Source organism: Macrotis lagotis, chromosome X (genome assembly GCF_037893015.1).
Source record: "Macrotis lagotis isolate mMagLag1 chromosome X, bilby.v1.9.chrom.fasta, whole genome shotgun sequence".
NCBI classification, from domain to species: Eukaryota; Metazoa; Chordata; class Mammalia; order Peramelemorphia; family Peramelidae; genus Macrotis; species Macrotis lagotis.
Window position 1 is genome coordinate 645,821,559 of NC_133666.1, and position 72,089 is coordinate 645,893,647.

The 72,089-nt window shown below is 38.8% G+C and overlaps 2 protein-coding genes across 7 annotated transcripts in view; both read left to right on the forward strand.

Moving 5' to 3' along the window:
* The first annotated feature begins 311 nt into the window (after positions 1-311).
* On the forward strand, positions 312-43,902 carry SGTA (small glutamine rich tetratricopeptide repeat co-chaperone alpha). 4 transcript variants are annotated; one of them, XM_074204598.1, is made up of 12 exons: positions 312-543; positions 14,228-14,366; positions 25,290-25,393; positions 25,602-25,689; positions 28,515-28,614; positions 31,079-31,183; positions 33,954-34,092; positions 34,861-34,923; positions 35,265-35,302; positions 35,623-35,712; positions 40,966-41,089; positions 43,784-43,902. In XM_074204598.1, exons 2-11 carry the CDS (start codon positions 14,267-14,269, stop codon positions 41,078-41,080), a joined length of 942 nt encoding a protein of 313 aa, XP_074060699.1. In that variant the 5' UTR covers positions 312-543; positions 14,228-14,266; the 3' UTR covers positions 41,081-41,089; positions 43,784-43,902. The 4 variants fall into 4 exon arrangements, with proteins under 4 accessions (XP_074060699.1, XP_074060698.1, XP_074060697.1 ...); XM_074204596.1 differs by lacking the exon at positions 312-543 and adding an exon at positions 605-1,070; XM_074204594.1 differs by lacking the exon at positions 312-543 and adding an exon at positions 1,062-1,145.
* A 26,193-nt stretch (positions 43,903-70,095) lies between these two features.
* Positions 70,096-72,089, forward strand: part of SLC39A3 (solute carrier family 39 member 3) — a 19,311-nt gene continuing 17,317 nt past the window's right edge. For 2 of the 3 annotated variants that reach the window (XR_012472098.1, XM_074204599.1), the window contains exon 1: positions 70,096-70,167. The gene's annotated coding sequence lies outside the window, so the exon portion shown is untranslated. Of the gene's footprint in view, positions 70,168-70,363; positions 70,446-72,089 lie in introns of those variants that run through there. The other variant, XM_074204600.1, reaches the window with a different exon arrangement.

Consider the following 72,089-nt stretch of genomic DNA (forward strand, 5'->3'; position numbering starts at 1 on the left):
GACAATGAAGTCCGCAACCCCGGGGAGGCGGGGCAGGCGGTCTTTCCTGAGTGTTACTTTGTATCTCTTGGAGTCTAACTGAACTTGGACCGGAGGGTGAGCTGCCCAGTTAGTGGCAGGCTTGGCCCAGGGCCTACGCGGGCGGATACACGTGACCGAATTCGTCACCGAATAATCGCATGAGATCATCTTTGATCCCCTTCCGTCCCACAATGCAACACTCCGGGTCTCCTCTCTATGGTCGATACAATGCAGAGCGTCAAACCGAGGCTCCAAGGGCGGACGCCCACTTCCGGTCATGACGACTAGCCGCGTCTAAAGCACTACCGGCCGCTCCGAGTCTCTCCGCCTCAGCCAGGGCCCGGCGTCCTCCGCGCCTGCGCCGTGGGTCCTTCGGCGAAGGCTCGCGAGAACAGCGAGGGGGCGGAGCCTGGCGCTCCTCCGCGCCATCGCCATGGCAGAGGGGAAGAGGCGGGCCGGCGGGCGAGGTGCGCAGGCGCGGCGGGCGGCGGCGTAGAGGCCGGGGCCCGGGAGCTCGCTAAGGTGAGTGGCGGCTGCGGCGCCGGCGGCCGCCGGGGCGCCGAGGGGGGGAGGCCGCGGCGCCCGTCTTCCTCAGCCCGGGCTTCCCGGAGCTCCGCGCATCCGCTCGGGCGGGCCGGCCGGGCTCCGGCTGCGCTGCTGGAAGGCGCCGGGGGAGCCGCAGCCTCTGCTCGGGGGTCCCCGGGCCGACTCCCTCCTTTCACGGAGGCCCGCGGAGGCGGAGGGGCGGCCCCGGGGGAGGGAGCCGCCAGGCCCGCCCGACCCCGGGCCTCGGACCCTCCCGGCCTTGGGCGGGCGGCGAGCGCCAGAACTGCCCTTCCTAGTCCGGGCGGCCGAGGCAGGGACTCGGGAAGGGACTTGCCCAAGGTCATACGGGCCGCTGAGCCTCCTCCTCCGCGATCAGGAGAAGAGAAGAGAGAAGAAGCAGCCTTTCCGCAAGGGCCGTGCTGCCGCGAGCCTGGGCCGGGCCTGCCCCGACCCTTGCGCCGGGCTTTGATCGGCCCGGTAGCCGCGCACAGCACCCCTGTGAGGTAGGAGGGGGCCGTTCCCCGCCGCAGACTCAGAGACTCAGACATGAAGGGTGTTAGCAGGGGTCCCTTCTCCCGGTAAGTGGCAGAGCCGGGCCTCAAAAGCTGCTTTAGCCCTCTTTCCTCCCAACGGCTACTGCACCCCTAAACGACGAACCCTGAACCCCGCTGGACGTTAACTCTGGTGGGAGTTAAGGTCTGATGACTTGGGGATTGGTTGTATGTGGTAGGTGAGACAGAAACCAAGCCAGGTCTAAGTGGGACGCAGCTTATGTTGTCCTCTGAATCTTTTTGACTGGTTAAGGGACAGGTAATAGAAGCGATATTGGTTTGGATTTACTTAAGTCAGGGGCAGCTAGGTGGCACAGTGGATAGAGCACCGGCCCTGGAGTCAGGAGCACCTGAGTTCAAATACAACCTCAGGCACTTAATAATGACCTAGCTGTGTGGCCTTGGGCAAAACACTTAACCCCATTGCCTTGGAAAGAAAGAAGATAAGTCAGACTGATTTGAACTTGTGCCCTTCTGACTCCTAGACCAATGCTCTTTCCACGGGTCACCCCAGAAATACGCATTCCTTCAATTAACAAACCATCGATGGCCTCCTACTATGACTAAATCATAGGATTGTAGATTTTTACACTGAAAGGAACCATAGAAATCATCAGATTTCATCTTGCAGATGGACATTGAAGCCTGGAGAGCGTTGGCTCTTGGAGGCCACATTGCTAGGAAGTTTCAGAGCCATATAATACGCATCTTGTGATTAAGAGTCCACTATTCTTTCTACACTACATCATGTTGTGGCAATAAAAAGAAAATGAATAAGTTTCTATCCCAAGATACTGACAGTCTCAGGAAGGACTAAAGTTAAATTGTAACAATAACAATGCATGATTTCATGGGGTGCCTTTTTCTATTCAGAGGTATGTGGGACAATGAGGACCACCAAGACATGGCTGGATAACATGTTCATGCTCAGTGTCCTGAACCTATTGAAAGAAGAAGGACCAGGAATTCAGCTGAAAGTGCTGTCATCCACTGTAACCCAGAGCCCTTCAGACCTAGTTCTCATGGAGTTAATAAGAATTTAAAGTTGCAGAGACTCTTAGAGATCTTGGGGAATCATAGATTTAGAGTCTTTTGCAAACCTCTCATTATTCAGATGATGAACTCTTGAGCATCAGAATTTGAATTCACATCTTCTGACTCCAAATATCGCTCTTCACCCCTTTTCAAAAGCCAGGTGAATCCTGGTATCTCTCCAACCTACTTTGCTATCTCCTGCCTCTTGCTTTTTTAGTAACCTGTGCAATAGCATTGTGTAATGCATAGAAGTAGGTGCCAGAATGAGGGGGGTTGAGAGTTGAATCTGAATGTGGGAAAGGAAGCTTCAGTTTCCCCATTTGGAAAATGGAGAGTAATCATTCTTGAGTGAATTTCCTTCCAAAGTTGTTGAAGCCTTTTCCAGGACATCAAGACCAGATCTATCCTAACTGTCTGATTTTGAGCAAGACTTCAGTTTTTCATTTGTAAATTAAAACAACTGAATCTTTAAGAGCCATTCCTTTTCTAGAATTCCAAGAACAACAGTTTGTGTGATAAATTTTATCCTAACCTTAAATTTCATATGCTTGGGTTGAAGACTTTCGTATGTTAAGAGAAACAAAAAAGGTTCACAGTTTCTAAAGAACTTTTTGATTTTTAGGGCATGTTTCTGGTAGAATTGTCTGCACTAAATGCTTTATTGGGAACTGTTGAAGCATTTAAAAATTGTCAGCAGATATTTTCAAAAGTATTTGCTATGTTGTGGAGCATTGACTTCATGCTCAGGAAGAATCAAAGTTTAGATAACCATAAAGAGTAAGTGGAAATAATAGCATGTATACAAACATACAGTGGGCATATAACATACAAGTATGTATCTTAAGGACTTTCCTTAAAAATACACACACCCTCCCCCCCACTTTTTTTTTTTAACTAGGAATGGCCAAAATTTTGACTCAGAGGTTGCACTTCAAACATTTTGCAGGGAGAGGCAAGCAGAAAGGAATAAAAAAATGGCCTTGGAATTTTACATGAGGAGAACATGGTTCAGAAGACATCTCTGTCACTAATTTATGGCATATCCTTAGGCATCAATTCCTCTCTTTCTGCCTCGTTTCCTTATCTATAAAATGAAAATTGAACTGAATGACTTTTCTAAGATCCTTTCCAGCTCTATAAATTGACTTTCTAGGAACTATTTTTTTTTAAAAAAAAATGAGTTCTAAGAATGAACATATTAATGTTAGTGAAGGTGCATGTTTAGTGATTTAAGGGGAGCAAGAGAGTTTATTTTTCTGTAGTCACATGACTTGTACCTTAGCTATTTAAAGTGCTAAAGTTCTCTCTATAGGAAGACTGATTTTATACAGCTTCTTTGTAATCTCTTGTTCCTCTTTATAAATGGTATTTGTGGATTTGTGATTTAAGCAATGTAAGCACTCCTGTCTTTTTGCAGATTGCAAATCATTCATGCTTTTTTGATCCTTAAGATATTCTTTTTCTGTGTCTTTTCATCCATCTAGTGAGCTAGAGGCCTATATGGATACCAGTCTTAACATTTGAACTGTTTTATCTCCTATTTCTTGCTCTAGTTTAGGCATTCTTACATATTTTGTGTCTTAGCTGCTTTGGCAGTCAATGAAGGCATGGACCCTTTCTCAAAATAACATTCTATAAAAGAACCACCAATTTTATTGAAAAGTGGTCATCAAAATTAAAAAAAAAGGTTCACATAACTGTCTGCTGCCCCTTCCTTTCCAATATAAGACCTTTTGCTCTCTGACTGTCTCCATTTCCTGTCTTTGATATCTTTCCATTAAAGGTTTGTAATTTTGAAAAATCCTCAATCAGAATGATAGATATAATCTGTTGGGCCATGTGTAGTACTTGGAGGATCTTGTGATGAATAGCAGATAGAATTATATAGTCTTGGGCTTTGTTTTTCCCCCCACAAGTATCTTCAATTTGCATTTCTAGAGGCAATGGGTTCATTTAGTAAACTCACCAAAAGGTCTTCCTTCTTTTCTAACAATTGCTTGTATTTCACATTGTTTATCATTTTCCCAAATAAACATAATGGAAGCACTCTCAAAATTTTTTTTAGCTGTTTCCAATCTTTCATCATTATATTCAGTGAAGCCTTTTTCATACACACATCCCTTACAACCACCTTCTAAGCTCAGTAGTACAGGTATCATCATTTCACCATGCAGGGAACTGGTGTACAGCCTCTTATTGTGTGGCTTATGGTAGAGGCAGAGCTAAAACAGGAACCAACTTTGAAGTTCAGTATCCTTATTGTACCTCCTTTTTTTAAAAAATAAATTTTTATTTGTTTAAGGCAATGGGGTTAAGTGACTTGGCCCATGGTCAAGGCAATTAAGTGTCTGAGATCAGATTTGAACTCAAGTCCTGATTCCAGAGCTGTTGCTCTATCTACTGTGCCACCTAGCTGCCCCTACCCCTTGTCTTACTATAGCTTCACTATGTTTGTGAACAGGATATATCTGCACCAAAGCTTGTTTTTTGATTCAAGGATCATTTATTAAGTCCTGATGATATTTGTCAGATGATGTAGCTTCTGTTGTAAATTTAATAATTATATTAAATAATTTTAATTATATCACAAGCTAAATCAAGAAAACAATCTAAACAATGCATAGGAGAATTTCAGTAGAAAAACCTAAGGAGTTTGAGAGAAAAGAATAGCACCTCACCCAGGAATTCACAGGGAAGATTTCATCAAAGTGGGGACCTCTAAATTGTGACTTCAATAAAGCAAAAGATCTTGGCAGGTGGCAATGTATAGGGAATTCATTTCAGACTTAGGGGATGTCATGAAAAATGCATAATGACTGGAAACAAGCTGATGAAAGGACGGCTTTTAGTTTTAATTTTGGTACAATAGAGAGTACACAAAAGGGAGTAATTTGAAATAGAACTGGAAAAGTAGGATGGAATGGACAGAGCCTTGATTTCCAAAGTAGACAGTGGGAATGACTGCAGGGTTTTGGTCAGAGGAGCGATTTTATTGGGTTTAGGAAATTAGAAGTACTACTTTGGCAGCTGTTGAAGAATGGGTGGGAGAGGAGAGCTTGGGAGTCAGGAAATGGTAGGGGGCTATCATAGTCTAGGGGAGAAGAGATCAGAACATCAGTGAGGTTGGTGAGTAGTGGAGAGGATGGGCTGCTGTTAGTATTTGGCAACTGATTGAATGGTGGTAATGTGGAACAGGAGACTGCAAAATTTTTAGCCTGAAACGTTAATGTTGGCCATTTTGATTGAAACTGTTTAACATTCCCTTAGTTGGTTTTTCTGGAAAAAGGCTTCTTTCTTAAGGATCTTTAAATTTCTCTTCCTTGACAAAAAGTTTAGAGTGATATTTCTTCTTTTTTATTTACGCTAGACCCTATTGGAATACTTTCTCTTCCCCCACTATTAGCAAGTCACTTTTTCCTGCTTTTTAGCTAACCCTTGAGTAAAGCAGAATTTAAAAAGTTGTAAATGGGTCATGACTTCCCTTTTCGTAGTACACACCTGATTCAGTAGTGGTATTGTATCATGTCACTTGTCTTCTATACCCAGCAGCAGTTTATTCAAGTCAGAACAGTATCTTACATTTCTGTAGAGTTTTGCACTCGAGGATCATCATATTTAAAACTTGAAGAAGCCTCAGGGATTATCTAGCCCCTTCATTTTACAGGTGAAAAAAATTGAGATCCAGAGAAGTAGAGTGACTGTAGACAGTAGAGCTGAGTTTCAAATTTAGACCCTAGATATTTTACAAATTCATGTTGTAAGTTGAATGAATTTGTGTATAGATTATATTCACTTAATGCTCATTTATCCATCATTATGAAAAAAGTAATATAAAGGGATCTAATAAGTAAAATTTCTACATAACTGACATTTCCTCCTTTAAATTCCATTTACTAGGGCAGCTAGGTGGCGTAGTGGATAAAGCACCGGCCTTGGAGTCAGGAGTACCTGGGTTCAAATCCAGTCTCAGACACTTAATAATTACCTAGCTGTGTGGCCTTGGTCAAGCCACTTAACCCCAGTTGCCTTGCAAAAAAAAAAAAATTCCATTTACTTCAAAAGATTCTGATTTCATTGATATGAGTTTTCCCTTTTCCTACATAGATTGTAAGCTTTCCACTCATTTTTAAGTCAACGTTTGTTTATTCAACACTAACTGTAAATCAGGCAGGTACTCACATTCAGGGAGCTCACATTCTAAAGGTGGAGACAACATTCAGACAACTATGAAAATGCAGAGTAAATGTAAGATTTTAGATGATTTCATGAGTTTCATTGATTCAGAAAAAAAATTCATTTTGGTATTAAAGCCTTTCCAAATTTAGCTAATCTGACACTGGATCTTAGTGGAATCTGCCAAGGCTTGTATTCCATTTCTATGCTCCACAAATACTCAAGGTTAGTTTTTACCAGTACCCTTATAAAGTGTTAAAATGATTTGTTTCCTTCATTTTGGTAAAAATATTATTCATTTTTTTGCCTTAGAATTTCTTTTATTACTATCTCTTTTAAATATCTCCTATATGTCCCACTATATCCCCTCCCAGATAGCCTTGCCTTGTAAAAAAGGATTAAAAATAAGAAATATTGAGCCAAACTAACCAGTTATCAGCCAAGTCTGACAGTTGTGGTGTTCCTTACCTTATGGATGTCATGTTTCCTTTGAACTGCTTCAATTCTACCTTTCATATAGAGTGCAGCACCCTCACTGATGAGGGCACGCCATGCTGGGTGGTCCTGTGCCAGTGTCTCCCATGCTGTACAATCAATTCTCAAGTTCTTATGAGAGACCTTCAGGATGTTCGGTATCACTTCTTCTGATCCCCCTTATGAGCATTTGCCCTGTGTGAGTTCTCCATAAAATAATTTTTTTTGTCAAGTGTATGTCTGGCATTCTAACAGTATATCGTAGTTGCACTCTCAGTAGTAATGTTGGAAAGCTAAGCAGTTTAGCTTGAGAAAGAACCTCAGTGTCTAGTATCTTCTCCTGCTAGGTGATCTTCAGAATCTTCCTAAGACAATTTAAATGCAAGGAATTCCGTTTCCTGGTAGACTGTCCAGGTTTCACAGGCATAAACAATGAGGTCAGCACAATGGTTCTGTAGACCTTCAGTTTGATAGTCAGTCTGATACCTCTTCTCTCCACACTTTGTTTTGGAGCCTCCATTGTCAACGTGTACCACATAGGAAAGGACACTGCTAAGGTCAGGTTCACATGGACTACTTACTTGTGCCTAACCTGTGGTAGAGCATTCTGAGCTTGTATTGGTCTGAATAGCCATAGTAGGACAAATTGTGATTTTTGTCTCAAACACACTGATATCATTTTGGTCTTCTTTGATAACAAAGGACAAGAATCAACCAACCAATCCTTACCTACAAGAAATTGTCTCATATCTGTTCTTGATTCCTCAACAGAAGAGATTAAGACTATATAAAAGAAGGGGCAGTTAGGTGGTGTAATGAATAAAGCACCATCCTTGGAGTCAGGAGGACCTTGTGTTCAAATCTGTCCTCAGACACTTAATAATTGCCTAGCTGTGTGACCTTGGACTAGTCACTTAACCCCATTGCCTTAAATAAATGCAATTTTAAAAAAAGTAATATACAAAAGGGCTGTCAGGAAAGGACTTAACATCACCACTAACCATAATATTGTGATTACTGGTCTAGAGCTCTAAATTCTGGATAATGATGTCAAGTCGGCCTTAAGAAGCATTGCCATCAGTAAGGCTGGTGCAGGTGATAGAATTCCAGCTGAGCTATTTAAAATACTGTAAGATAATGCTATTAAAGTACAGCACTCAATATGCCAACATGTTTGCCAAATTCAACAGTAGTCACAGAATGATAAAAGATTGGCTTAATGTCCCAATTCTAAAGAAGGGTGGTGCCAAAGAATGTTCAGTTACCAAATGACTACATACATTTTTCAGGCCAGCAAGGTCACGCTTAAGATTCTGCATGCTAGACTTCAGCAATTTGGGAACCAAGAATTGTCAGCCATGCAGGTTGGTTTGCAGAGAGGCAGAGGAACCAGAGACCAAATTGCCGACCTTCACTGAATTATGGAGAAAGCCAGAGAGAGTTCAAGAAAAACATTTACTTTTGTTTTGTTACCTACACCAAAGCTTTTGACTGTGTAGATCACAGCAAAATACGGCAAATCCTCAGAGAGATGGGAGTACCAGATCATCTCACTTGTCTCCTGAGGAACCTGTATACAGATCAAGAAGCTACATTTATAACCAATGTAGATCAACTTGGGAAAGGAGTGTGACAAGGCTCTATATTGTCACCTTATATGCAGAGTATATCCTTGTGAAATACCAAGCTGAATGAATCAAAATCTAATTCCTCGGAGAAATATAATAATCTCTAATATGCAGACCAATACCACTCTGATAATAGAAAGTGAAGAATTAAGAGGCCTCTTGATGAAGTTGAAAGAGGAGTGTTAAAGCTGACCTGAAGTTTAACATTTTTTTAAAAAATTGAAATCATGGTAAAAAAGTGCTATCACTTCTTGGCAGATGGAGAGAGAAAAAATAGAATCATGGTCAGATTTTATATTCTTGTATTTGGATATCATTGGAAAACTATGGTAAATCTGGACAGCATACTGAAAAGCAGAGTTATCACCTTACCAACAAAGTTTTGTCCATATAGTGAGTGCCATGGTTTTTCTAGTAGTTGTAGGACTGACTGTAAAAGTTGGATTAAAGCTTTCCTTGCTCAGCAATATAGAATTGTTTTTGAGTGGTGGTGCTGGTGACTTTAGAGAGCATCTTGGATAGCAAGGAGATCAAGTCAGTCAATCCTTTAAAGAAATTAGTTCAGGCAACCATTAAAAGGATAGAGGCTGAAACTTAACTATTTGGACCACATGATGAGAACATAGGACTCATTGATTGGAGTCCACTGCCCGAGAACTGATTTTCCATTCTCTGTCCTGGTCATACTCATGTTCCACCTGAGACAGACCTTGCTTCACACTGTTCTAATGTGGGTTCTGTTGCTTCAAATTCCATTTAGAGGCTTGATTAATGTTGTTTCTGAGGGAAACCCCCATGAGAGCTTAAGAAAATTCCTGGATTCTTTCCACCATCTTGGCTCTGCCCCCTTCAATAGGACTCATTGGAAAAGACCCTAGTGTTGGGAAAGATTGAAGACAAAAGCAGAAGCAAATGGTAGAAGATGAGATGAAGTGTCAGAAACAGTGAACGTGAGCTTGGACAGAAATAGGAAGACAGAAGGTCTTGGCATCCTTAGGATCATGAAGACACTCTACTGAATTACTCAGCAACAGCAATAGTAACAAAGACTTTTCTGCTCCAGCAAGGACCCAGTGAAGTTTGGAAAAGATGCCTGTCCACATTTTGTGGAGAGGACCTTAAATGACTACCAAGAGTTTGAACTTTTATTTAGAGGTGGTAAGGTCCATCTTCTTAATACTAAGTATTACCATACTTTCCTGCTTTTTCTCCTGCTTTTTCCTTTGGATATTTCTGGAACATTTGTGTCTTAATTTTTCCTTTGTTCCTTTCATTCCCTACTTTCTATTTTACACACACACACACACACACACACACACACATATCAATATATGGTAATATCCTTACCTGGTAAGCTATAAATTCCTTGAGGTAATTTTTGTCTTTTATAGACCATAGTACTTTGTATCTAGCAAGCATTTAACACATTTTTACCTTGAATTGAATTAAACTTTCCAGTTATTATTAATGGCTCACAAAAGATTTAATATTGTTATTATATATTTATATATTTATTATTGTATTTAATACAGTGAGTCTTGTTGAACTTAATTCTACTTAATGCTGGGATAATGTTGGAGAGGATATAAACTTTCTCATGTGGCCTTCCCAGTTTGAAGTGCCAAATACTCTGCTGCTGCTCTGGCAGCTTGGCTGGTGTCAAACTCTGACACAATATAGCTGGGATTCTGTCTTGTCAATTTGGAAAGTTCTCCTCTTTTGAGGGGAAATGAAGTTTTGACTGATGTGAAGGCTTTTTAAAAGACTTCCCTGGGTAAGATCTTTTTCTGCATATAAAAAGTTCCTTCTATTTGGTATAGACAAGTATTTTATAAAATAAATAAGCATTTATACAGTGCTTCAAGGGTTGAAAAATATTTTCCATCCCTCATCTCTCCAAACACCTTGTGATTTAGGTCACATAACTATTATTCTCATTTTTCAGATCAGGAAACTGAGTTTCATCAAGGTTAAGTGTCTTGCCCATGGTTACACAGCTAAGTTACTCATGTCAAAAGCAAGATTTGATCCTAGATCTTCTATGGATCTCAAGTTCTGTGCTTTCAGTTTGTCTTATTTATAAAAATTAAGTCCCCATCTATTTTAAAAAAATAAGTTATTGGGGGTGGCTAGGTGGTGCAGTGGATAGAGCACTGGCCCTGGAGTCAGGAGGACCTGAGTTCAAATTCGGCCTTAGACACTTAATTACCTAGCTGTGTGACCTTGGGCAAGTCATTTAATCCCATTGCCTTGCAAAAACAAAAAAAGAGAAAAATAAGTTATTGAATGTTTTATATGTCCCCAGCATCTTCTTTGATTAGCTATCTCCCCTCCCATATAACAATTAAAAATAAAATCAATTTAATTGATCACTATATTGAAAAAGTCTGAAAATGTTTGTAGTGCATCATACTGGGGAACATCCAACCTTTGTAAAGACTGGAGTAGATATGTTTTCCCTTTTCTCTTCTTTTAAATTATTGTTCTTGTAATTTTGCAACTTTCGTATTTGATTTTTTGTTGTCTTCTGTTTGCATTATTGTATCAGTCGTGTTAATTATTTCCTTGTCTCTGCTTACTTCATTCTTAATCAACTCATATAGATATTTCTGTAATTCTTTATATATTTCTCAATATGTTCATTATATTAGACATTTTCTTACAAAACAGAAATGTTCCATTCCATTCCTGTACTAGCAGAATTTTTTTTAGCCATTCCCTAATCCCAGTCTCAGATTATTATAAAACTTATCCATTTTGGGTTTTGTTTTGTTTTTTGCAAGGCAAACGGGGTTAAGTGGCTTGCCCGAACCCACACAGCTAGGTAATTATTAAGTGTCTGAGACCGGATTTGAACCCAGGTACTCCTGACTCCAAGGCCGGTGCTTTATCCACTATGCCACCTAGCCGCCCCAAACTTAACCATTTTGTACAAGCAATTTGTAGAATTCCTCGGGAATTATGCCTTGTTGAACACAGCAGTTTCTGCAGTAAACTGTCCTTCAGAAAGCATCAAGTAAAACAACAATCCTAAGGTAGATAGTAGGGTAGTGTATACTACCAGTGGAGAGAGCACTCGACCCGAAATCAGGAAGAGCTGAATTTAAATCTGGCTTTAGCGGGGGCAGCTAGGTGGCGTAGTGGATAAAGCACCGGCCTTGGAGTCAGGAGTACCTGGGTTCAAATCCGGTCTCAGACACTTAATAATTACCTAGCTGTGTGGCCTTGGGCAAGCCACTTAACCCCGTTTGCCTTGCAAAAAAAACCTAAAAAAAAAATAAATAAATCTGGCTTTAGTTACTGACTAGCTGGGTGACTCTAGGCAAGTCAACCTTTGCCTCAGAATTCTCAGCTCTTAAAGGGGAGATAATAACAGCACCTACCTCCTAAGTGTTGTTGTATCAGGTGAGATGCTATTTGTAAAGAAACTAACACAGTTACTGGCACATAGTAGACAGCAGTTTCTCCTCCTTCCTTCAGTTTGAAGGAGTTACATATCCAGTAGTGCAAGAGTGAGGGTGTGCTTCTGAGTCTATTGAGTCTCAATTCCGTGAGTGTGCATGCATCTGGTTTTTTATTTTTCAAATATCATAGTGGCCCTTGAAGAAATAGTACCGAGTAGCCTATTCTATTATAGACTGTAGTAAGCTTACATAGAGCCTAGACAAAGAGTTAGAAGAGATTTTAAGAAATCAACTAGTTTTACTCTTAATATTCCTTTCTCCCCCTCACTTTCCAGTTGAGGAAATTGAGGTCAAGGGACTACTGGTAATGAATGACAAAGCATGACTAATACTTAGGTCTCCTGCTCAGCTCTCCATGAGCTGACTAGAATGTTCTGGCAGTTGCTCATTTCACCTCTTGGGCTGGCCATTTTCCTTTCTGTTAAGAGAGGAGTTAACAATTCCTGCCTTTTCTACACATACCACTTAGAATGATTGAATGTGTATCAAAGCAGTTTTTCACCCTCAGAGTATTGTATAAATGTAAGCATTCACTCAGTTCAGTTTGATAAATATTTGTTAAGATCCTAATATGTTCAAGTCACCCTTTTAGATCTTTCAGATACAAAGACAAAAAAACAAGACATTGCTTGCCTATAAGGCATTTATATTTTTTCTGGTGGAAACAGTATACAAATTGAGTTAAATACAAGATAATTTATGGAATGAGAGGAGACTTAACTGGGAGAATTAGGAAAGACATGGAAGAAGTGGTATCTTAAGTCAGATTTTGAGGATAATAATTTTGGGATGTGGGGATGAGGAAAGTTTACTTGTAAGCTCCAAGGATGACTTGTGTGAATGCACATAGAGAAGAGATAGCATATTTAGTTCCTAGAATTCAGTCAGTTGCTAGATTGGCATACGTCCTCAAAGATAGTAACATTAAATAAGTCCAGAAAAGTAGGGTGGGCTTAGACTGTAGAGGGTCTTATATATCACAGTGAGGAGTTTATTCTTTCCTAAATGCAGTATAAAGTTGCTGATGGTTATTGAGCAGGGCAGTGATATGGTGAGATCTGTCTTCAAACGACTATTGGGACAACTCCCTAGAGGATGAATTGGATAACAGCAGGAGACCAGTAAGGAGGTTGTTAAAATAGCCCAAGCTAGAAGTGAGATGGTTTTCATGTAGGTGGAAAGATGAAGGAAGCCAGCACTGTTGTATATTGGAGGTGGAAGCCATAAGACTTGCACTTGATTGCTTTCGGGGAAGAGAGAAAGGAAGGAGTCATCTTTGACTCATATTAAGAGCTTGAGTCTTAGCATGATGTTGCTCAATATAACTAACATCAGTCTGAATATTAGTTGAGAAGTTTGGCCATTGGTTCTATTTTGAATATGCCGAGTTTGGGATGCTGACAGGATATCTAGGAAGGGTATTTAGGAGGCAGTTGGCAGTGTAGACCTGGAGTCAGGAGTAGACTTTTTGGAGATTTGGAAATCACCTACACAGAAATAGTATTTGAACCTATGAGAGCAAATGAGATGATGACTGTAGAAGAGGGGCCTAGATTCCCTATCCTGAGATGACTGAATGTTCCCCAAGGAACATGGAGGGAGCAGTCACTTAAATAAGAGGGAAGAGAACAAATGGTTATCAGGTTCCTGCTGGATGCCAAGGAGCATGCTACAGTCCTGGGGTGTAGGTGCTATTTTTTTTTTGTTTGTTTTTATTTTTATTGTTGAAGCCTAAGTAGATATTAGTGAATGGCCCAGGATCATGCAGCTCATGTGTCTGAGGCTGGCTTCAGGTGCAGTGCTGTGTTCATTGTATGACCTAGATGTCCAGTGCTCACTGAAGGGAGGGGAAAGTGTCAGAGAAGCTAATTGACAAGCTTGCTATGTACTAGGCATTGGAGTTAATCAAGGTAAAGTAAAAATAGCCTCTGCCCTAAAAGTTACGTCTCATCTCATCTGCTCTTCTTGTGAGTACCCATTTCTGTCCATGGTGTCTCCAGTCAAAATGAAAGGCATTTGTAGTAGGCCCATTTGGCAGGAGTGTTTCTATTTCCTCATCAACAGTCATCAGTAGAGAAGCTGGATGATGACAGTGACCATTGTTAGTGATAGAACAATAGCTGACGTTTTCTGTAACACTTTGAAGAATGGTATTTGGGAGGTTTTAATCTTGAAGTAAGATCTCAAATTTTTTTCAGAAGTCTTAGTTTAAATTAAACTGCATCTCCCTGCCCTTGGTCCCCTAGATCTGGAAAATAGCAGAGAACATACAAGAATTAGAGCAATCATAGCATGTCTTTTCATTAATAGTTTTATGACTTGTTCTAATCCATAGATCTTGAAAATCATAAGATCCCTCTTCACAGCCATAAAGATGGAGAACAAGAAGCGCCTTGCTTATTCCATCATCCAATTTCTGCATGACCAGCTACATCATGGAGGCCTTTCTCCTGATGCCCAGGAGAGTTTGGAAGGTGAGTGCTAGTGTCTTTCCAACTTTTTTATCTTATGGCTTCAGGGGTGCTTTAAAAAAAGAGGTAAGAGGATCTAATGTTTTTACAGGGGTTGACTGGAGACCACTTTTGTTCCATTACCTCACAAAACAATTTAGCTTCAAAACTATTATTTTAACATTTTTTCTTGATTTCTTGAGTACTTGATTTCTGATTTAGCACTTTCTATTTAAGTAATTTATCTCCTTTTTTCCCAAATTGTTGCTTTAAAGGATTTTTTTACCTTTTGAAATTTATTTTTTTCAATTATGTGCAAAAGTAATTTTCATCATTTGTTCATTTGCATTTTTCTTTTTTGGGGGGATTTCTTTTTTTTTAATTTATTTTTTATTCTCATTTTGTACAAATGTTTTTTTACATTAATAAAATATTCTTGTTTACAAGTAAACAAAATACCCCTCCCCCCATGAATATAGATAGACTTGCTTGGGCGAAAAAAGTAAAGGGGAGAGAAAAAAATTAAAATTAAAAAAAATAATAGTAATAATTGTAGGTATGGCCAGGTGGCGCAATGGACAAAGCACTAGCCCTGGAGCCACGAGCACCCGAGTCCATATCCAGCCTCGTAAACCCAACAATCACCCAGCCATGTGACATGCAAGCCATCCGATCCCCACTGCCCTGCAAAAACCAAAAAGAAGAAAAAAAAAGACCCAAAATAAAATAAAATAGTAATAATAGTAGGGGTGGCTGGGTGGCAGACAGAGCATTGGCCCTTGATCCAGGAGCACCTGGGTCCAAATCCAGCCCCAGACACCCAAAGATCACCCTGCTATGTGGCCCCAGGCAGGCCATCCAGCCCTACTTGCCCTGCACCCTCCCCCAAATAATAATAACAAAAAATGTGCTTGAGTCTTTGTTCCAACACCAACAACTCTGTCATGGGTGGATCACATTCTTTATGATAAATCCATCACAAAAGTTACTTCCATATTTTTCCAACATTGCCATTGCTGATGGCAACTCCCTCCTTTCTTATTTCTCCACTACCATGTACTATATTTTCTCTCTCCTTTCACTCTGACTCTGCTGTAGGGTCACTGAGTGGTGCAGCAGACAGATCCCTGGTCCTGGGGCCATGAAGCCCTGAGCCCCCATACCACCCCTTAGGCCCAGAATCCACCTGGCCCTATGGTCTTGGGCAGGCCTTCCAATCCCAGCCCCTTGCAAGAAGTAAAAAAGAAAATGTGTTATATCTGACCACTCTCCCCCCATCATTTGCATTTTCTACCACCTTCCCTTCCCTCCCCATGACTTCGAACAAACTGGTAAAAGTTGTATATATATGACCACGTTTAACTTAATTCCATATTAATCATGTTGTGAAAGAGGAATTAGAATGGGGGGGTGAAAATCCATGAGGAGGAAAGGAAAAATATAGAAGTTTTTAAAAAAATGAGTATGTTATGCTGGATGTAGATGGCCTTTTCCTTAATAGGTCTCTCAGGATTGTCCTTAATCATTGAACTGCTGAAAGGAGCTGTATCTATCATGGTTGATCATCTCACAATGTTGTAGATAATAGGTACAATGTTTTCTTAGTTCTACTCACTTCATTCAGTGTCAGCTCATGCAAGTCTTTCCATGCTTCTCTAAAGTTTGGTCACTCAGGATTTCTAACATAACAATAATGCTCCATAACATTCATATTCTATAACTTGTTTAGCCATTTAGCATCCTTCAATTTTCAATTCTTTCCCCACTACCAAAAAAACTGCTAAAATATTTTTGAACGTGTGACTTTTTTTCTCTCTTTTTCTTTTTAGGTTTTTGCAAGGCAATGGGGTTAAGTGGCTTGCCCAAGGCCACACAGCTAGGTAGTTATTAAGTGTCTAAGGCCGGATTTGAACTCAGGTACTCCTGATTCCAGGGCCAGTGCTCTATCCACTGCGCCACCTAGCCACCCAGAACATGTGACATTTTTACTGTTTTTTATGATCTTTTTGGAATATAGACCTAGTAATGGTATTGCTGGGTCAAAAGGTATGATCAGTTTTATTAGCCCTTTGGGCATAGTATCAATTGCTCTCCACATTGACTTGATCAGTTCACAATTTCACCAACAGTGCATTAGTGTCTCAATTTTCCCACATCGTCTCCAACATTATTTTCCTTTTTTGTCATCTTAACCAATCTAAGAGATGTGAATAGTACATCATAGTTGTTTTAGTTTGCATTTCTCTTAATGATTTGGAGTATTTTTTCTAGTGACTATAGTTTTAATTTCTTCATCTGAAAATTGACTGTTCGTATCCTTTGACTGTATATCAATTAAGGAATGACTTGTAATCTTAATAAATTTGATTCAGTTCTCTATATATTTTGGAAATGAATTCTTCATCAGAAACACTAGCTGTGAAAATTGTTTCCCAACTCTATGCATTCCTTCTAATCTTGATTGCAATGGTTTATTTGTGCAAAAACTCTGAAATTTAATGTAGTCAAAATCATCCATTTCTTGTTTGTTCATAAACTTTTCCGTAGATCCAGCAGATAAGAGTATTTCTTGTTCTCTTAATTGTTCTATGGTATCACCCTTTGTGTTTAAATCCTGTATTCATTTCAACCTTATTTTGGTATAGAGAGTGAGATATGTGAATCTATGCCCAGTTTTTCCAGTTTTCCCAACAGTTTTTGTTGACAGGAACTAGTGTCTTTAGGTTTATCAAATAGTAGATTATCATTTACTTGTGTTTCTTTTGTATCTAATCCACTGATTTATTACTTTATTTCTTAGCCAGTACCAAACAATTTTGATGACTGTCACTTTTAAAATATAGTTTTAGATCTGGTACAGATAGAGCCCCCCTTCCTTTGCATTTTTTTCATTAACTCCCTTGATATTCTTGACCTTTTGTTGCACCAGACTAATTTTGTTACTACTTTTTCTAGCTCTGTAAAATAGTTTTTTTGGTAGTTTATTTGGTAAGGCACTGAATAAGCAATTTAATTTGGGTAGAATTGTTATTTTTTTACTATGAGTTTGCAGCCTAGCTATGAGCAATTGACATTTCTCCAATTGTTTAGATCTGGTTTTATTTGTATGAAAGTATTTTTTACCCTTTTTATTTTTGATATTGATAATTTGGTCTTATTTTTTTTTTTCACCAGAGCTTTAATTTCATTTTTTTTAATGTCTTGCTTAATTCTACAGATGGAATTGTGGGAAGTCCATTTCTTTTGAAAAGTCGGTTTTTTTCCTTTAAAATCTCTGTATGCACTTATTGAGTTATTCTCTTCCTTTGGGGGGAGCTCTAGATTTTCTAAATATTTTTACACTATTTGATGTTTTCTTTGATTGTACTCATCTCTCCAGCTTTTGTTCCTGGCTCTGTCCCATGCTGCACTTTCGTATATGGGTGACCAGCCCTTTTTGGTCTTGATTTGAGTCCCCTGAGTTCCATGTATTCTCTCTGTCTAGGCTCAGGTCCCTCTGGGTTTTTGAGGTTTGGAGAATGAAATTGTTCTGGGGACTCAGGAGATTTCATCTGAATGCCAAAGTCACCATCTGGGAGCTTCCTTTGAGGAAATGCCTGCTCTAGGCTACCTCCTGACACAGAAACTGTCTGGTACATCAATAATTTTGTTAGAGCTCCTCCTTTTTTTAACTTTTGGGAATCTAAATGACTGATTCTGGAATAGAAGAAGTTACTTAGTATGGTTTCTTATGGGATTTCTTGATCATTAGTCTGGTGTGAACTTCAGGATTCTAAAGGTGTCCACACAATGGCTTGCCTCTCCTGTTCAGGCCAATATTTTGGCCAAAAGTCCAGGAGTTAAGTTTCATTATCTGCTCTTCTCAACTTTGATTGTTTTTTCAGTTACTTAGAAGTTTGATTTCCTTTTAAAGTATATGTTAAATTTAACATGATATGAGCAGGTGGATTTCAGAAACCCCTGGAAACTTGTGAACTGATGCTGAGTGAAGCGAACAGAACCAGGAGAATATTATACATAGTAACAGTGGCATTGTGTGATGATCAACCATGATAAACTTAACTCTTCTCAACATACAGTGATCAAAGACAATTTTAAATGACTTGTGATGGAAAATACCATTCATATCCTGAGAAAGAACTATGGACTCTGAGTGCATAAGAAAGCATACTACTTTCACTTTTTAAAATTTGCTTTATGTTTTTTTCTTCATGTTTTTTCCCCCTTTTGTTGTGATTCTTCTTTCATAATATGACTAATTAAGGGCAGCTAGATCATCAGCTCTGGAGTCAGTAGGACCCGAGTTCAAATTTGGTCTCAGACACTTGACACTTAACTAACTGTGTGACTTTGGATTAGACACACTCTCTCATCCAGGGCTATCTCTAGGCATCCTAATCTCTATCAGGCCACTAGACCCAGATGGCTGCAGAGGATAAAATGAGGCTGGTGACTTAGCACAGTTCCCCCAACTCAAATCCAGTTCACATTCATGTCAAGACATCACCTCCCTGATGTCATGATCTTTTTCCGGAATGAAGGACCATCATCGTGAATATGGAAATATGTTTAACATAGTTGTACTTGTAAAACCAGATCGCTCACTGTCAGGGGGAAGGGGAAGGAGAAAGAGAAATGTGGAATGTGGAATTCAAAATCATACCAAAAATGAATGTTGAAAACTATCTTCACATATAATTGAAAAAAATTTTTTTAAATATAAAACTTTTAAAAAATTATCTTATGTAATTTTGCTATCTTTATATTTTTTCTTAAGGATGTGATTTCTCTCTCAACACATTCAGTTTGGATCAGTGTATAGCATGGAAACAATGTAAAGACTATCAGACTACCTTCTGTGGAGGATGGGGCGGAGGGAAGCAATTGGGGAAAATTGTATCATTCAAAAATAAATAAATTAAAAAAGAAAAAATATAAAAAGTTAGAATGATAATTCTGATACACTGCCCAACTTGTCTTTGTCCTCCTAAACTTCCCTCTGTTTTCTTATTTTTCTAATATTTCTTTGATATTCTTTTCTACTTTTCGCATTACTATCATAGCTCTAGTCCTACCTCCACACCCCTGCTCACCACCACACACACAAGAGTAAGAGTGGGAGAAGAGGGCTGTATGTGTTTACATGTATTTATGTCCATACACACAGCCTCTCTGTCCCAAAATAAAAGCCTTACCTTGTACAAAAGAATATTTAGTGAAACAGAACAAATGTACATGTTGACAAAGTCCAAAAATGTTTTATTCTACAGAATAGAAGAGAGCTGCTATTGCCTCTCTTATATCCTTGTGTCCTTGCCCTATAACTCTTTTTTTAGGTTTTTTTTTTTTTTTTTTTTTTTTTTTGCAAGGCAGTGGGGTTAAGTGTCTTGTATTAAGTATTTGAGGCCTATTTGAACTCAGGTACTCCTGACTCCAGGGCTGGTGCTCTCTCCACTGCGCCACCTAGCCGCCCACCCTATAACTCTAGTAGCTAAATTCCTTAAAAAGGCTGTCTACAACAGATGCCTCCACTTTCCCTTCTTTCACTTTCTTATTCTGACCTTATTTCACCAAAGTTATTCTCTCCCCAGTTACTAATGATCTTCTGGTTGCCAGATCCAATGACCTTTTTCTCAGTCTTTATTCTCCTGGACTTCTCTGCAGCCTTTAATAGTGTTAATCACTCGCTCCTCATTGATACTCTCTTCTCTCTAGGTTTTTGGGATACCAGTCTCTCCTGGTTCTCCTCCTCCCTCTCTGACCTCTCCTCCTTGGTTTTTGCTGGATCCTCCTCCGGATCACATCTTCTAACTGTAGGTGTCACTCAGGACCTGGGTCCTCTTCTCCTTCTCCCTCTCCCTTAACATCAGTTCATTTGGTGATCTCATCAGCTCCCATGGATTTAAGTACCATTTCTATGCTAATAATTCTCAAATCTACCTTTCCTATTTCAATCTCTATGCAATTTCCATTCTTGAATCTCTAGCTATCTTTCAGACATCTCAAACTGAATGTGCAGTAGGCATCTTAAAATCAATTATGTCCAAAGTGGAAGTCAGTCTCTTTCCCCCTAAAATACCCTCACTTTAATGCTGTATTCTTTGTGATTTTCCCTATCATTATTGAGCTCACTGTCAACTTCTCTAGGAGTCATCCTAGATTCCTGATTCTCTCACCCCCATATCCAATGTAAGACCTATCGATCTCAGTTCTGTGGAACCTCTCAAATATTCTGCCCCTCCTCTCTTCTGTCCCTCTTAAGTCTCTCTGCTCCAGGTCATCTCCATTCAACCCCTGAAGTCACTAAAGGAACAAGCTGCAATTCAGTCATTCCTTTACTCAAACCCCTGGCTGCCTGTAGTCTCCAGAATCAAGCACAAAACTTTCTGTTTGACTTTCAGAGCCTTTTCTAGCCTAGTCCCCAGTTGTCTTTCCAGATTCCTTACACCTTAGACCTCAACATGTATTCTTGGCCCCAGTGGTGTTGGTCTCTTAGCTATTCCATGAAGAAGATGCTCCTTCTTTCTCTGGGCATTCTCTCTGACTGTCCCTCATGCCTGGGCCACTCTCCCTTTGCTCCCTGACATCCTTTATAGGAAGCCTTCCCTAATTCTCCTTAATTCTACCTAATTAGTTATAATCCTGCTGTTAATTATCTTCTGTTTATCCTTAATGGTTTCCTTTGTGTCCTCTTATTTTTTTTAAGGGTCTTTTTTTTGCAAGGCAATGGGGTTAAGTGGCTTGCCCAAGGCCACACAACTAGGTAATTATTAAGTGTCTGGGCTGGTGCTCTATCTACTGCGCCACCTAGCCACCCCCATGATCTATAAGCTACTTGAGGGCAGTGACTCTCCCCCCCCCCCAATTTGTATCATTAAATTTAGCAAAGTGCCTGACTCATAATGGGAGCTTAATGAATGCTTCTTGATTGACTGTTCTTAGAATCAGGAAGACTGGAGTTCAAATCCTGCCTCATACACTTAGCTTTGTGGTCCTGGGTAAATCATTTTGTCTTTCTCAGCCTTGGTTTCTATTGTGAACATGGGCTCTGTAATGACTATACTGTGTATTAGTCTAAACTATACTATATACTATAATTAGAATTTCCCTTCCTCTCAGGAGAGCAGGACAGTGGAGTTAGACAACAATTAGCCAATTAGAAGAATTTCTGAGGCTCAGAGCTGCTTGACATACCAGTGATCTTTTGTGAGCAAACTCTAGTTGAATTTGGAGATGCCTATAACTGCCAGAAAACATAGACCAGCTCAAAGGGCAATCTTTTTTTTTGTTGTTTATTCATTTTATATTATTACAATGGTTTTGTTATAAAAGTAAACATAAACCCCCCTCCCCCCCCAAGAAGAGGAAAACCTCAAGAATAGTGAGAGAAAAAAAATGTACTTCAGTCTATGTTCAGATTCCAATGGCTCTGTCTCTGGGATGAGTTACCTTCTTTATCATAAGTCCACCAGAGCAGTTGCTTCAATATTTTTCCCACAGTTGCTATTACTAGCTGTACCTCCACTCTATTTCTCCCCACTCTCATTTATTCTATTCTCTCCTCTCCTTTCATCCTGGCTTTGTCCAAAAGTGTGTCATATCTGAGTACCCTCTCCCACAATCTTCCTTCTCTTCTACCTCTTATTCTCCCTTTACCTCCTCCCATTCCCCCTCTCTTCTCATTTTTCTCTATGGTAAGATAGATTTCCTCACCCTATTAAGTATGTATGTTATTTCCTCTCTGAGCTATTTCTGATGAGAATGAAGGCTCACTCATTCCCCCTTGCCTTCCCCAGTTCCACTCCATTGATGAAGCTTTTTCTGGACTCTTATGTGAAATTTCTTAGCTTCTTCATCTCTTTTCCCTTCCTCCCAGTACTTTCCTTTATCACCCATTGCCTGACTCCATCTTTTTACTATATTATGCCATTATATTCTGCTCCTTCCTATGCCCTGTCTATATATGCTCATTCTAACAGCTCTTATAAATGAGAATGTTCATATGAGTTATCAATACCTTCTTATCATGCAGGAATACAAACAGTTTGATGTTATTAAGTTCCTCATAACTAGTCCTTCTCATCCACCCCCTCTATGGTTCACCAGAGTCCTGTACTTGAAGATCAAACTTTGTGTTCGGCTCTGGTTGTTTCAATAGGAAAGTTTGAAAGTCCCCTGTTTCATTGAAAGTTCATCTTTTCCCCTGAAAGAGGATGTTCAGTTTTCCTGGGTAGTTGATTCTCGGTTGTAAACCAAGATCTTTTGCCTTCTGGAATATCATATTCCAATTTCTCCAAGCCCTTAATGTAGGTTTGTTTCTGGCATCTCAAAGGATAATTTATTTTTTTTAAGATTTTATTTATTTTGAGTTATATACTTTTCCCCCTAATCTTATTTCCTTCCCCCCCCACCCACGCAGAAGGCAATTTGCTAGTCTTTACATTATTTCCATGGTATACAATGTAATGAGAGAGAAATCATATCCTCAAAGGGTAATCTTGAGCAACTGCTGCAGACTTAAGAGACCTTGCTCTGGACTTTCTAAAACATCTTGACATTCCCCTATAGACATCCCATCCCCTGTTTGAAAGGTTCTAGAAACTATTATCTGTTATCTCACCCCCTTTATAGCTGAAAACTCTTTCTCCCTCTCTGATCCCTTATAGTATCTTCTTTCCCTTGCAAGTTTTTTCTCAGACAATAAACATTGTAATCTATAATTGAACTGTTTCTTTTAGGTTCCCTCTTTTTGGACCTAGAGTCTTTTACACTATAAAATGAGGATAATAATAATAGTATCTGTCTTAGAGTTGTGACAATCAAATGAGATATTTATGAACTCTTTGCAAACCTTAAAGTATGTAAATGCTTTGTTGTTATTATTAGCATAATTATCATCTCAGTGGTACAATTACTGGTTCTTTGGATAAGGAGAATTTAGACTCTGTAATTCCAAATTGATACAATAGTTGAACAGTTTCTCGGCTCTATTGTTTATCAGTGTACTTATCTTCTCATGGCTCCTCCCACATTGTTCCCATTTTTTTTTATTTTTTTTTTCCAGCTTTGCATGATATGGGGTATTGCCTCAGAATTATTTTAGAATTACATTTTTTCCTTTTGAAAACTATTCATATACTTGGTGTTAAATATTTGTTTTAGTTCCCTGTATATTTTGAAATTGGAGTTTTTCAGTGATATTTGTTTATATTTTCCCCACTTTTTTCTTTAGTACTTATATCTTAATTCATTTTATTCATGCAAAAAGTTTAAAATTTTCCGTTCTCAGAACTGTAAATTTTATCTAATTTCTTATTAAGTATTCTCCCCTAGTCAGTTTTTATTGTGCCTTTCTGGTCTTTTATATTCAGTTTACATTTACATAGCATATGATGTTGATCTAAAGTTTATTTCTTTTGAGTTTTCTTAGTAGTTTGGCAAAAAAGGTGACCTCTTTTCCAGTGTGCTTAGGTTTATCAAACATGGAGCTGTTTCTGATTGCTTCTGTATCTTGCCTATGTAGTCTGATCCATTCATATAATCTTTTTTTTTCTAAACTTGTAAAGAAATTTGGTGATTTCTACCATGTATGAGGTTTGTTATTAGCATGTTTGCCTCCTTCATTAATGTTTTCCTCCATTATTTCCCTTAAGATTTTAGACCTCTAGGGGCGACTAGGTGGCGCAGTAGATTGAGCACTGTTCCTGGAGTCAGGAGGACCTGAGTTCAAATCCAGCCTCAGACACTTAATTACCTAGCTGTGTGACCTTGGGCAAACCACTTAACCCCATTGTCTTGCAAAAAAAAAAATTTAGACCTCTTTTGATCTTCCAAATGAATTTTGCTGTTTTCCAAAGCTAGTGTTCTATAAGCCATTAGCCTCCTTTTTTTTATTTTTAAGATACTATTTATTATCCATTGCTGCAGAGAAGAAACTGTAGAAATTGTACTTTTATACCACCATGTGCAATTAGGATTTTTCTTTGTTTTAGGGCCACATGAGTTAAAAGAGCACAGGCCTGAAGAAAATTGTCAGTTTTTTAAAGTCCTCTTGAATCATCATTGAACTTTCTCTTCAAACTGTCAGAGTTGTTGGTTGATAGTACTGGCTCAGGAACAATTGTTTATACTAGAAAATCTCACAAGCATATTAAATTGTTCTGATCATGCATGAATCCCTCTGATGTCCTTTGAGCATAAAGGGTGATTCTAAATCTCAATCTTTTCTGGTGCTGTAAAATAATGCTGTTATCTTAACTAGAAAATTGGTTTTAGAGGAGCTTGTATAATGGGGAGAACCATGCATTTATCATTAGATGATCTTGATTGAAATTCTTGCTTCTGCCATTTAATCTCTATCCCTTCCCTTCCTCATATCTTATTTTTCTCCTTTAAAATGGAGGTGGTGCTAGATGATGTCTAAAGGCTGTTCAATTTTAAATATCATACTTCTAAATAAAAATCAAGTGACAGTTACTTTATACAGTTGAAATTTGCAATTGATAATGTTAAATGTATCGCATCAATATTTGTTTGGAAACCTGATAGAGTAGAGCACATTTCCTCATGTCAGATCAGAAGTTGTTCTATGCCAAAGGAACCTTGTCACAACATTCTCCTGAATGTTTTATGATTATGTAGTGTCTGATGATGTCACCAAAATGGATTCTTTACTAGTTGTCTGGGAGAATTTGAGTGACTCAAAAAGATAATCATCTTTGATTATTAGGGATACATCTAACTCTTTCTTTGGGTTTTGGTAGAAGTGAATTGCTGAGATAAATTGGAGGAAAGGATAGAAATATTTTTAATCAAGCAGAATTGTAAGTATTTGTCCATAACAGTTTAAAAATAGAATTGATCTTTTTCTTATACTCTCTTTTCAAAGTTTCAGAGTGACTCTTAAGTAGTTTGAGGCTTAAAAAGAAGTAACCTTATTTCTTCCAGTTGCGATCCAGTGCCTGGAGACAGCTTTTGGGGTGTCTGTTGAGGACCGAGATCTAGCTGTATCACTAACTCTACCAGAAATATTTGAAGCTGCTACAGGAAAAGTGAGCATACTGGACCTTTTTGAAATGGAAATCCTGTTTCATCATTTCATGATGTTTTCAATTTGGGATTTGTTTTCTTCTTAGATCTATTTAAGGGGAAAAAAATCTGACTGATTTAATAGGGAAAAATAAATTGGGTGGGGAAAACAAGGGTACTTGTCTATTAATAATCCCTCTCTAAAATGATGTTTTTTTCTTCTTGCAATAGAAAGACATGCCCTACATTCATAGGAATTCTGAACCCATCTCCCCCTCTGATGAAGATACAGCTGAAGCTGAGAGACTGAAGACTGAAGGTAAAGAAAACGGACTAATGTCAACTTTAGCAGTTCCCATTTTAGCTACATATTCTGTATTTTTTCCACTAGAAATAAAGATGACTAAAAAGAATGACAGATTCACCTGTTAGCTGAGGATTGTGGAACTGTTTGTGTAGTGGGCACAAGAAGACAGGGAAAGTTTTTCACCCCATGCTAGATTATTCTTATTTATGTCAAGATCTGATCATTCATTTGATTTGTGGTTTGTTATGTAAGAGAAGACTGTTCTGGGGGCAGCTAGGTGGTGCAGTGGATAGAGTGCTGGCCCTGGAGTCAGGAGGACCTGAGTTCAAATTTGGCCTCAAACACTTAATAATTACCTAGTTGTGTGGCCTTGGGCAAGCCATTTAACCCCATTGCCTTGCAAAAAAAAGCTAATAAAAAAATTGAATTAAAAAAAGAGAATACTGTTCTGAGAACTAGGGGAGATAGAAATTTTAGATAAGGTCTAGTTCATTGTCCTCACTGAGGTTATAATCTGATTTGAGGGATGGAGGGATAAGAGATAAACATTGATATTGTTATTTTGTACCGTAGTTAAAGTATCTTAGGGTTTAGCAGCAGAATACTGTGTGAAGTCCTGAGGGAGTCATGGAGGGTTTTTATAGAGGAAATATTGGAATTTATATAATGAAGATTTGGAGAGAGAACATTTCAGAGTATAGACAAGAAAAGGCCTGGAAGTTGGAGAGTATGATGTATTGAGTAGAGAGCAAGTCCATATGGTATGGAAAGGTGAGAATGGGCAATGACTCAAGTCATGACTGGAAAATTAAGATCGTGTCAGGTTGTAGAGCCTTGAAAACCAGGTTAAGAACTTTGAACTTTGCTTGATGGACAGTAGAGAGCTACTAAAAAAACTTCTAACAGAGAAGCAAATATTGACATATTTATAAAAATTATTCCACTAGAAGAATGAAGGATGGAGTAGAGTTTGCTGAACTTCTAAGACAGATTTTACAAATATCATGATGTGTGTGTTAGTAAGAGGAGCTACTGAATGGTTGTAACAGGACATATAGAGGAGAAGGGATGGGGATGAGATATTGGTATCATGGAACTGACTGATTTTGAGATGTGGAAAGAGAAAAAAATAAAAGATAACCCCAAAGTCCCGAACATGGGAGACTAGTTGATGGTATGGTGGTAGAATATTCAAGATGGAAATAACAAAGTTTTGGAGAAAAGTAAGATTGATTTTGGGCAGGTAGTTTGAGGTGCTGTTAAAGCCTGCAAATAGAAGTCTTCTGTACACAGTTCAAGATTTGAATTTGAAGTTTTGAAGAGAAGTGAAAACTTGATATGTATTTGAGAATCTTCTGTATGGAAATTACCACTGGATAGAGAAATGAAGACAGATCCTTGGGATACCCACATTAAAGGGTCTCTGTACTGTGTTTACTGAAGAGCATTCAGTGGTTTCCTATTGACTGCCAAGAAAAATACAGAAACCTTAGGTCCTTCTCAGTTTGTCTGGTGCCTCCTTGTCTTTATAGGCTTATAGTATTCCTCTACTTGTTCTTTCATATCCTGTCCTTTCTTCCTTTTGTAGAATATGGCCCAAGTCCCTCCAGTCTTTGCCTATTTAAAAATCTCTTGCATTTAAAATTTACCTCAGATTTCACCTCTTCTCTGAAAGCCTTAACTGATCCCCATCCCTACTTGATATTTCTTTATTTGGGCTTTTTTTTTTTTAAGGTTTTTGCAAGGCAAATGGGGTTAAGTGGCTTGCCTAAGGCCACACAGCTAGGTAATTATTAAGTGAGTAAGACCAGATTATTTGGGCTTTAAAAAAAAAGTTTTTATTTTTTTTCTAATAGTTAACCTTTATTTTTTCTCTTTTCTACTCTCTCTTCTCCCAACTGAATAATAGAAAGAAAAAAACTAAAGCCTTCATAATAAATATGCATTCAGTGGCTTACTATTTCTTTCTCCAGCTCATTTTACAGATGAGTGCCCCAATTTTCCCCACATCTCTGCCAATGTTTATCATTTTCTTTTTGTCATAATGATGCATATGAGGTAATAGCTCAGAGTTGTTTCAGTTTACATTTCTCTAATCAGTTGTAAAGTTGGATCATTTTTTCATATGACTATAGATTGCTTTGATTTCTTCATCTGAAAACTGCCTTTTCATATCTTTTTATTAATTGGAGAATGAGTCTCTTTTGCATTGTAGTCATTGGCAGATCTGCCTACCCTCTACCACATTATATTCCATAATATAAGCACCATGAGAAGACATATAATATAAACCATAATATTTTTTATTCATCACAGTGTTGAAACATGTTTTTCAAATTGATTTGAGGGCATTTAGGAAATCTGTTGAAAATTCTCATAAAAGTTTGAAGAGAAGTCTCCTTACTTGGGATAAAATATGATCCCATAAATATAATTTAAGGAATAACAAGAATTTTTGTAGAAAGTGAAAGTTCTAATAAAAGCAAGGTTTTCAAATTTCATAATTTTCACAGATGACTTTTCCCTTTGTTCTAATGTGACATTTTTTTGTTCCCCCCTTTCAAACACTTTATGTAATCATATGTATTTTACTGGGTTGGTGTTTTATTTCCCTACTAGAATGTAAACTCCAAGAGAATGGTGATTGTGTCTTGTCTAGCTCTGCATCCACAAGAACTCTGTAGACTATGAGTGTTGAATAAGTGAATTTAGAGATGCAGAGTAACAATTAGAAACTTTTCTCCAAAATGTGACTTGACTAATGAATAAAATGTCATCAAAACATTCACTTCATTATCTCTTGCATATAATGTTGTATATATTTTCTTTGCCTTTAGGAAATGAACAAATGAAAATAGAAAATTTTGAAGCAGCTGTCTCTTTTTATGGAAAAGCAATTGAATTAAATCCAGCCAATGCAGTGTACTTTTGCAACAGGTACTGAATATTTGGTTCCCTGGAATTGGAGTGGGGTGGGGGAGGCAGGTATTTTGAACTCTGGTTAAAACAGTAAACTCTGTTGTGTTCCCAAAAGACCAAAGACAACACAAAATATTCCTAATTCAGTGATGAAACAAGTCATGTTAAGTTACAGGGTAAGGACTTGACTTTTGTCTTTCTACCTCCTCCACTCAATATAGAATTTTGCACATGACTTTGGATTAAGCAATTTGCTCAAGATCTCCCAGTTAATTTAAATCCGGACTAGATTTGATCTAACAGCATTAGAGGGAAGAAACTTTAGAGATCACCTTAGTCTGGACCCACCTTTACTGATGAGCTGAGGGCCAGGGAGAGTCAGAATGCTTGACCAGGTTATCAGAGGAGGGGGCAAGAGTCCAGACTTCACAATAGACACTCTTGACCCAGAGCCAATATTCTTTGCATCTGTAGTACTGCGAACCCCTATGCCAAGGATGCACATCTCCTCCTGCTGTTGGGCAGTTAATTGTCTTTTAGAATTGTATGGTCATCTTGGCTCAGATGAGTGTTTCAGGATAGTAATTCTATCACTTAGTTGTGGGGGTAGAATAATGATCTTACAAATTCTTAGTTTTTGTGTTTTGTGGAGTTTTAGTCCCAAGAATTCTTAGCTCGTGTGTTTGTATCCTGGCCCACCACTGATTCCTGTGGGCCCCCATCTCAGAAACAGGTTTCCAAATGAATTAAATAAAATCTATATACTTACAATAAATCAATTATAGTAAAATATAGTTATCAAAATAATAAAAAAAGCCAACCAAGTTCATGGTCCCTACCTTAAGAAGCCCTGCTCCAGAGGGCTGAGCATGGTGTGGTTTGGTAATTAGTGCTATTACCAACTGCAGGTGACAATGACCGTTTCTTTTTGTACATTCTGGAACATTGATATATGATAAGTGGGACAAGCCTGGGAGTTTGATGGAATGACAGGTAACTGTCATTCATGCTTATGACCTCATAAGATCAGCTAGTTGCAATTCTAGAGATTGAGGCAAGAACTGACTCTTCAGGTCCACTAATCCCAGGCAGATAAAAGGGGCCACGAATCCTGACTGAAAACCTAGGTGCCTATGCAGATGAAGTACCTTCAGGAAGCCAAGATTCAGCATCAGGACAAGAGTAGCAGCAGCCATAAGACAATAGCTCCAAGTCTAGAACTTGGAGCACAATGTAGATAGCTAGATGGCACAATGCCTAGAGCTCTGGCCTTAGGTAACACTCTAATAGCACCTACATCATTGGGTTGTTATGTGACTCAAACCAAATGCTAGCTATTATTGATGGTGAGCTTTGGGCTCCTTATCTGCCTTTTGCCTAGTCTAAACTGATCTATGCTTGTAGTTAGAGCCAAGTTTTGTACTGAATGAGATGGACAAAGAGAAACTCTATACCTAAGAAGTGGAATTACCCTGGAGGTCATCGAATCTAAATCTGGGCAAGAAATCTTGTGGAGGTGTGGGGAGGAGCCAGGGAAGCATTCTTCATCCAGAGGGAGCTGATTCTGTTTGAGGACTTCTGCCCTCTTGCTCATTGTAGTTTTGAACATCTCTGATTCTTCACATGTCCTCATGTTTCAGCCTTAACACTTAATCATTCAAATTTACCATAGCTCTTTACAACTTAGAAAGCATAATCCTCACAACAACCCTATGAAGGTAGATAGTTCAGCGGTTACTTCATAGATGAGGTAATAACCCCAGAGAAAGTGTGGGATATAGTCACTCTGTTGGTAAGTGTCATAGCTGGGTCTCCACTCTAGTGGACTAAGTTCCCTGATTATTTCCATTGCATCAAATTGCTTCTCTAGAGTGAAATATTTCCGAGGGCAAGGACCTTATATGTTTAAGTGGATTTGTTCATTGCCAAGGATGGGTGCTTAATGTCATGGATTTTTTTCTTTAAGAGAAGTTCTCATTTTCCAGAATTATTGAGATTGGCGCACCAAGTTACAGCTTAGGGAAACTTATTAATAATGATACATGACTTTGTTATAGGGCTTTAAAGTTTGCAAAACATTTATATGCATAATCTCCCATGAAACTTAGAATAATCTTGGGAGCTAGGTAGGTGCACCACAGTTGGTCTTCTCCTTGTTTGTGTACAATATAAGCATTTTGAGAAGGTAAGAACAGTTTCAGTTTTACCTTTATTGCCTTAGCATCTAGCACAGTGTTTGCCATCTAATAGGTCTTGATAAATGTTTGGTGAATTAAATTGATTTTGAAGAAAAAAAGGTACAATGGCTTATATAGTCAATTATTAGACAAGGTACCCAGTCCAGCTCTGCAGTAGGGAGAAGTGAGACTGTATAGATAGTTAGTTGCATGGTCAATTGAGTTCAGTTTTTTTCCCTTGACTGTCAACCTGCCTTTGCCTAGAGTGTGAACTTGCTTACTTTGACTTTTTGTGTCCTTCTCAGAGCTGCTGCCTACAGCAAACTAGGAAATTATGCAGGTGCTGTGAGAGACTGCGAAAGAGCCATTGGCATAGACCCCTACTACAGCAAAGCGTATGGCAGAATGGGGTAGGTATTAGAAAAAAAATTCTTTTCTCTGAGAGAAAAGTCTTTTCTCCTGATAAGAAGAAAGGTTTTAACTTGGGTTGAAAGACTTTCAGACTTCACAAGTTAAAAAAAAAAATTAGTAACTCATTTATTCCTTTTCTTTTTTTTTTTTGAATCTGAACCTTGGAGAGAAAAGATTTAACCCAAGGATAGAGTAAAACTTACATTTGTCCAAAGTTTTAAATTTTGCTGTAGTTAGAAATAACTAGTCTCTATGGGACTCTTCCATCCATTATTGTACCCCTCCACTCCCTACAGAGTTCAGATGTATAACCATGCAAATATGGCAGAAGAACCATATTAGAAGGAATCCCTGAGATCTTCTAGCTGAATGTCTTATTCTATAGGCAGAGAAAGTGAAACCTACTGAAGTCTGATGACTCATTCAGGATCACATGGAGTGGGGCAGCTAGGTGGCTTAGTGGATAGAGCACTGACCCTGGAGTCAGGAGTATCTGAGTTCAAATCCAGCCTCAGGCACTTAATAATTACCTAGCTGTGTGGCCTTGGGCAAGCCACTTAACCCCATTGCCTTACAAAAAATGGAAAAAAAAAGCTCACATGGAGTGGCTGAACCAAGTTCTAACCCAAGTCTCCTGGTCAGTTCTCATTGCTTTTAGATGATACTGCCTCTCAAGTAATTTGATGCTAGGACAAGAGTCAGCAGCCTTTGAAAAGTGTTGGGTCGGATTTCCTTTTCAGGACTTTGGAACATGACTTTCTCTGTTGGGTATTTAGTATGGACTGGAAAGAGTGATCACATTGCTTTCTAAGCTTTGCCAGCAAAAATTGGAATGCAGTGTCAAACACATTTGGTGTCACTAAAGATTGATACAAATCATAGATTGTCTCCTACTTCTATGCTTCCTAGTCCCATATTTATAGAGTAATTATTTGATTTGGTCAAAGATAAAAATTTTTTCTAATGTACTGTCCTTCACAGAAGGAGATGTCAGACCTTGTCATTGATAGAACGAAGGACCTTCAATAATAGAGCTGGATTTTCACTAGTATCTCAGTTTTGTAGTTAGCCTCCTTTGCATTTAATGTTAATCGTATTAGCATTAAATGCTATCTCTAGCAGTGAAACAGTGAAACAATTGACTCACAAGAATAACAACTTCAGTTTTATCAGAACCCTTTTCTTTCCTTTTTAATTTTTTTAAATTTGTTGTTTAGTTTTGTTTTGTCTTTTTAAAAATTTTGACTTCCAAATTTTTTCTTTTCCCCAAATTTTCTTCTTCAATCCTTCTTCTTGGGGAGGCAGTATCATCTAAAGCATTGAGAACAGATCAAGAGACCTGGGTCAGAACTTGGCTCTGTCACTCTTTGTGATCTTGAGTGAATCATTAGACTTTAGTGGTTTTATTTTCTCCTCCTGTAGAATGAGAAAGCAAGCAATATGTTAGTTAAACATGAAAAAACACGTAAAGCATATTTCCATATTAACCATGTTGAAAAGTAACACTCGAATTTGCACTCAGATTTCAATAGTTCGTTCTGTGGAGGTGGATAGCATTTTTTCATTATGAGTCTTTTGGAATTGTTTCAGATCATTGATTAAATTCTTTCACAGTTGGTCTTGGTCATCATTACAATATTACTATTACTGTGTACAGCATCTTCCCAGTTCTGTAAGGATGTCTCAAAACTAGATTGGCTTCTAAAACAAGTCTCTAAAACAGACCTGTCTGTATGTGGAAACTGGGGTGAGAAGCACCTCTTGTTACATGGGTCTTTCAAGGCTGATCAAGCCCCCTCCCCCTCCTTTCCCAAAATAGTGCATGCTTTTAGAAACAAACTTCCTTTCATCTTCCCTTAATATTGGTGCTATACTTTCCTGGAGCCTTGTTGTAGATTCCTTGAAGGACAAACAGTCCTTGACTCCTAGTTTTTCTTGTACAGAATATTTAATAAGTGTTGATAATGAGTTGACTGACTAATAGAACAGAAAAGTGACAAATGTTGGAGGGGATGTAGGAAAACTCGGACCCTAATGATCTGACATTCTGGAAAACAATTTGGAACTCTGTCCAAAGGGCTATAAAACTCTTCATACCCTATTTGTACAAAGATATTGAAAACTGTTTTTAGTGGTAACAAAGAATTGGAAATTGAGGGACTACCCATCTATTGGGAATGATGGAATACTCTTATGCCATAAGAAATGATAAACAGGATGATTTCAGAGAAACCTGGGAAGACTTAACATGAATTGGTGCAGCGTGAAGTGAGCAGAATCAGGAGAACATTATACACAGTAACAGCAATGCTGCATTATGACCAACTGAATGATTTAACTCTTCTCAGCAGAACAAAAAGACTCATGATGAAAAATGCTATCTACCTCCAGAAAGAACTGATGGATTCTGATTGTAAATGCTTACTTTTTTTTTTAGCTCTGTTTTCTTTCACAATGTGATTAATATGAAGATATGTTTTGCATTATTGCACATATATAATAATCTATAAAAATTGCCTTCTCAGTGAGGGGGGAGGGGTGAGAAGGGAGAGAGGGAAAGAATTTAGAACTCAAAATTTTAAAAAATGTTAAAAATTATTTTTGCATGTAATTGGAAAAAAGTATAAGAAAGAAAAAGAAAATGGATAAATTGTGAGAGGCTGAAAGCTAGCTCTTTCAGAACTCTGGGGAATATGGGGTTGGGTATATAGAGCCCCTTCTTTTTGGGCCTTGTTAAAGCTATTTGCTTCCTTTCTTCCTTTTGTCCAGCTTAGCACTTTCAAGTTTAAACAAGCATACAGAGGCTGTAGTCTACTATAAGAAGGCCCTAGAGTTGGACCCAGACAATGAAACATATAAATCAAACCTCAAAATAGCTGAGCAGAAAATGAAAGAAACACCCAGCCCTGTAAGTTTCTGAACTTTTTGTGGGTTTCTTCGTGATCAGGAGACTTTAATAGGGTGTGGGAGGGGAAGGCTTTGTTTAATTTACTGTTCCTTTAATCTATAAATAACAATGCCCTCTTCCAGATGTGAAGTGGGACTTCACCTGACACCCTTGGAGGCAACCTGTGGCTCCACTCACCTGATTATTCATTGAACTTCTCACAGAATCTTTAGAATCCCATCAGATAGAAGGACAAGGTCTAACCTTCACTAAAGCAGATTAGACCATGCCCAACAATGGTCCCTCCAGCATCTGTTGGAAAACCCCAGGGACTAAGAACTCATCACCTCTATTCTGAGAAGGCTTTTTTTATATTGTCCTTCATGAGGAGTCATTTTCACCCACAGGTACCTCAGGGCCCATGGATCAAGACTGTTACCTCAGGCCTTAATATTTGACAGTGGCGATTCTTCTCCCTGCCCTCCTCCCATTTGGTGTTTCTCTACTCAGACTAAACAGCCTCAGTTTCTCAACAGCTTCCCTATGTGTTAAAACTTTAACCTCTCCTGATCACCTTCTCCAGCAGCACCTAGCAGGCATCTAGACTTGAATGGGCTCCATTCAATGTGTCTGTATCTCTTCCTGCACTTGATGTCAGATGACTCTGGGAATGGGGTTGCTCTGTCAGAGCTACCATTAAAAGCGACCTGCTGCTTCTGTATTTGTTTTGCTTATAGTTCAGTGACATCTCTGTGATATTTGCCCATTGTCTGTTTCTGATCTTTGCAGACTGGAGGTGCTGGAGGCTTTGACCTAGCTGGCTTACTGAATAACCCAGGCTTCATGAGTATGGTAATGCCCTCATTCTTTCTCCACCCCTTCCCCTAACACATGTTTATCTAAGCCATAGGTGGGAAAGTTTGTATGTTTCATTACTTTATATTTTGAAATCATAGAAACTATTGATAAACTTAGATCTAAGTTTATCTGATTGCAGTGAATTTAACTACTGACTGATACTTCTGTGTGTGTATTGAACTTTTTCATTCTCATTATTGAGTAAAAATAAAAACAGTATTGTTTTACCTTTACACACACACACACACACACACACACACACACACACACACACACAAAATGGATGGTCAAGATGGTTAGGAAACTTTCTAACCATCGAACTATTTCTTTAATAGGCATCAAACCTCATGAATAATCCTCAAGTACAGCAACTGTAAGTAATACTTTTCTTTTACCTTTTCTTTTGAAACTGATAATTTTTTATTTTCTATGTGATCTTGGGAAATATGACAGTTCACAGGTAGCCTTACTATAGGAGAAGGTGGGAGAAATGGACATACTGGAAAAACTTACTGAATCCACAGGGAGCCTGCCAAACTCCAGCAGGGAGCCACTTGAACTAGGGAAAGCAAAGGATCCAAAAGGGATTAATCTTAATTCTTTACCAAGTCTCTTGTAACAGTCCTGCCAAGGACCTGGAATCAGAGGGACCAGAGTTAGCTTGTTTGTGAGTAATAAATCCTCTCCTTGCAGCATGTCTGGGATGATATCAGGTGGCCACAATCCTTTGGGAGCTGCTGGAGCCAGCCCTTCTCCAAATGACCTCGCCAGCCTCATCCAGGCGTAAGTTGATTTGCCTTTGTTAGGGGAGGATGATGAAGCAAAGCTCTTAAAAATGGAAAAAAGTCACCCTGGATCAAGTCCATCTGTAGAACAGGAGAAGCAGACGGAAAAGCAAATGCCAACCATCTCACATAATGAAACCAAAAGTCCTTACTCCCCCACCAGTAGTCAGCCTCTTCAGCTAGGGCCTTCCAGGCTCATGGAAGCTACCTTGGGGCCTATTCTGAGAAGGGGTATGTGCTACCACCATCACTCCCCTTGCTTTGCTGTGGAAGACAATTCTTTTCCCAAGCAGTCTGAATGGTTCATGTAACCAAAGAAGGAGCTGGTTTTGATGCTCAAAAGTTGATGAACAAGCACCAGAATACCATTCTTACTTCTCTTGGATACATAGAGAGCAAATTGAAGGAACACTATTTGCCAGTCCTTTTTGATTATCTACTGAATATGAGGCATTATGTTTGTGGGCCCCTTAACTAATCCCACTGCTAAAGACCCAGTACCATCTCTCTGAGTGGAAGTTCTTCCTACCCGTTCTCTTCCCTTTTACATCATCCTTCTGCCAAACTGCTCTTCCTTGTTAGTTCTGATGAGTTCCCTTCTGACCTTTCTTACTGCACCCTGACCAAAGTTCAGACTTCTTTATTATTATTCAGTCTCCTCGACATGCCTTGTGCATTGCACATTCCCTTCTCTCAGGCTCAGGATCCCTACCTATCTTTTGAAGCATACCTCAAATGCCACCAAAGGAAACCTCCCTGGTTTTCTGTTCTCTCCTTTCCCCCACATTTTTAGGGTAGGGAAATATACTGAAATAACTGTAATATAAATTAGAAAATATAAGGGATTTTCTTTGGGTTGACTTGGGAACATTTTTGCCCTTGGCTCAGAACCTTCTTTATCATACTCTATAAGGAAAGCATTTTCTCTTTATCTCTCTTGTCTTCCTCTTTGTCTGTCTTTCCTTTTCTGCCTCTCTCTTCTTGTGTCTCGGAATCTATGGCATTCTGCCATAAAGTGATTGGTTTTTTTTTAATTTTTATTTTTCCCCACATATCAAGATGATCTTTAGTATTATTTGGAGTTTGAAATTTTTGTCCCTCTCTTCCTCCCCTCCCCTCTTCTGAAAATGGTAGGCCATTTGATATAGGTTATGCTTGTAAAACATATTTCCATGTTAGGCACAGTTGTGAAAGAAGATATAGATCAGAAGAAAAGAAGAACACAAAAAAGAGTTAAGTGAAAAAAATTGGTTCCATCTGCATTCAGAGTCCATCAGTCCTTTCTTTGGATGTGGACAGCACTTTCCCTCACAAGTCCTTTGTACTTGTCTTGCATTGTGTCGCAGAGAAGAGCTGAGTCACTCATAGTTGATCCTCACACCATGCTGGTAACTGTGTGCTTTGTTCTTGTGATTCTAGTCATTTTACTTTGTATCAGTCTATACAGGTTGACCTGTTCACATTCATATACCACAGTTTGTTCAGCTATTTTCCAGTTTATGGGCCTCCCCTCATTTTGCTATCACAAATATATATATATAAATATTTTTGCACATGTCTGTCTTTTTCCCTTTTTTGTGATCTCTTTGGTATGACTAGTCTTAAATCCCCAACAAGGTTTGCACTACTCTCCTGTGAAAATGTCTTGGCTCTGCTGCCTCTCTTCTTTCCCTGCTTTCCCTTTCCCCCACTCCCTTTATACTGCAACTGTATTTTTCCCAGGGAAAGGGAAATTCATATTCATAAGAAGAAAGAAACAACCAGAGTTGCATTTAATCTACCAGAGGGACTTAGCACATTCTCTCTAGGATGGACCACATAGTTCACAAGTTTCCTAAAACTGTTCTGATTAGTTAGTTCTTTGTTCTGCCAAGTCTCCTTACAGTTTCCCTTATGCCTATATGAACCTTTGTTCCATTTGATTTGATCATAAATGAGAATGACAGCCTTTTGTCTCCCCCCAAAGACACTTTTGCCAGTTTGAAATTGGCTTGGTCAGGTCTATTAAGTAAAGTTTATTTGTCTGGTTGTCATCTCAGATGCATACTCAGGACATCAGAAAATCCCTTAGTAGTGGATATCTGGTACCTCAACTACATTCTTTACACTTGTTTTCAAGTAACTGCCATGTCTGTCATTATAGGGAACAGTCTTACAAGCTCTAGGACCTGTGACATAAAGTACATAATGAGAGAGGACAGCAGATATTTTCCCCCGTTGCCACTACCTTTGTCACAGAATATAAGTGCAGAAGAGATGCATTCAGTGCTAGATGATGTTCAAGGAAGAAAACTTAGGATTGGATCAATTGGGGAAGGTTAATGATTGAGAGAGGTGGCATCTAAGCTGAGACTAGTTAGGATTTTAATAGAGTTAGTATGGAAGATATTTTAGGCCACTAAAATGGTGGGAGAAACAACATAAATATGGGACAAGTGGAAGATGGTGAAGTGTCCACTTGGGCTAGAACTTAGAGGACATGCTTTTGGGGTGGTGGAAGACAGTCTATAGAGGTTAGTGATGTGATTGTGGAGGACTTTGAATGCCAGTGCTTTGATAAGTATTAGGGAAATAGAACAAGAGGTAGTATACAGGGAAGAAGGTATTGCAGTTCAGACTTGCAGTATTCTAGGCATGCTAGTATAGTTTTTGAGGGTATAGGTAGGACTTAGCAACTCTTCTGAAAATGTTGGGATCCAGTGGTTACCCAGGAGAAGTAGGTAGAGAAAAAGAGAAAAACCAGGAATATTCTGACGTACTTTTTAGATTCTGGGAAAACAGATGTCAAAAGAAACAGAGAAAGGGTAGGCAACTTCCTATGGACTCAAATTCTACTGGAAAAGTCAGTCCAGAAGGTACGGGAAATGGTCGACCATGCAATTCTGAAGACAAAGAGAACTGTTTCAATGAAGAGAAGAAGGGGAGACTGTCTAGAGAACATTATGGATGAACAGAGAACTCGACAACTAACCTAGATTTATAGAAACTGTGTGGTATACAATGAATGCAAAGGGGAGGGGTTTGGGAGGATGACCGCCAAAGTGTGATGTGGCCTTCATAGGTGTCAGCAGTGCCAACACTGAAGGAGTTGAAGCTGATGAGGAGCACTGGGAGTAACAACAAGGATAGTTTTTAAAAAATTCTTTTTAGGCTCAAAGTAGGAAAAGGACTGCTTGGCACTCAGAGGGGATGAGATGAGATTGTAGTGACTGATAATGGAGAGAAAGCAGAGATGATCAACATTCTGCTGCTGCTTTTTCTGACAAGGATGTTCTTTGCATGGAAAGCAACACACATGGATAATAGGGGGTTGTCAACATAAGAGTATCTAACTGCCTTTGATGAGTGATGAGTTCAAGTCACATGGTCCAAATTGACTTAATTCTGGAAAATTAAAAACTGGGAATTGCCAATCCCACCGTCCATGACTTTTGAAAAAAGACACTGAGGACTGGATAAATAGTGTTTTACTTTTCAAAAAGGGGAAGAGAAAGGCACCTGAAAATTGAAGGCCTGTGAATCTAGCTTCACTTCTTAGCAAATACTTTAGTAAAGAGATGGTTAATGAACACCTAGTAAAAGGTGGTGAGTCATCTTGGTTTCTGTAGGTAGAGGTCAGGGAAATGCAGAAAATAGTGTTTATCTAGATTTTAATAAAACATTTGACATTGTCTCTCCTGCTGCACTTCTGGAAAAGGTGGCAAAATGTGATCAAGACAATAATATGCTAGAGGAATTCTAGGAATGTTAAGGAGACCCAGTATATAGTTCCATGTCAGCTTGAATGGAGGACTTCAGGGGAGCTTTCTGGGGACCTGTACTGTTTAACACTTTTATCAGTAATTTAGATAAAAGCATGGGTGGCATACTCTTCAGATTTATGGATGAGCCAAAGTTTGAAGGGAGAACTAACACATTGACTTCAGAAAGATCTTGACAGGCCAGAGTAAATCTTAAATGAAATTATATACAGTTATTTATTTTGGTTCAAAATTTCAACTTCCTAGGTACAAAATAGGTTATTATTAGACAGCAGATTTATTAAAAAAAAAAGCATTTTAGTGATTTGAAAGCTTACTATGTCCTGATAGTGCCCAGGAAAGCTGATGTCCATCTTAGACTAAATTGATAAAAGCACAGTAACTAGAAAGAAATAAGGAATCAAGAGTCCTATTGTCCTAAGCAATTGGTCCACCCACCTCTGTAGAATTTGTTGTTCAGTTCTGGGCATCTCATTTTAGTAGGGAGGATGTTGATTAACTCAACATGTCTAGAGGAGGGCAACAGATGGTAAAGGGACTTGTGTTCATGTGCTTGGGAGGCTTCATTTGAAGGACCTAGAATTGTTCTGCCTGGAGAAAATGATGGAAGGGATGTGGAACATGGTAGTTGTTTGCAAATATTTGAAGGTTGCTTCTGAAAGAGGAGTTGATCCCAGAAGGCAGAACTATGAACCATGTGGAAGTTGCCAAGAGGCGAATTTTGGCTTGATATGTTAGGAAAAGCTTTCTAAGAATTGGAGGCATTTGGGGATAGCTAGGTGGCTCAGTGGATAGAGCACTGGCCCTGGAGGCAGGAGAACCTCAGTTCAAATCTGACCTCAGACACCTAATACTTAACTGTGTGACCTTGGCCAAGTCACTTAACCCTATTACCTTGTAAAAACTTAAAAGAATTTGAGGCATTCAGCAGGAGATAGGGTAGAGACTTTGGTTTCTCTCCCTCAACTGAGCTCTTCAAGCAAAATCTGGTTGAACAGTTGTCAGGTTTATTGTGGAAAGTTCTCTTTCAGGTAGAGATTGGATTAAGAGGTCAATAAGCTCTCTTCCAATTCTGAAATGCTCTGATTCTGAATTGCAGCTTGAAAGTAAAGAAGGGGGCAGCTAGGTGGCGCAGTGGATAACGCACTGGCCCTGGAGTCAGGAGTACCTGGGTTCAAATCCGATCTCAGACACTTAATAATTACCTAGCTGTGTGGCCTTGGGCAAGCCACTTAACCCCATTGCCTTGCAAAAACTAAAATAAAATAAAGAAGGCAACCAAGAGCACTAGACTGACTAGGATGATGCTGCTAGTGTCAGAAGCAGCAGGGGGGATGCGAGAAGCCCTGGTTTGATTCTCAGAATTTCAAAATCCAGCTTTGTGCTTTTTTTTTCCCTTTAGCCTGTGAGCCTTTCTTATTCTTTCATCACCTTTCTGGTTGAGTTGGGTTTTTTAGTTCTAATTGCATGTGTTTGGTTTTGTTCTTCAGAGGCCAACAATTTGCTCAGCAGATGCAGCAACAAAATCCAGAGTTAATAGAACAACTCAGAAGCCAGATTAGGAGTCGAACCCCCAGTGCCAGCAACGATGACCAGCAAGAATGAACAGTGAAGGTATAAGTTTGGGACCTGCTGAGGAGACATGAAGCAGTGGTGGAGAGAATACTTAACGTGAAAAAGAACAGTTGAATTTGGGTCCCCATTTTGATCCTCATTGACTATTGCTAGCACTTCATAGAACCTCAAAGTTTGGGAGGGGAATCTGGGAACTTGTTATCTAATTTAGTCTTCCATCTAACTCAGAAAGTCCTTTGATATCTGTGACAAAGTTTCCATTCTCTTATGACACAGCCAATAACAGTTTTGAATAGCTCTCATTGTTCTTTCCTATAATAGGGATAGCTTTCATTTACCAAACATTAGTGGGTTTTAAAATAGGCTGTTCTTCCAGGAGTTGAAAGGGTAAAGTGTTATTATCCCCATTTACCTAGGAGAAAAGTGACCCCCAGAAAAGTGAGGTGATTGGTCTACAGTCACCTGGCTCGTAACATTATTATGTTTTAAGGTTTATAAGTACTTTATGGTTGATTGCTCAGATTATTAAGTCCTCACAAAAAACCTAAGCAGTGGATGATGGTATTTTGATCCACATTTTGCTCATGAGGAAACAGATTATAAAAAGCAATTTTAGTGACTCAGTGGGTGAGTCTGTTTATAGAATTAGATCAGATGACCTGGCAAGATCCTTGCAGATATTCCACTGCCATTTATTGGCTACATGCTGGTGATTATTAGTCCCACAGCTAATTGAGGGTCAGAAGTGAGATTGGAACCCAAGTCTTTCCAAATGGCAAATCCAGTGTTCTGGTGTGCTAGACCATCTTGCCCTAATAAGTGGTTAAACTAGGGTACAAGCTCCATTACGGTTTCTAAATGAAGAAATTAATACAGGAGGACAGTTAATTAATAAGAAATGAATTATGAGAGGACAGTGAGAAAGTAAGCCACTTGCCCATTGTCTCCCAACTAGTGGGATTTGATTCTAGTCTGGATTTAAACCCAGGTCTCTAGACTGCAAATCCATTTTCTGCTATTGCCACATTGCTTTTTTCTTTTCTTTGGACTGCTGTCTCCCCTCCCTGTTGTATCTGTTCAAGGTCACTTCTTGTCCTCAAGTTTCCTTACATGTGAAATAGGGACCATACCTGCAAGAGCCAGCTATCTCACAGACTTGACTTACTTCATCAACTCAAAATGCAGCTACTCCAGGAGTTACTTTTTTGGATTTAAAAAAAAATCACTTGTTGGTTTATTCTCTGGTGAGGAAACTCTAAGTAGTTAAATATGTCCTCAGTAACAAAAATAGTTTGTTGACTCCAGTGACAGAGCCTTCAAGAATCATCAAGAGATTTTGGAAGGGGTCTTAATAAGGGGCTCACAGGAATAATATTAAGGAAAAGTGGCATAATGTGCATGAATGTAGCTCAAGTTCTTTAGAGTTAGGACATTATATCTATTCAAATTATTGCTATTTGGATTTAGTTCAGTGATTGCCTAGATTTCTAGGTGATTCTTCCTAGTGATATTTGATTCAAGACTGAGATATGGTCGGATGACCCCATAAGTCCCTGATTAGCATTTTTCCTAAAAGATGTTTGTAGTGGAATTTTTACAGCATTGAATAGTGCTAGATCCTCATCACTAACTATGCTTAAATAAAAGAGGAAAAAAAATCCATGTAAGAAAAGAATTTAGGAATAGATCTGGGGTTCTTCATGACCTAACTATAAGATCCAATATAATTGAGCATTATGGAAGCCAAAAAAAGTTAGTTCAAATTGCAGTCTGAATTAGTTGAATTAGTTCAAGGTTTGTATTTGAAACAGGGGAAATGTGATAATCACTCTTAAGTTTTTACCTTAAAAAGCATATCTAGAGTTTAGAGGAGTATGATCAGGTATTTCATATGAGAAAAGCTAGAAGAAACTAGAAATAGTACAGTTTGGATGAACTGTATGCGTGGGAAAAAGTTTGGTTATGGATTTGTATAGAAACTTTAATAAAGGAAGGACTCCCAGAGGGAAATTGGAATATTTTAAAGATTATTAAGGTGGATTAGAATTGTTTTGAATGACTTTAGAATTCAAGACTAGGACAAATGGTGAAAGTGACAATATAAAGAATTTCCTAAGAAAATTTGATCTATGAAGTTGAGAAATGGACTTTCTCTGGAGGTAGTGAGCCTAAAATTATTGGGGATGGTCTTGAAAGGCAGGGTGTGACCACTTATTGAGCCTCGGATTTCCTTATGTGTGAAATGGGCTTAATGATACCTAAGAGGCACTTGAGGAAAGTGTGGAAGAAAGAAATCCTTTCTTAGTTATGGATCTGCCACAAGTTACTTTAATTGTATGCCTTGAACAAGTTACTTCTTAGCCTCAATATACTCTTTACAAAACTAGAATGTTCGTATCTAGCTTACCAGGTAGTTGTTAGATTCATTTCGAATAATGAATCTAAAATTGATTTGTCAACCTTAAAGTGCTAAATGTTAGCTATGTTGTAAACTGTTAGAGTGGACAGTGAGTTCCTCTCTGCCAAGTAAAGATTCTACTACTAGATGATCCCTGGGGTTCCTCCCTACTCTGAGGTTCTGTGATTCAGAATGTGGTTTTACTTTGAGGGTCAGTTGGTATTTCTCATTTCTAGAGCCATTTCAGTGCTTTGCACAGAGTAGACCCTTAATGAAGATTAATTGGAGGGGATTAGATTATTATGATTTTCATTGGATTTATGTTCTCTTAACAGCAACACCATTGAGAATTGAGTCCTTCGATGTACAGACTGGAAGCCATGTGTTCTGCCATTTCTCCAGTTGGAACTTCCACAAGAGAAAAAGAAAAAAAATTATTGGACCTGCATGTTAAGACGGATTCTTATTTTCCTTTTCTTTCCCTCTCCTGCCCTCCGTTCCCCAGACTCTTATTTTTTTTTTCCCGTAAAAGAGCCAGCAAGCTGTAAACACAGACCAGCATCCACCCTCTTTCTAGCTCTCAGAAAGTCAGTTACCGAAGTATTTTCTACAGTGGGGCCTATGGGTGGTTCTCAGCCCCATTCACGAGATGTTTCAAGTTTTCTGTTAAGAAGCCTCCATCATCTTGCGTTTGTGGGCCACATACACTGGCTACCTGGGGCTTTTGAGGGTTGTGTTCATCTCCTCTTTATTTTTTTAAAGAGGAAATAAGTATTTTCTTTTATGATTAGAAGTCAGTTTCTAAACACAAACATCCTCTCAGGTTGCCTGGTGTTCCCAGTGCTCCTCCAGCTGAGTGTCCTGCTCTAATAATGCTCACTGCCATTTACAATCTGGGGCGTCAAGATATCGTCAGTACCGTTTGGATTATCTGTATGCATGGGAACAAGTTTGGTTGTGGATATGTATAGAAGCTTTTGTTAACCTGAACCTTTTAGGGGGAGGGACAGTTTTATTGGGGTGCGTAAGACCAGTTTCTGTGACTTTCTTCAAATTGAGCATTTTGATAGGAACTTGTTTTTTCCTCAGATCCTTTTTGCCAGTGATCTCACAAACATCTAGTCACAATCATGATTTGTACTTGGTGCCCACTTGTTTCACATTCACCAGGTGGAGAGACTTAAGCTTCACACATCTGTCTTATCACCCATCCATTGCCTATCTCACTGTCCCTTTGCACACAGGTGGTAGTAGGTACTTGGGTTTCTACTAGAAAGGAATTTCTACACAATTTCTCCCTTACTGTGCAGGGAGGGTGGTACTGATAAAGGACAACAGAGCAGCAACCTGTAGTGGTCAGCTGCTGGACTCATGAAAGTGGCAAACAGCAGCGTTTTATAGGAATTTGCTGGTTGGCAAAGCTGCAGTTGCCCATGTAGCCATGGAATTAGCCACCATGCTCAGCAGTAGTTTGGGTACCTCATGGAAAATCCTGGAGGCCTCTACTCATCATGATAAGATAAAGTTTGGTAAAGGTATGAGAGTGGGAAGAGAAGAGGAGGAAAGCTAGCTCTATGAATCATGAAACTTATGGGGTCATTTGACCATATCTCAGTCTTTTATCAGATAATTGAGTGGAAGGCTCCATAGTTTAGAAAGGGCAGCTATTCCCCTGTTGCTTTCAGGGAACCTCTTGGGGAGATAGATGAGCTTTGAGTGTTCTAGATGACTAGGTGATCACCTGTAATCCATCGTCACCCACAATGTTTGTAACCCTTCAGTTTTAACTGTGGTGAAGAATGTAACGTGTGGGGAATAAATATACATGTGACCTTTTTATTTGTCCTCACTTCAGTCCCTTTGTCATCACTCCCAACCGCCTTAGGAGACCGTCGACCTAGAAGACTGGGCTCAGGGCCCAGGCTTGTTTGTTTGGTTTTCCAGTGACCTTTAGGAGTGTGCCAGTGGCCCAGTATTGCCCTGGAGAGAAATGCCAACACAAGCAGCAGTTTGCTTTGTCCAGCATAAGGTCAAAACATGCCCCAAGTGTAGAGCAGTCAGACAAAGGAAATACCCCTCATGGGTCATCAGGAGGGGTATCCTCAAGCACTTGCTCACATTTCTTAAAATACTCTGATCCTGGAAAAGTATCTGTACACAACAAGGATATGTGCAAACTGACCTGGGAAGTCCCACAGCCTTGGCCTCACCAGAATTGGTGTCAGAGCTGGGATTTGGATCCATAATACCCTGACTATAAATCCCCCAGCCCATAACTGTAAGGTGGGTTGATGTTAGGCATAGTGATCTCAAATAGCTTTTGTGTTTTAAGTAGGGTCAGGCCATATAATTTTGAATGCCTTTCCACACAGTACTTTTAAAAGATGGATTCTATTGAGAACAGAGCATGACCTTACACCTTGTTAAAACTTGAGTCAGCCTGAGGCCTCAACTGGGCCAAGGACAGAAGGGCTTCAAAATACCCTTTGTTAGAGCACATAGGCTAAATGGCTTCCCCAGCATTCCAGATACATCCTAACAGCTCAGTGCTGATCCTAGATTGCCTCATGAAGTGCAGCATTGACCCATTGTGCTGTGCTGCCTTTCCCCTCAGCATCGTGTGCACATGGGGTAGTTTCCCTGTTCGAAGACACACAATTAAATGCCTGTAGTTGGCTTCTTAGAGGGGAGATTACTTGTGAAGCTGATGGTCTCATGGAGTGGAAGGAACCCAGAACAGTCATGATTTCTCGCCCCATCTGTCTCTGGTACCTGCAGCTCGATGCCTCATCTGTGAGGGGTAGGAGGGGGTGTTTGTAGATGGTCTCCAAAAGACTTGAGTGTAGAGCTGCTTTTAGAGGATACATTGCCTTAAATTTGTGTTTTCAGGCTTTTCCAGGACATTTCACTTTTACTAGGATAGTGGTATATAGTGGAATACCCGTGTGTGTGTGTGTGTGTGTGTGTATGTGTGTCAAGAGGTTCTTGATTCATTTTTTTAATATCAGCACTTATTGACTGGATATCAGATCTTAAGTCATTTAAGGAAACAATTTCCCAATATATAACCTGGGAATGATAGTATTTTCCCTTACTAGATGGGACCTATCAATAAACATTTACTAAGCAGCTCCTGTGGACCAGATGCTTTGCTAAGCCCCTGAAGGTACAGAAGACACTCCCTGTTTTCAAGAAGTTTAGAGTCTAATGGGGGAGACAACATGCAAACACATCTGCAAAGAGAGCTGTCTACAGGACAAATGGGAAATAATAGGGAAGGCCCTGGAGAAGGAATTTTTAGCTGGGACTCGAAGGAAGTCAGGGAAGTCAGTAGTCGGCAGAGGAAGGAGCATGTTCAGGTATGAAGACATGCCAGAGAAAATGTCTGGAGCCCCGAGTTGGGGTGGATTGGTTGGGGAATAGCCAGGAGACCAATGTGACTAGACCAGAAGATTGGAAAGGTAGGAGAGAGCTAGGCTGCCAGAGGCAAGAGGGAGCCACCAGAGCTGACAGACTTGTTGAAGGAAAATCACCTAGTGGCTGAATGGATCATAGAATAGACCATAGATTAGTGACAAGGTCTTGAAGCAGGCATTCTTCAATATGTGATTTGATAATGTGCATCAGAGTTGGGGCAACATCAGAGGAGAAAAGGGGGTGTACTTGAGATGTGAAGAGAAATTGATAGGCCTTGGTAACAGTTTGGATATGGTGGATGAGAGAAAAAGTGAGGAGTCTGGGATGTCTCCAGCAAGACTGAGAGTCTGGAAGATGGTGTTGCCCTCCACAGTAATAGGGAAGATAGGAGGTGGGCAGGTTTTAGGGGGAAAGATAAGAGTTCTGTTTAGACATTGAGTTTAAAGTGTCTGGGATAACCAGTTTGAGATGACTAAAAGGCATTTAGAGATGTAGTGATGATGGTGTTATTCTCAAATATCGTGACATCAGGAAGTTGATGCAACGACAAGCATGTGATTTGGATTTCAGTAAGGGGAGCTGTGCCGTGTCACCAGTCTCACTTTCTCTGGAGCCTTCTGGACCCCAGGTGTTCAAATATGTACCCAGGGGTCAAATATGAATCAGTATGACTGGAAATGGCCCTGGATGTCAGGCAATCAGGGTTAAGTGACTTACCCAAGGTCACACAACTAGTATCAAATGTCTGAGGTGGGATTCAAATTCCTGTCGTCCTGACTCCAGAGCTAGTTCTCTATCTACTTCCCCTACCTGCCCTGGAGATGCAAGATTGGAATTCAGCAGAGAGACCCAGATAGGAAAGTTAGTTTTGAGAACCATCAGCATAGAAGTAGTGATTATAGTTTGTACAATCATGATGCCATATAAATGTGATTCTTTTCCTTTTAGCGTCCGTGGAGGTTGAATTAGCTCCTGCTTGTTAGTATCCTCACTTGGCAGGAAAAGGATGAAGCCTAGGAAGAAGAACAGAGTCAAACTTGGGACAGAAGAATGGCAGGAGATGGCTGCCTTGGTGCCAGGATCCAGGGATAGCTGAGTGGCAAGGAACCTCTATCTATCTCTATGGCAGTCAAGCTTAAGTTAGCAGAAGAAGGACCTAGAACCCAAATGATCCTTCCCCACTCAAAACAAGGAACTGACTAAAGCAGAGTTATTGTCAAAGGACCACTGGAACACAAGAATGTTCCTAATTTATTTGTTTTTTTTGGGGGGTAGACCAGATCTGTGGATTCATTGGCTTAGAGAGCTCCTAGGGAGATGAATTGCTCTGCAACTTTTAGTCTCAATTGTTTCAGAGCACAGTAAGAAAGGTATGACGTTACCTTGTCACATTCAGTAGGTGTCAGAGGCTGAACCCAAACTCAGGTTCACTGACTGAGACCCACCCTTTAGACACTAGGTATTGCTGCTTCTCAGCAAAATGCTATGACAAGGGTCAAAGTCAGAGAAAGCCATCCGCATTAGGTGACAAATTTCAAAGTTTCTGGTGGCCACCTCACCAGGATGAGAAAAACAATGAGTTGGGGAGATTAGGTAAGTTAAGGGCTTGGTTGCTTTCCAAAGTTGAACTTAGTTATAAAACTAGACAGATGATTGCTGAAACAAGTTGAAACATGTGAAAGACCAAAGTAAAGGCATATTACTTTCTAATTTAAGAACCAAGCACTAATAATTATTTGTCTCCATGAGAATGTGTGTGGGAATGAGTCTTTTTTTTTATAGAAATCTGAATAGTGGTTCATTGGCACTAGGTGATTAAATGATTTTAATTTTTCACAAATTTTAATAATTTAACAAACCTTTGGTTTATTTTTCAGAAAACTCAAGTAAATTCTAGATCTATCAACTTACAGTACATATTTCCTTTTCCATGTAGCATTTCAGTGATTGAGGGGAAATGAGATCCTTGTTTTAATAGTGAGGAATAGGCCAATTCTTAGAAGGCTGAGGGCTCCCTGAAGGCATGGGGTGGGAATTTTAGTCCAGTTACTCTCTGATAAAGTATTGTGAATGGAGACAAGACTTGTTCCTGAAAATAAATGACTTCTGAAACTCTTACATGTTCTTCTTTCCTCTCCAGACCTGGTCCCTCTTTCAGTAACCACTTGTTCACTAAAAGGAAATTAGCTTCTTGTCCCCATCTTGCTATATTTCGTTTTTTTCAATTATCATCCAGGTAAGAGACTCTCCTAGGTTTATGCAGTGTTGTAACTGGAAGAAATTTTAGACCATAGAATGTCAAAACTAGAAAGACTTTAGATTGGCAGATGTTTATAAGAGACCATCTAGTCCACTACCTTCATTTCATATTGTAAAGCAATAGAGGTGAATAAGACTTGACCAAAATCCCTGATTCCCTATTTCCACTGGGATTAGGGCCAAGTGTCCCCCCCTCAGTGTCTTCCCCAAAAGGGGATTTCACAACCTACTTTCTGTCAGTATAGGTTATAATATCTTTGAATATTTTTGGTTGCATCCTAAGGAAATGCTTCATACTTCACTTTATCCCTATATCTTCTCTTACCTAATGGATATGAAAAGCTAATGTGACCACTTGGTTTATATTTATATAGTATTTTATATTTATTTTTAATTTTTTAAATGTTATTTTTTCAATTATATACAAAGATAGTTTTCAACATCCATCTTTTTTTTTTTTTAGTTTTTGCAAGGCAATGGGGTTAAGTGGCTTGCCCAAGGCCACACGGCTAGGTAATTATTAAGTGTCTGAGACCAGATTTGAACCCAGGTACTCCTGATTCCAAGGCTGGTCCTTTATCCACTACGCCACCTAGCCGCCCAACATCCATCTTTTTATAAGCTTTTGAGTTGCACATTTCTCCACCTTTCTCCCTTTCCTCTCCTCTCTCCATGATAGTGAGTAATCTATACATAATACTTTATATTTTAAAGGTTAAAATTTAAAAGATCATATATAGTACTTTATATATTTTAAAAGCACGTTAGAGAGGTATTGTGCTATGGTAAATTCAGCAAAGATTCAACCCCTGCCTCTTGGTCTTTGCAACCTTGGGCTATGCACTTCATCTTACAGCCTCAGTTTCCTTATCTGTAAGATGGATCTGTTAGTACTACTTGAGTATTGTAGGGGCAGCTGGGTGGCGCAGTAGATAAAGGACCAGCCTTGGAATCAGGAGTACCTGGGTTCAAATCTGGTCTCAGACACTTAATAATTACCTAGCCGTGTGGCCTTGGGCAAGCCACTTAACCCCATTGCCTTGCAAAAACCTAAAAAAAAAGTATTGTAGTGAAAATCTTAAGTATTTTTAAAGGTTTTTACAGAACATACTCTTAAATATCAGCTGGAGTTATAACCCAGTGAAGTAGCTGAATAATTAAATTCTACTACTTATAGTTGAGGAAGCTAACAGAGATTGCTGTTTGTCCAAAGTCACAAAGCTAATAAGTTAGTGAATAGCCTCACTGGAGCTCTTTCAAGCCATTTAATGTGCTTTCTATCTTATGATACACAATTAAATTCAAAATGTATAAAACTGTTTTGTTTCACATGCAAAAACAAAACAGTTCTTGCCCTTGGGGAGTTTACCTTCAGGTGGTAAATAATACATAGACAGATAATTAGATTAGACTAGGTGTTAGGAGAGGATCCAGGGCTTAGAATTTGTTTTTGCCAGGCAATGGGGACTCAAGGGCCAATGCCAGGCTCAAGGGCATACAGCTAGGTAATTACTGTCTGAGGCTGAATCTGAACTCAGGTCCTCCTCACTTAGGGGCCAATTCTCTATCCACTGTGCCACCTAATTATCCCCATAGATTTAGAACCTTAAGGGACCTTAGAGGTCATCTACTCCAATTCTCATGAATGAATCCAATTCCCTTATGAAGATACATTATTTGCAGAAGGAAGACTGCTATAACAGCTAGATAGATGAGATGGAATTTGAATCCACATCCTTTTGAGATCAAATCTAGATCTTTAACAATCAAATTTTGTGGTTTTCCTCATCCCATAGCAGTCCCCTTGCTTGGATTTTCCAGTCACTTTCCACCCCAAACCAAAGCTTACCCAACCTAGGAAACTTTCCTTGACTACCTCATTCTAGAGCAATCTTTCTTTAGAATGTTAGGCAGAATATGTGTCTACATTTAGAATGATCATTAACATTGCTTTATAAACCTGTATGTATTTTTTCTCATTAAATCTTCACAACAACTCTATGGCTGGCACTGTCATTCCCAGAGAAAAGAGGTTTTAACCTTATATAGGCCCTGTGATTTAAAGGAAACTAGGGATTCTAGGTGGGGGTGAGATGGGGTGGGGAAACTCCAAAGGTTAGGGAATGGCAAATGGCAGTTAGTTACTGGGCTCTTAAGTCAGTTTGATAGGAAGGAGAGTTTGTAAAGGAATACTAAAATGAATAAAGCTTTAAAAGGCAGATAAGGACTAGATAGTAGAGGGTTTCAGTGCCAGGCAGAGGTTTTTTCCATTTTTAACCTGACATCAGAATTGGATCATCATTTGTAAAGTGGAAGGTATTTGCAGCTGAATGACCTTTAAAGTTCCTACTGATGCTGTGAATTCATAAGAAGATTTTGGGGTGTGTTAGAGGATGGGATGGGATGAAGAAGAGTTTTGCATGATCCTGATCTGCATTTTAGGTGTCAACTTTTGAAATACTGTGATAAACTTTTAACTGTAAATTCATAGAATTTAAAGGTTTACTTATAATGGAAGGTAAATTTGGACCCAGTCTTGGAGCCCAGAACCCTCATATCCTTTATTTCTTGACTCTATCTGAGTGAGCCTCCCCCTCCTGAAGAAGAACCTTTAGTCTGAGTATGAAAGAAACTGAAAAGGATTCAGGAGAATTGAGTAGCTGTCAAAAGTTTCTAAAAGGAAAGCGAGCTTCTGCTCCAGAGTCAATTTGCTTCCTTTGTTTGAAGGGAAGTGCGTAATACATAATTATTGCTTCTGTCCCACCTGTGTTACAAATAGCCTATTCCTGAATGTTTCTGTCAAAGGTGTGCTGAGCGACAAGCTGGCAATTAGACATGGATTTAGCATAAATCGTGACTTCAGAAAAAAGTAGGCAGAAAATTGGCCTGAAAGTGACTTTTCTGAAGCTGTACTGTGAAGGAGGCTTGCTATTCCTAGTAGTATCTGATTTTTCTCACCTTAGTACCAGAATTCCAAACATCGATAGGGTAGCCCAACCTACCACCAAGCAAGATCCCTTCCCCCCTCTGATGTGCACAGGTCAATTCCCACCTACCCCCCATCCCCCAGCAGAAAATATTCTAAAATAAGAATGTAATCTTGAAAAAAATATAGGGGAAAAACTGCATATCTTTTTTTCTCCTCACAAATACTCTAAAGACCAGTAAGATTTGGAACTGGTCATTGAGGTAATACAAGATGATTTTATAGATAAGGAAGCTAACTTACCCAAAGTCACACAGCTGGGAAATGGAATTGCTGAAACTTCATTCCTCACTCCACATCTGTGATGGGTTGCTTAAGGACTCTCAAGTGGAAAAGAGATTCTTTTTTACATTATTCCCCATAAATGACAGAACCTGGACCTTACTATAAGCAAGAGCTTCATAACAACTAGAGAACTATTTAAATAGAATAAATAAACTGACAAAAATAATTCATATAGTTCTAACCCTTCAAGATTTATAAAAAATTGGGGCGGCTAGGTGGTGCAGTGGATAGACCACCGGCCCTGGAGTCAGGAGTACCTGAGTTCAAATCCAGCCTCAGACACTTAATAATTACCTAGTTCTGTGGGCTTGGGCAAGCCACTTAACCCCATTTGCCTTGCAAAAAAACCTAAAAAAAAGATTTATAAAAAATTCCCCTATGGGGGCTGGTAATATATTATCCCCATTTTATAAAGTAGCCTCAGTAAGAGGAGGGGAACACGGTAAATGTATCCAAGCAAAGATTTAATCTCAAGTATTGCTTCTTTTTTCTCCCCACCATACTATTAGTGACAGTTTGTAGCTAAACCTAATTGATCCTCCATCAGATCAGGAATGATACTGTTGCATTGAGCAGCAGGTTGAACTGGCTGGCCCCATAGATTCATTCTCACTTGACTTCTGGTCTGATGGTTTAAAGGCCCCAGGAGAAATTCCCACCTCAGGCCACCAGATGGAGTATTGCTGCTTTTAAAGTGGTCAGCCTTGCTATGAGAACAAGTCAGTCTCTCAGAAAGCATTTATTAAATGTCTATGCCAAAAGACTGTGCTAGGTTCTGAGGGTACAACTGCATAAATGAAACTACTTGTTCTCAAAGAATCAGCATTCTATTGGGGTAGACAATATGTTCACATCATATATACAAAATAAATAAGGAGAAATTGGAGATTCCAAAATATGAGATCCTCATAAAAGGTGGCATTTGGGCTGAACTTTTTTTGTCTTTATATGTATTTAGAATTTTATTTTTCCCAGTTTCATATAAAAACATTTTTATAAAATTTGAGAGGCGAGGGGTGGCTAGGTGGTGCAGTGGATAAAGCACCAGCCCTGGAGTCAGGAGGACCTGGGTTCAAATCTGGTCTCAGACACTTAATAATTACCTAGCTGTGTGGCCTTGGGCAAGCCACTTAACTCCATTTGCCTTGCAAAAAAAACCCTAAAAATAATTTCAGAGGCGAGCAATTTGATATAGATTAAGTATGCACTGTCATGCAGAATATATGCTTTATAGTTACTTGTGACTTGTGAAAGAAAATATAGACCAAAAAAAAACCCTCAAGAAAAATAGTTAAAAGAATATGCTTCTGGACTGCTAGGTGGTGCAGTGGATAAAGCACCGGGCCTGAAGTCAGGAGTACCTGGGTTCAAATCCGGTCTCAGACACTTAATTACCTAGCTGTGTGGCCTTGGGCAAGCCACTTAACCCCATTTGCCTTGCAAAAGAAAAAAACTAAAAAAAAAAAGAGTATGCTTGAGTCTGAATTCAGAACCCATCAGTTCTTTGGGGATGTATGATATTTTCATCATAAGTCCTTCAGTGTTATCTTGGATTATTGCTGAGAAGAGCTAAGTCATTCACAGCTGATCATCTTACAATATTGCTATTAGTTTTACACAGTATATTTCACTTTGCATTAGCTCATGTACATCCAGATTTTTCTAAGCATCCTACTGAGCTGAACTTTGAAAGAAACTAGGGGTGTGAATGAATGAATTAATGAATGAATAAATTTTGCTTTTAAAAATGTACATTTTTAATTTAATATCTCACAATTATATTTTAAAAGCATTTTTAACATTTAATTTAAAAATTTGTTCCAAATTCTCCCTCCCCCTCACCCCTTCCACACCCCTCAAGAAAGCAATTCATATATTGATTATACAAGTGTGGTGAAGCATTTCCATATGTACCATGTTGCAAAAGAAAACACTTAAAAAGTTTCAATTTTCATTCAATGTTGATGAGTTTTCTCTGTGGGGATGGATAGTAGTTTTCCTCATAGGTACTTTGGACCTAAACAAGATGTACTTGGATTTTTGTAATGATCAGAGTAGCCAAGTCTTTCACAGTTGATGCTCATTGCAATATTGCTTTTTCTACATACAATGTTCTGATTTTGCTCATGTCACTGTATAACAATGAATAAATTTGTTAAGCACTGAGTACTATTTATGGCTAAGAGGGGGATAGTGGTAGAAAATCAAGACATAGCCTGCTCACATTCTAATAGGGGGAAATAACACAGGAGTATTAGTTGCAGGGCAAACCAGAAATCCTTAGGGTGCTGGTGCAAAGCAGATGATCTTGCATATTTTGTGTCTTTTATGTGGTCAAATCATTTCCATTTCCATTTGATATTGAAAACATTCTTTTACCACTGTGGCTATGGAAGAAGAAGCAGTTGCTAAATTAACTCAACAGGTGGTCAAGATGATTCTTGTTGAAGGGCTTTTGGAAGGGTTGACAAGAATCAGCCAGGGTAAAAGTTTGGATGTTTTTGGATGATCTCTCTTTGACCTGTTATCCAGATTGTTTTTGATAAAATATACCTTTTTCTTTTGTCTTTTTAATCTTTGATTTGATTTCAATATTTCTTATATCATGTAATCATTGTTTTGTTTTTTACCCATTCTAATTTTCAGAGAGTTCACTTTTTGGGTAAGGTTTCTGTTCTTCCTGTCCTAAGCTATTCATTCTTACCACTATTTCCTTTCTGACTCTCATTTAATTAATTTTTTTTTAGATTTTTTTTTTTTTGCAAGGCAAACGGGGTTAAAGTGGCTTGCCCAAGGCCACACAGCTAGGTAATTATTAAGTGTCTGAGACCGGATTTGAACCCAGGTATTCCTGACTCCACTACACCACCTAGCCACCCCTCATTTAATTTAAAAAAGAAAACTCTTGTTTAATTTCTCCCAGGAACTCTTCTAGTCTCTGACCTGGTTTTTTTTTTTTTTTTTTTTTTTTTTTTTTTGGTGAGACACTTGAGCTTCTCTCAATCCATTGGTATTTCTTCATTGTGTTTAACATTTTCTTATGCTTATTCATATCCCTAACCATAGTTTCCGGATTGAGGCTTTGTACTTGGGCCAGACTGGATTCATTCCAGACTTTTGGATAGTATTGATCAGCCTTTGTCTGATTGTGGATATGTTGGCCAAGACATGGCACTTCCCTCTGCAGGACCCTCATCGGTTTGGGTTCAGTTTATTGTTGGATGAATTTAGCTTTTGGCCTTGACCTTTTCTCTTGTCTCCTTTTTGCCTAATCAAAAATCTGGAATTGGCTCTGCAATAAGCTTGAGGGGTACCAATTAGATGATATTGATTGTTCTGGTAGCAGATATTCCTGTAAGATTTCTCCAGGGCTGCCCTGCCTCTTCTGCTGTTGCTCCTACAGGATCATCTGGATTTGGTTTCTTCCTTTGTTTCCTGATATGTCTCAGGAAGGGTTGACTGGGCATTACCTGGCCAGATGCTGGTCTGGCCCTCTCTTCTACTTTGGAGGGACTGGATGTACATGGCACTGACACATAAGCCATAACAATCTTCCTCTCTCTTTTTTTTACCTTTAGTCATTTTTTTCTTTTTTTTTTACATTTAAAAAACTTTCAGTTCAAAATTATTTCATCTCCTCAGTTTTCCTCCTCCCCATTGAGAAGACAAACAATATGATTCCTGTTATACTTGTGAAATCATAAAGATCATTTCTGACTAGCCATGTTGCAAATAAAATTTTAAAAAATGAAAAAAATCTGTACTCAGAATTGATCAATTCTATCTCTGAAAGTGAATAGCATTTTTCATCATGAGTCCTTTGGAATTACGGATTAATCAGAGTAGCTAAATCCTCTGTAATTGGTCATCTTTACAATATTACTGTTATTGTATGTAATGTTCTGTTTTTGCTCACTTTAGTTTGTTCATAGAAGTTTTCCAGGGGTTTCTTTTTTTGAGACCATCTTACTTGTCTTTTTTTTCATCCCTGATTTTATTTTATTTATTTTTTTCACATTACCACAAGTTATGTTGCAAAAGTAAACATAACCCCCCCAAGAGAAATCCCAAGAAAAATAAAATGAAAGGAAAAAAGTATGCTTCAGTCTATATCCAGATACCATTAGCTCTGTCTTTGGGTTGGATAGCATTCTTTATTGTAAGTCCATCAGAGAAATTGCTTCAATATTTTTTCCCACAGCTGCTATTGCTAGCTGTGTTTCCTTCCCATCCTATTCCTCCCCTCTCCCATTTATTCCCTCTCCTTTCACCCTGTCCCTCCTTAAAAGTGTGTTGTACCCATGATCTTCCCTCTCTTTTTTACCCTACAGTCCCCCTGTCCTCTTTCTCCCTCCCCTTTTATTTTCCTCTAGGGAAAGATAGATTTCTATATCCAACTGAGTGTGTATGTCATTTCCTTTCTGAGTTACTTCTTTTTTTTTGTCTTGCAAAGCAATGGTGTTAACTAGCTTGCCCAAGGCCACATAGCTAGGTAATTCTTAAGTGTCTGAGGCTGGATTTGAACTCAGGTCCTCCTGACTCCAGGGCCGGTGCTCTGGACTGTGCCACCTAGCCGCTCCTCTGAGTTACTTCTGATGAGAGTGAAGGTTCACTCACTCCCCCTCACCTTGCCCCCCCCATCCACTCCATTGCAAAAGCTTTTTATTGCCTCTTTTATATGAAGCAACTTATGCTCATTATTTCTTATAGCACAATAGTACTCCATCACAATCATATAACTTTTTTAGCCATTTCCCAATTGATGGGCATTCCCTAAATTTCTAATTCTTTGTTACCACAAAGAACTGCTATTGTTTTTGAATATGTGGGGCTTTTTCACTTTTAAAAAAATTATTTTTCCAACTACTTGCAAAGATAGTTTTCAAGAATCATTTTTGGTAAGGTTTTGGTTTTTTTTAGTTTTTTTTTTGCAAGGCAAATGGGGTTAAGTGCCTTGCCCAAGGCCACACAGCTAGGTAATTATTAAGTGTCTGAGACCAGATTTGAACCCTTTGGTAAGGTTTTGAATTCCACATTTTTCCCTCTTTCCTTCCCACCCCCACAGAAAACAGATTAATTAATCCTTTACAATTGTCTTTGATTATTATACTGCTGAGATAAGCAAGTCTATCATAGATGATCATCATACAATGCTGCTGTTAATGTGTACAATGTTCTGGTTCTGCTCACTTCCCTCAGTATCAGTTCATGAAGATCTGCCCCTCATGATTTCTTTTTTTTAATTTTTTCAAGTCAATGGGATTAAGTGACTTTCCCAAAGTCATATAACTCAATAAGTATTAAGTGTCTGAGGTCACATTTGAACTCAAGTCCTCCTTACTCCAGGTTCTATCCACCATGCCTCCTAGCTACCTCCTCCCCTCATGATTTCTTATAGAACAATAGTACTCCATCACATTCAAATACTTCAATATACCCCAATTGATCGGTATCCTTTCAATTTCCTGTTCCTTCTACCATAAAAAGAGCTGCAATGATTTTTATACATGTGAATTTTTTACCCTTTCTTGCAGTCTCTTTGGGATATAGACTTAGTAGTGTTGCTGTAACAAAGGGTGTGCATAGTTTTATAGCCCTTTGGTCATAGTTCCAAATTGTTTTCCAGAATGGTCAGATTATTTCATAACTCCCAAACTGCAATAATGTCCTTATTTTTCCCCACCTCCTCTAGCATTTATATTCATTTTTTGTCATATTAGCCAATCTAATATATGTCAAGTGGTACCTCAGCATTGCTTTAATTTTCATTTTTCTAATCAATAGTGATTTAGAGTATCTTAAAATATGACAATTGATTGCTTTGATTTCTTCTGTAAACTTGTCTATTCATGTCCTTTGATCATTTATCAATTGGAGAATTGCTCTAATTTTTATAAATTTAAACTACAGCAATCTCCTTCAACTTATTTTTCAGCTTTCCGGAAGTTAATGACTGAGGTCTAAAAGTAGTGGCAAGTTCATTCTTTATCTTTGATTCATGTTTCTGGTCTTGTGATCAAATAAATGAAGAATGAATGAAAAATTATATTATACCCTTATTGTGTGCTAAGAACTCTTGTACATGCTGAGAATACAAAGACAAAATACAATGCAAAGACAGTTCCTTCCCTGAAGGAGTTTATGTTATAACAAGGAGAGACAATATACATAGGGAGTGGTATCCAATAGGGATGGTTAAGTGGGACTATAAGGGAGTAGATTGATATATTACTTTCTAGAACAAAGGTAGAGCCATGAAAATGAAGAGCAGGGTATTCCAGGCACAGAAGACAGATTTTACAAAAGTATCAGCATAGAAGACAGAATGTCACGAATGAGGAATGATGAATGAAAAATACATGACTATAACTGAATGCTAAGGTTTGCAAAATCCTTGGAAAAGCTCATTTTATCCTCACAACCCCTCTGAGAGGTAGGTGCTATTATTATCTTTATTTTACCAATAAGGAAATTGAGGCAGGTAGGCTAAATGACTTAGCTAAGGTGAAGCAACCATTTTCTGAGGAAGGACTGACTGTACTCTATTTATATAATAAGGCCAGAAATGCAGATTGGAGCATGATTTTGAAGAATTTTAAAAGCTAAAACTAGGAATTTGCATTTGCTCCTAAAGGTAACAAGGAGTCATTAGAATTAGTTGAGCATTAGAATGACACAGACTTCTTAGGGAATATCACTTCAGTAGTTGAATGGAGGATAGATTGGATGGGAGAAAGATGGAGTCCATGAGGCTGGAACTAGGGTAGTTGTAGTGAGAGATGCATTTGAAAATATAAAAATCACAGAATTAGACAATTGGAAAAGATCCTCTACAGTGTACCTGATGAGGAGAGTTGTTCAGCCTCTGCTAGAAGACCATGAAGGAAGGGGAGCATGTCACCTCTTTTTTTTTGTTTTAGGTTTTTGCAAGGCAAATGGGGTTAAGTGGCTTGCCCAAGGCCACACAGCTAGGTAATTATTAAATGAGCATGCCACCTCTTGAGGCAGCTCAGAACAAATGACAAAACAGGTGGGCCATGAGTAGATAGGTGTCCAAGATAAGCTGATAAAATGAGAGTATCTGTTTGCTCTAGATGAATTCAGATTATTTAGTCTAAGTGTCAGGTTCTGAAATAATATATGAGTCATTGTGCATATATTTAAGATTATGGAAAGCTGAAAAGCTACCACTGGAATGTCTCAATTAGGAGAGAGTATGTGTATGTGTGTTTATAAATATAGGCCAGGGGGCAGCTAGGTGGTGTAGTGGATAAAGTACCAACCTTGGAGTTAGGAGTACCTGGGTTCAAATCCGGTCTCAGATACTTAATAATTGCCTAGCTGTGTGGACTTGGGCAAGCCACTTAACCCCATTTGCCTTGCAAAAACCTAAAAAAAAACCTAACAAAAAAAGTAAATATATAGGCCAGACCTTGATTCCTAGGAAAATTCTAAAAAAGAACCATTCAAGTGATACTTGGTGAGCATTTTGAAAAGAAACTTTATTACAAAAGGCAGTTTCATTATTAATAATAATTACCATTTATATTTGGCAGGCAAGTGGTCTAGAAACTATTGACAACAACCATAAATGTCTTCTAAGACCAGAACCACCTCCTGGAATCAGTGGAAGAGGAAGAATAGCTAAAGGCTTATGCTTCTGAGGGAAATATTAATCTTTATTAAAAGTCATACTCTGTTGTAATGGAGGTACCTGAAATCTAATTGTTGTTGAGTGCAAGCTCTGGGCAGTCACATCAAGCAATAAATGATTTGGGTTCTGAAGACCAGACTAACTTGAGTTTAGAAGGTTCATCACAAATGCACTCACTGGTCATTAAGTAATGAATACTGTGGCCACAACTTCTTCTGGAGGCCATCTGCCTAGGCATGGAGGAGTTGAGATCTGAAGTGCTGAAAGGATCATGACCCCTAAAGATGTCACCAATCACGAGGTATAGGAGAAGGTTAGAGAGAAAATCAATCTCACTTGAGATTTCAAAGTCATGGTAAGGTTGTCTAAGTGATTAAATGACCTGTTATGCAACTGTGGCCCAGGGTAGCCATGCAGGAAAAGTACAAGCTTTTCCAGCTTTCTCTATACTCTCCCAAAAACTGCCACGTTGGCTATAAAAGAAATAAAATCTGCTTTCTTTCCTCCAAAGTTACCAAACTCCATGGTCTAATTTCAGCTGCCCAGTCTTCTCCTCTGATTTCATTTTAATCTTGCATCTGATTTTTGCATATAGTACATATCCAATATCTACATTCTGAATTTCAGAAAAGATATTGACAAAATAGAGTGAGTCCAAGGGAGGGTCAATAGGCTGATAAGGTTGTAAACTGTCATGAAGATCACTTTAATAAACTGCTTATGCAGGATAATGACAGGGACATGAGCGACAAGGATTTTAACTATCAGGTAAGAGAGGGACTACTTTTGTTTTGCTTGATCCCAGAAAGCACAACTAAGACCAGTGTCTGGAAGATAATATTAAATATAACAAGTATCATAGATTTAGAACTGGAAAAGGATCTTAAGAGGCTTTTGAGTCCAACTTTCTCATAATAGTGGCAACACTGGGGTCTCAAAAAGTTAAGTCAATAGCCTTAAGGTCACAGAGTTCTTAAGTGTCTTGAGAGGTGAGATTTGAACTTTGACCTTCCTGATTCCCAGTGCAGTACTAGTCTCTATACTGCCATCATACTATCCTACAATCACATTCTAAGTAGTTTTTCCTCTAATTGGCGGACTGGAAGCAAAAAACTCATCCTAAAGGCTCTTGCACTTCTAGATTTGAATGAGGGTGGGGCATGACTTTCCCTCCCCCTTTTTTTTGCCTTTCCCAAATATAGTAAACTGAGAACCTGGACTCTTCTTTTTTTTTAGAAAGTTTTTTTGAATTTTACAATTTTCTCCCCATTCTTGCTTCCCTCTCCCACCCCACAGAGGCATTCTGTTAGTCTTTACATTGTTTCCATGATATACATTGATCTCAGTTGAATGTGATGAGAGAGAAATCATAACCTTAAGGAAGAAAAATAAATTACATGAGATGACAGGTTTTTTTTTTCTAAATTGAAGGTAATAGTCCTTGGTCTTTGTTCAAACTCCACAGTTCTTTCTCTGGATACAGATGGTATTCTCCATTGCAAATAGCCCCAAATTGTCCCTGATTGTTGCACTGATGGAATGAGCAAGTCTATCAAGGTTGATCATCACCCCCATGTTGCTGTTAGGGTATATATTGTTTTTCTGGTTCTGCTCATCTTGCTCAGCATCAGTTCATGCAAATCCTTCCAGACTTCCCTGAATTCCCATCCCTCCTGGTTTCTAATAGAACAATAGTGTTCCATGACATACATATACCACAGTTTGCTAAGCCATTCCCCAATTGAAGGACATTCACTTAATTTCCAATTCTTTGCCACCACAAACAGGGCTGCTATGAATATTTTTGTACAAGTGATGTTTTTACCCTTTTCCCTCATTTCTTCAGGGTATAGACCCAGTAGTGGTATTTCTGGGTCAAAGGGTATGCATTTTTGTTGCCCTTTGGGCATAATTCCAAATTTCTCTCCAGAAAGGTTGGATGAGTTCACAGCTCCACCAACAAATGTATTAGTGTCCCAGATTTCCCACATCCCTTCCAACACTGATCATTATCCTTTCTGGTCATATTGGCCAGTCTGAGAGGTGTGAGATGGTATCTCAGAGATGCCTTAATTTGCATTTCTCTAATAAGTAATGATTTAGAGCAATTTTTCATATGACTATGTATTGCTTTGATTTCCTCAGCTGTAAATTGCCTATGCATATCCTTTGGCCATTTGTCAATTGGGGAATAGCTTGGTTTTTTTTTAAATTTGACTCAGTTCTTTGTAATTTTAGAAATGAGTCCTTTTTCAGAAATACTAGTAGTAAAAATTCTTTCCCAATTTACTACATTTCTTTTGATCTTGGTTACAGTAGTTTTGTCTGTGCAAAAGCTTTTTAATTTAATGTAATCAAAATTATCTAGTTTGTTTTTAATGATGTTCTCCATCTCTTCCTTGGTCATAAACTGCTTCCCTTTCCATAGGTCTGACCGGTAAACAACTCCTTGATCTTCTAGTTTGCTTATAATATTGTTTTTTATGTCTAAATCCTGGTATCTTGGTATAGGGTGTGAGGTGTTGGTCTAATCTAAGTTTCTTCCATACTAACTTCCAATTTTCCCAACAGTTTTTATCGAAGAAAGACTTTTTATCCCAAAAGTTGGACTCTTTGGGTTTATCAAACAGCAGATTACTATAATCATTTCCTGATATTGCACCTAATCTATTCCACTGATCCACTACTCTATTTCTTAGCCAATACCAGACAGTTTTGTTGACTGATGCTTTATAATATAATTTTAGATCTGGTAAGGCTAAGCCACCTTCTTTTGCACTTTTTTTTTCATTGAATCCCTGGAAATTTTTGACTTTTTATTTCTCCATATAAATTTACTTACAACTTTTTCTAACTCATTAAAGTAATTTTTTGGAATTTTGATTGGTAGGGCACTAAATAAGTAGTTTAGTTTGGTAGAATTGTCATTTTTATTATATTAGTTCAACCTATCCATGAGCACTTGATGTTTGCCCAGTTATTTAAATCTGATTTTTATTTGTGTGAGAAGTGTTTTGTAATTTTTTTCAAAAAATTTTTGAGTCTGTCTTGGCAGGTAGACTCCCAGGTATTTATATTGTCTGAGGTTACTTTCAATGGGATTTCTTTCTAGCTCTTTCTGCTGTATCCTGCTAGTCATATATAGAAATTTTTTTGGGGGGGGTTTTGGGGGTTTTTTGCAAGGCAAATGGGGTTAAGTGGCTTGCCCAAGGCCACGCAGCTAGGTAATTATTAAATGTCTGAGACAGGAATTAAACCCAGGTACTCCTGACTCCAGGGCCGGTGCTTTATCCACTACGCCACCTAGCCACCCCTCATATATAGAAATGTTGAGGATTTATGAGGGTTTATTTTATATCCTGTGACTTTGCTAAAATTACTAATTATTTTTAGTAGTTTTTTAGATGATTTTGTGGGATTCTCTAGGTATACTGTCATGTCATCTGCAAAGTGAGATTTTTGTCTCTTCCTTCCCCATTCTAATTCCTTCCATTTCTTTTTTTCTCTTGCTGAAGCTAACATTTCTTTCTTTTTTTGTTAAGATTTTATTTGAGTTTTGAGTTTTACAATTTTTCTCCCAGTCTTACTTCCCTCCCCCCCCACAGAAAGCAATCTGTCAGTCTTTATTTTGTTTCCATGGTGTACATTGATCCAAATTGAGTGGGATGAGAGAGAAATCACATTCTTAAGGAAGAAACAAAAAGTATAAGAGAAAACAAAATCAGACAATAACATATCTGTTTTTTTTCCCCCTAAATTAAAGGGAATAGTCCTTGAAGTTTGTTCAAACTCCACGGCTCTTTATCTGCATACAGATGGTATTCTCCATTGCAGACAGCCCAAAATTGTCCCTGGTTGTTGCACTGATGGGACAAGCAAGTCCATCAAGGTTGAACATCACCCCCATGTTGCTATTGGGGTGTACAGTGTTTTTCTGGTTCTGCTCATCTGACTCAGAATCAGTTCATGCAAATCCCTCCAGGTGAAGCCAACATTTCTAATACAATATTGAATAGTAGTGGTGATAATGGGCATCCTTGTTTCACCCACAATCTTATTGGGAGTGCCTCTAGCCTATCCCCATTACATATAATGCTTGTTGATGGTTTCAGATAGATACTGCTTATTATTCTGAGGAACAATCCATTTATTCCTACCCTCTCTAGTGTTTTTAGCAGGAATAGATGCTGTATTTTGTAAAAATCCTTTTCAGCATCTATTGATATGATCATATGATTTCTGATAGGTTTGTTATTGATATAATTAATTATACTAACAGTTTTCCTAATGTTGAACCAACACTGCATTCCTGGGATAAATCCTAATTGATCATAATGTATTATCCTACTGATAACTTCTTGTAATCATTTTGCTAAGATTTTATTTAAGATTTTTGCATCTATATTCATCAGGGAGATAGGTCTATAATTTTCTTTCTCTTTTGTAACTCTTCTTGGTTTAGGCATCAGCATCTTATTAGTGTCATAGAAAGAGTTAGGAAGAGTTTATATATAATTGCAACCAATTGTTCCTTAAATGTTTGATAGAATTCACTTGTGAATTCATCTGGCCCTGGAGAGTTTTTCTTAGGGAGTTCAACAATGGCTGGTTGAAATTCTTTTTCTGAGATAGGGTTATTTAGGTCTTTAATCTGGGAAACTTATGGTTTTGTAAATATTCATCCATTTCACTTAGATTGTCAAATTTGTTGGCATAGAGTTGAGCAAAATAATTCCAAATTATTACTTTAATTTCCTCCTCATTCGTGGTGAGTTCACCTTTTTCATTTATGATACTGGCAATTTGGTTTTCTTCTTTTTTAAATCAAATTGACCAGAAGTTTATCAATTTTATTGGTTTTTCATAAAACCAGCTCTTGGTTTTATTTATTAGTTCAATAGTTGTCTTGCTTTCAATTTTATTAATTTCTCCTTTAATTTTTAGAATTTCTAATTTGTTCTTTCTCTAATTTTTTTAGTTGCATATTTAGTTCATTGATTTCTTCTTTCTCTAATTTATTCATGTAAGCATTTAAAGATATAATATATCCCCTGACAGCCATTTTAAGTGTATCCCATAGGTTTTGGTGTGTTGTATCATTATTGTCATTAACCAGGATGAAATACTTAATTTTTTTTTAGGTTTTTGCAAGGCAAATGGGGTTAAGTGGCTTGTCCAAGGCCACACAGCTAGGTAATTAAGTGTCTGAGACTGGATTTGAACCCAGGTACTCCTGATTCCAAGGCCGGTGCTTTATCCACTACACCACCTAGCCTCCCCAGAAATACTTAATTCTTTCTATAATTTGTTGCTTGATCCACTCATTCTTTTTTTTTAGTTTTTTTTTTTGCAAGGCAAATGGGGTTAAGTGGCTTGCCCAAGTATCCACTCATTCTTTAAAATGAAGTTATTTAGTTTTTAATCAGTTCTGGGTTTATATCTCCATGGCTCAGTACTTAATATAGGTAGTACCTGGCACTTAACAGGTTTATTGATTTAAATTATTATAGGAGATAAATATAATACTAGTTTGAGAGTGTTTGGGGTGAGGGAAGGAACTAGGAAAGTACTAATGGAAAATTTGAAGAAGAAGAAAATCCATTCAGTTGGTTGGAAGGAGGTAAGGGAAAGGGATCGTGAAGGAATTGAACCCTTGACAAAGGACTTTTTAAAATTTTATTTTATTCTTTGACAGCAGGGTTATGTGACTGGTCCAGTCACACTGCCAGTAAATATTCAAGGTAAAATTTGAACTCAGGTCTTTCTGACTCCAGTATCATTGCTGTGTATAACTTGCCCCTGAACAAAGGATTCTTTTTTTTTCTTGAAGATTATACATGCACAATCATGTTACAAATATTTCCATATTAGTCATGCTGTGAAAGAAAGTCAGAACAAAAAGAAAAAATCATGAGAAAGAAAAAACAACATTTTTAAAAAAGAAAATAATATTCATCAATCTGCATTCAGAGTTCAGAGTTCTTTCTTTGTATGTGGTTGACAGTTTTCATTACAAGTCTTTTAGAATTGTTTTTGGTCACTATTGCTGAGAAGAGCTAAGTCTGTCATAGTTAATCATCCCACACTTTTACTGTTACTGTTTACAATGTTTTGGTTCTGCTCACTTCACTCAGCATCAGGTCATGTAAATCCAGGTTTTTCTGAAATCTGCCTGCTCATCATTTCTTATAGAACAACAATATTCCATTATATTCATATACCACAACTTATTTATTCATACCTCAATTGATTTATATCTCTTCAATTTTTATTTTTTTGCCACCACAAAAAGAGATTCTATAAATATTTTTGTACACATGGATCTTTTTCTCTTTCTTGTGATCTCTTTGAGATATAGACTTAGTAGCAGATTTGCTGGTTCAAAGGATATGCACAGTTTTATAGCCATTTGGTCATTGTTCCAAATTGTCTTCCAGAATTGTTAGTTCAGTTCATGACTCTACCAAAGATATATTAGTTGGATGAAGGATTCTTTTTTAGATGTTATTTTATTTTTCCAATTACATGCAAAGATAGATTTCAGCATTCAATCTTTTTGTAAACTTTTGAGTTTATATTTTTTCTTCCTTCTTCCCTTTTCCTCTCCTCCCCTCCCTATGACAGTGAGTAATCTGATATAGACTGAACATGTACAATCCTAATTTACATATTTCTAGATGTTATGTTGTGAAAGAAGAATCAGAACAAAAGTGGAAAAAACCACGAGAAAGGGGGGGAAAGGCATAAAATAAGTTTGAATAAGTGAAAAATATGCTTTGTTCTACTTCAGACTCAATAGATTTTTTTTCACTGCTTGTGGATGGCATTTTCCATTACAAGTCTTTTAGAATTGTTCTTAACCACTGAACTGCTGAGAGGAGCTCAGTCTATCAAAGTTGATCATCACATAATATTGCTGTTAATGTTGGACAAAGGATTCTTAAGGAGGAAGTGCATTCCAGGCATGAAAATAGGAAAGGGTTTCATGATGAAAGATGGCATATTTTATTTGGGGAAGAGTTTAAGTAGTTCAATGTCTCTGGAATTTACAGTGCTTAAAAGAAGAATATTGTGAAATAGCATTGCAAAACTCAGAGAATGCAATAAGCAACCCCCACATTTTTGGAATGGGGAATGACCCCATAATATCTGTGAGGAATAGATTAGAAAGGGATTAAAGATCTATGGAGTAGGTTGAGAAAGGTTTATTATCTCAATTTTGTCCAAGAAATTGTTTAGAATAGTTTAAGTGACCTGTCCATATAAGTTAGACAAGGAATTGACTGAGTTGACTTGAGCTTACACCTTTTTTCTTTGAGACTAATCTCTTTTCATTCCACCAGACTTAAGGTTCAATGCTCTTTCCCCTATACTCTGGGATATTCAAGTAAAGATACTAGAAAAAAGAATTCAGGAAAGAGGTGACACTAAATTGTAGAGCTGGGATTGGAAAGTCATCTCTACTAGTAGATATAAGAAGACACTTCTTAATAGTTAAAACTATCCAAAAATAGAATGGGCTGTCTCAACAGACAATAAATTACCCTTAGTAGATATTTGGATGTTAAGTGAATGACCATTTCCTAGGAATGTTGAAGATTTTGTGCTTTAGGTAGGATTAGATTAGATGATTTCCAGGCATGAAGTATAAAAGACGGCAGAGGTGTTGGACTTGAAAACTGCTGGATGCTGGAATTCTAATATTTATTTATTTGTATATTTTTTTTGCAAGGCAATGGGGTTAAGTGGCTTGCCCAAGGACACACAGCTAGATAATTATTAAGTGTCTGAGGCTGGATTTAAACTCAGGTACTCCTGACTCCAGGGCTGGTGCTCTATCCACTGTGCAACCTAGCCACCCCTGGAATTCTAATATTTATACTTCCTACTTACCTTGCATACTTGTTTTGAAGATCATGCATGCATTGTAAAATGTCATAAAAATGACATAATCTCACAGTGAAGAATACTTTAGGGTCAAAATGAAATGTCTACCAAGTAATGAAACTGAGTGTTTTGTCTAGCTCTAAAGACAGTTTCAAAAATGTATTTTAGCAATGGTAGTCTATTGGGAATAAATTTAGAATAGTCCTAATATGACTACTTTTAATTTGATATATTGGGTTCCAAATGTTAATAATGACATTGAAAATATTGCTTTATGATAATATGCTAGAAATTCTTTATGTTGATTATATTTATATATTCATTTGTATATTTATGATTATACTTATATCAATAATATTGTTACAGTGTTCTAATGTTTACAAAAGTTCCTCTTCATAACACCTGTGGGTAGAAAAATATATAAAATTACCTTTATAGAGAAGAAAAAGCAGATAAAGAAATGGAATGATTTGTACAATGTCAAACAGCTAGAAATTGAACTTTGATCTCTTGTCTCCAAGTCCTGTGATTTTTCCATTTTATCTTGATGGCAATAAATCTACAGTAGAGGTCATCCAGTCCTAAATTGTAGTGTGGTGTGAAAATTTTGCACCCTGTCATAAGTCAAATCAAGGAAACAAGTCATCAAAGTGTATGCTATGTATTGGGTGCTGTACTAAGCACTGGAAAGGACTTCATAATGAGAAGAGGCATATATTTTGTTTGAGGAACAGCATAAGTAGTTCAGTTTTCCTGGAATTTACAATTCTTAAAGAATATACAAAGAAAAGTGAAAATATTTGATGCCCTCAAACTACTAACAGAATAATGGAGGAGACAATATGCAAAGAACTATGTACAACAAGATTTATATAGCATAAACAGGAGATCATTTCAGAGGGAAGATCACATTGAGGTGAACTGGGAAAATTTTTTTTCAGAAGGTGGGATTTTAACTGAGACTTGAAAGAAGTCAGGAGGAAGAGATGAGGATGGAGAGCATTTCAGACATGGAAGACAACTGTGAAAATTTAATGAAATGGCCCATAGGGTGTTGTTTGTGAGGAAGATCAAGGAGGACAATTTCATTGGCTTACAGAGTACATGGAAGAAAGTAAAGTGTAAGGAGAGTGGAAAAATAGAGACCACATTATGAAGGACTTTAAAAGTCAAGATGATTTTATATTTGATCCTAAATCACTGGATTATATTGCATATTGGAATGATATGGTCCTATATTAACAGCTAGGCAATGCAGTGGAAAGTGCTGGGCCTGGAGTCAAGATGATTCATTTCAGACATTTACCAGTGTGATAAAGCTAGGCAAGTCACTTAACTTTGTCTGCCTCAGTTTCCTTATCAGTTAAATGAGCTGGGGAATGAGGAAATGGCAAACCACTCTTAGTATCTTTGCCAAGGAAAGCTTAAATAGGGTCACAAAGATACGACTGAACACATAAAAACAAATCATACTAGAATTTCAGGAAGATCACTTTGAAAGCTGAATGTGGAGTAAAGAGAGATGAAGCAAGAAAACCAGTAAGAAGGCAGTTATGAAAGCTTGTACTAGGGTGGTGGCGGTGTCAAGGGAGAGAAAGAGGCATATAGGAGAGATGTCATAAGGAATGGATGGGCCTTGGCAACAGTCTTTAAACTCCCACTAGTTTTTCTCCCTTCTGGGAGAAAAAAAAGTGGCTTGAGCCTTCGTGTCTATATAAATATGAGCTATTATTTGTGGTTATTTTTTCAAAGGAAGTCTTCCTCCTTCCAAACAATGCAGTAGGTTTGCCCACTGTTGGGAGTTGGGTAAATAATCTGTGAAAGGTCCAAAGAGAATCCTTGAGTTCAAGGGAGATTCAGCACCATCTCTCTTGGACAGCGTTTAACTCCCTCCCTCGCCGTTCCCCACCCCCCCCCAGAACCTTTCCCCTACAGGTAGCCGTTTCTCTCCGGGTCCTTTTCCTCGGAGCACCCTGCAAACTCCTAGGGGAGAAACGCTTTCCCTAAGTCTCATTCGTCGGAATGCCTGAGTGGGCGGGAGCAGGATGAAATTGATAGTCTCCTAAGCCAATGATTAGCGAGACTACGTCTTGTGGCGTGAGAAACCACCAATTGGAGGATAGCGTGGCGACAAGGGCGGGATAAAGTGCCGTGAAGGGGCGGGATCCCAGGCGTTGGCTGGCCGACGGTGGAGGCGGCGACTTGGCCCGGGGCGCTGCTTCTGGTGGGAAGTAAGTGGCGGCGCCGACCCGAGGGCGGCCGGGGCGGGAGGCGGAGACCGCGGGCCGGGGCTGTGGAGGAGGCGGGCCGCGGGAGCCAGGCCGCGGGGGCCAGACCCACCGTCCCCGCCGCCTGCCGTCGGGCCTGGGTCCTCGGCCTCTGCTCCACGCTGCCAGGCCCGACCCCACCCCTCGCCCCTCCTCGCGGCTTGGGGGAAGGGGCTGAGCGACCCCGTGATGGGGGGGGGGCAGAGACCCGGCGAGGGGCAGGCCGGAGCCCCCGAACCCTGGTGAGCCCCTCCCCCTCGCAGCCGGGCCTCAGTTTCTTCTTCTGTAAAATGAGGGGATGGGACTAGAAGCTTCCTTCCCAGCTATCACGTGACAGGCAGGATTCGAACCCAGATACCCCTGACCCTAAATTCAGAGCCCTTAACACCGCATCACCCTCCCTAGAGGAGCATCCCAGATGACGGGCTGGAAGGAGCCTTAGAGATTATCCCTCAGGGCCAGGCGGGCACCTCCATTTATTAAAAAAAGCATTAAGTAGGGGCAGCTAGGTGGGCAGTGGATAGAGTCAGGAGGACCCGAGTTCAAATCCGGCCTCAGACACTTCATAATTACCTAGCTGTGTGGCCTTGGGCAAGTCCCTTAACCCCATTGCCTTGTAAAAACCTAAAAAAAAAAAAAATCATGGATAATTAGCTCCAGTGCAGCAGGAGACCTTTCCCAGGCCCCTCAGTCCTGGTGTCCGTCCCTGTCAGGTTACTCTGTATCTCTTTTGTTTACTTGTGTACCTGTACTTGTAACTATGGAAGTCTATCGACAAACTGTGGAAAGTAAGTGGTGGAGAGGATGTTATTATGTTTCTGGCGGAGACATCAAATCCTCCATTGTAGCCTCATGTGAGAATTGTTTTGTTTTGAAGATACAAAGAAAAGCAAAAGACAATCCCTGCTCTGATGGGGCTCAGTTTAAAAGAAGATAAATTGGAGATAAGCATCCCGGGGAAGGCACTTAGAATTAAGGGGAAAACAGGAAAGCATTCATATAGACAAAGCGGTAATTTAGCTGGGACCTGAAGTATCTCTCCTGTTGGAATGTAAACTTCTTGAGGGTAGGGACAGTTGCATCCTTTTTTGGTTGGGAGGGGGTTATCCCAAGCAATTAACCTGGTGCTTGATACATAGTAAGGTATAGCCTAGATGCTTGTTGCTTACTTGATCCCTCTCACTGAATAGAGGAGGAAACTTGAGTCCCAGAGAAGGTAAGGTGACTTGATTTCATGATTTTAACTGGTATGAACTGCATTTGAGCCCAGGAACTTGAACTCTGAAGCCAGCATTCTTCCCATTGTATTACATTTGAAAAATGTTTTACCTGGAAAGAAACTTCAAAATCATTTTATGCAAACCCTTTGTTTAGACTAAAGGTTTTGTCCAGAATCCATCAATCAATCAATCAATATTTTTAAACCCTTCTTAATGGCAGGGTTGAGTCTACAGTCCAAGACTCTTGACTTATAGTCATTCTCTTAATTATAGTGAAAATGACATTCAATATGGCATTGTAAAGTTGTGAAGTGCTTTCCATACAACCCCGTTTAATAGACAAAAAGACTTAGGCCTAAAAGGCATATGTAGATTGTCCTAATAATGTCTAAATTTATCTGAGTCTCAGCTTCTCCCTTGGTGAAAAATGAGGTAGGATTGGTTTTTCAAAGGCCTAACTTGGACACTAAGCTCATGGGAGAGAGGACTGGGGAAAGATCATTTGTTTCATATCTCAGAGATGTGGAGACTAAGGTTCAGTTGGTACATATCCAAGGTCGCACCAGTAGCTTACCCAAGTTTGCCCAGATATAAGCCTGGCTCAAGGCTTGTTCTGACTCCAGATCCAAGGTTGAATGATGCCATTGCTCAGGCCCTGTTTTCCTT

Excerpts from the sequence above, each read along its gene's own strand:
- SGTA (XM_074204598.1), top strand. The coding sequence starts at position 14,267 with ATGGAGAACAAGAAGCGCCTTGCTTATTCCATCATCCAATTTCTGCAT. Across the intron at positions 31,184-33,953 it reads AAAGCGTATGGCAGAATGGG|CTTAGCACTTTCAAGTTTAA; the intron begins GTAGGTATTAGA and ends CCTTTTGTCCAG. Across the intron at positions 34,924-35,264 it reads ACCCAGGCTTCATGAGTATG|GCATCAAACCTCATGAATAA; the intron begins GTAATGCCCTCA and ends TTTCTTTAATAG.